Consider the following 70,037-nt stretch of genomic DNA (forward strand, 5'->3'; position numbering starts at 1 on the left):
GCAGAGGGAGATGGCACTGAGAAGGTTTGTCAGAATAATTTAATGGAAACATAAATCTCATCAAGACAGGCTAAAAGTAGCAGAATGATGCTTAGAGACATTTTATGAGTTTTATTCATTTTGTGCATTAAAAATGTTAGCAGGAGAAAAGGGCCACTTTCATAATTTTTGTCTCCCATTATTATTTATAGGTAATAAAAATAACCATTGATGTTATTTGGACTCTGCTAGTTTCAAGTTTTCTAGAAATGATTTCTTTCCCCAGAGTAGCTAGGACTTCCTCTCTCACCCTGAATTCTGGGCCTGGAGCCCATTGCCATCTGGACTCTGAAGGTGACCTTATCATGACTTTATTTAGGTAACACTGAGCTCCTGAGGAAATCCTCTCCTTTTTCTGCCCACAGAAGCAGCTGGGGAAGGCCTGGTGCATTGAATTGAGACCACAGGATACATGAGCAGGTATTGTGGAAAGCTATAGGGTGTTGGACTATTAGTTCCTTGGGAAGAAGTGGCCCTATACATCAGTTATTCCCACCACCCACGTAGCAGACGAGGAAGCTCAGCACTGGAAAGGGGGAGTAACTTGCTTAAGTCAAGTGGGTCAAGGGCAGAGTGGGGAGGAGGACCTAGTCTCCTTGGGCTTTTGATGCTGCCAGTGGTGACGGCTGTGGAGCAATGTCTCACCTCTAGAAGGAAAGGACAGGAGAAGAGCAATAGCTCAGAAAATAAAAGCTCCAATTTACTGAGCACTAACTATGCATCAGTGCTCTGCTAGTACTTTACACACACCCACAGTCTAAGAAAGGTTACATTCCCCAAGGTCAAAGAGCAAATGAATGGGGACCCAGGCCAGTGTCCTTTCTCTGGTCTAGATGCTCTGACTTCTCCTTGTTATCCAGGTGCTGGATGATCTGGGCTCTTCTCTAGCCTCAGGATTCTAGGACTCATTGGCAGCCGATCTCATGAGGACCACGTCCCTCTGTCACCATGCCGGAGGCTCAGACTGCCCTGAGATATCACCTCCACCTTCTCTGGCCTCCACTGTGGCTCTGGGAAGGGGGTGCTGCACACGAAGCACTCTCGTCCCCGGGGTGGCAGCATTTGATCATACCCAGAGACTATCAGCAGCTTCCTCTGGCCTCACCTGTAGCTCTATTTTCTGTGGTAAAGAAGCAGGTGATGTGTTTCATCATACATTCCATGGAAGAAAGAGATTCCTCTGTGCTGCACTTGGACCCGGGAAATGCAGTCACCCCAGACACAGAGCAGTCCTTGGACCCAGCCAGCTGCTTCCGAAGAGAAAACCCCTGGCCCCTCATCCAGACCTTGCAGCTGTCTCAAGTCCCTTTTGGCTCCCAGCCACGGGGAACAAATAAAAACCAACTCGAACCAGACTCTTCCTCAACTTGGATTAAGGCCTGAACTTCTGGAGATAAAAATGTGGGTTGACAAGGACTCAGAAGCTGGAGCAAGGATCCAGTGAGGGTTTCACTTTAGGTTGGTAAGAGAAAGAAGCCTTCTGTCCTTGAGATGCAGTGATTCGGCTGCTCACGGTGGGCCAGCACTGGATAGGATGGGGATGGTGCCCCATGCTGAGGACCCTCAGCTTCCTCCTCATTGTCCCTGGAGCCCCTGGGAACCACGCTGGAGTCCACAGACTCAGAGGGTTGCCCTGGAGAGATGAACTCACCTTTCCCACATTATTATTATTTTATCAAACATTCACTGCAGTTGCCAACTGTGTGATGGTGTCTGATCTTTCCCTGTAGAGGCAGGGACCTGAGCCAGAAGGAGGGCACAACTTTCCAGGAAGCTGGGTGAGGAACTTGGGAGGAAGAGTATGAGACAGTGGGCAGTGTCTCTGGGGATAATGTGAAGTCAGAGCTAGGGACACTCTCCCAACAAGCCATCAACTTATAGAGGCAAGGCAGGGGGAGAGGGAGAGAAAGAGAGAGGAAGGGAGGGAGGGAGGGAAGGAAAGAGAGAGGGGAGGAGGAGGATAAGAAGAAGAAGAGGAGGAGGGGAAGGGAGGAGAGAAAGGAAGGAAAAAAGGAAGGAAGGAAAGAGGGAAGAGGAAGGGAGGGAGGGAAGAAAGGAGAGAGGGCTATAAAGAAAGAAAAAAGGAATAAGGGAAGGAAGGAAGGAAGGGAGGGAGGGGGGCAGTAGGGTGGAGCAAAGAGGAGCTTTTAATTACCGGAGAGTGAACTAGAACACAGGGGACCCAGGCAGGCATCAGAAGGTACAAAGCAGAGCGTGGGAGGAGGCTCTGGGGAACCTCCCCATGCTGGAGAGAGCAGCCAGAGTTTTGTTTGGGGCATCTGAGTCCTCAGCTGCGGATACAAAGGGATAATCTCAGAGACCCAACCAGAGTCCCCTGGGAACAAGCGGTCAAAAAGGAGACACAGACCCTGCCCTTATGTGCCAGGTGCCACAGGGTGGCAGGGGTCCTGAGACAGGCTGAGAGCATGAGAACAATGATACACAGGAGTGATGGATGCCCAACAAGCCAACCCTTGTTGAGAGCTAGTGGTTCCAGGTCCCTCGCCAGGCAGATGTCACAGACTTAGAGAAGTTAGATGGCTTCACCAACACCAGGAAATGGCAAAGTTGGCGTGACTGGAATGCAGGGCTGTTTCTCCGCACCACACGCCCAAGCATAGCTGGGAGTTCAGAGAGGCCAGGGTGGGCTGGGGGAGGCCGAGTGCAATCCCAGCTGCGGACCTCATGGGCAAAGGGGCACTTGAGCTGGGCAGAGGTGTCAGCTGCGTCAAGGTGAGGTTCCCCACTCTGCACAGGTGAGCCCTGGCTCATGGACCTCTTGTCCCTCAGCTGGGTGGGCAGCCCTGCAGGCCCTTCCTCTCCCTCCCCCCAGGCTGGCCCTTCCTTGTCCCTGGGCCGGACCCCGCCCTCCCCCACCCCAGGTTCCCAGCACGTGCCCAGCAGCTGACTGCTCCATGCCCGCAGGAACAGAGCTGGATCCCATGACTTTGTTTTCTCAACTCAGCCCAGTCACAAGGGTTGTCGTGTTTTCTGACACTGCTGTTAACTCAGACCTGACCACGGCACCTCTAATTTTGGCCTCATGCACTATCGCTTATTCCGTTTCCAGGCCTGCTTCCACTTGTCACACCTTCTGATATCCCATCTGGAGACCCTATAACCACTCTGCAAGAGGAGACCCGGCTGAGGAACCTACTGCCTGAAATTCTCCACTCATCTTCTAGTTATGAGGAAACATTTTAGTGGGTGGCATAGAAAGCTGTCATTCGGTCAGCTGAAAATGCCAAATGTGGATGAATCTGAGTCCCCCATTAGTTATTTCCTTGATCTTGGGTCAGCCCCACAAATAATTAAACTTTGGAAAGTCATCCAGGCACTTTGTTTGACATGGGCAGATAGAATAATTTGGTCTCTCAGTGAATGGTCATTTAGCCGCCCAGGAGAGTTTTGCCAAGTGCTGTGATTTGACTGCCTCTGCGAATCTGATGAATGAGAGAATTGTTTCCTTTCCCTTCCTTCTGGGTTGGATGGACCAGTTTGAGGGTCCACCTAACATCAAGGAGCCTGGGGAACGCAATCTTCTGTGCACCCTTGAGTATAAGAATGGACGCATCTGGAGTTGATGATGCAGAGCATTGCCATGGCCACAGTTGGTGAGGCCATTTCTCCCATGGTCCCCCTACTCCAGGCAGGTGCACCCTAGCTCTCAGGACTAGACTGGGGAGCAGTAACAGAGGGTCAGGTGGCTGCTGACGGGTGGTGTGCCAGTTTGAATGTATTATGTCCTCCAAAAACGCCATTATCTTTGATGCAATCTTGTGTGGGCAGATGTATTAGTGTTGATTAGACTGTAATTCTTTGAGTGTTTCCATGGAGCTGTAACCCACCCAATTGTAGGTGGTGACTCTGATTGGATAATTTCCATGGAGGTGTGGCCCTGCCCATTCAGCTTGGGCCTTGATTAGTTTACTAGAGCACTACATAAGCTCAGACAGAAGGAGCGAGCTTGCTACAGCCATGAGGGACACTTTGAAGAGCACACAGAAGATAAGAGAGGAACTGCAACCTACAGAGACATTTTGAAGACAGCCTTTGAAAGCAGACTTTTGTTCTGGAGAAGCTAAGAGAGGACAAACACCTCAAGAGCAACATTTTGAAGAATGCACAGGAGCTGAGGAAAGAGCTGGAACGCAACCTGGGAGCAAGCAGATGACAGCTATGTGCCTTCCCAGCTAACAGGTTTTCCGGACACCATTGGCTATCCTCCAGTGAAGGTACCCGATTGTTGATGACTACCCTTGGACATTTTATGGCCTTAAGACTGTAACTGTGACCAAATAAACCCCCTCTGTAAAAGCCAATCCATTTCTAGTATTTTGTATAATGGCGGCATTAGTAAACCAAAACAGGTGGCCACTTGGAGCAGAAGACTTTGTACTTGAAACATGACTTTGGAGCTGTTGTGGGTGGGAGATCTGGGCACACTGACCAGATGACCTCACCTGATGGGGGTGAAGCCACAGATGTGAATGGAAGCAAAAAGCATCCTCAGTGGTGGGGAGTGGGGCTGGGGGGTCTCCCCTGACCCAGGAGGATGGCCACCTGGTGGTGACATCTGCATAGACTTGGGAGACTGTGGCTTGCATTTCTGCCCACCTACATTTTGCTCTGGGTTCCCCATGTATGGAGCTCACTTTGCCCAGGTGATCCTTTTGTTCTTGCTTCACAATTTCCCTTTACAGGGAACATCAAGAAGTGGCCTTGAGCAGCGGATATTTTTCAGACAATATCCTGATCTGGTGGACAAGCTACGTAGGCATCACTCAGGCATGCATGTATGTCCCATTTCCAGGGCAGGGCTTTCATCTCCTCCTTCCTGGCCCACCCACCGGGATGTGACATCCCTCCATGTTCTAAGGGCCCTTGCCAGGCCTCACATGCCCTTCATGTCCAACCCCTCCCACCCTTAACCTCTGTCAGGGCACCCAGTTCTGCCCTCTCTCCCCATATTGGAGCCACATCACCCTGACCAACCCCACCCTCTGCTGTCGTGTTCTCCAAGGCACTTCAGAAACAGAAGGGTTAGCAGGAGACTGACCCAGGGCTGAGAGGCAGCCTAGCAGGGCCTGGCCCACACATGTGTGTGGGGGGAGGGGGCTGTGCCTTTAGGTAATGGGAGGAGCCTTGTTCCCTGGACAGGTGGGAAGGACATGCTGCAAGGACCCAGCTCAGAACCAGGGGCAGGATGGAGTCTTGTCATTAAAGCATGAGAGAGCTCTGGTTATCTGCCAAGCTAGTTACGCTCACCCACTGAGGAGGAGGCAGCTTGTCTGGGTTTGTTTCCATCTAAACATCCAGGAACATAGATGAGGGCCACCATTCTTCTCCTAACCTTCTCTTCATTATTCAGCTTTTAAAAGAGTATTCCTGTGCCCTGTGTCCTGGCTGAGCACAGCAGATGCAAGGGCAAAGCTACTCTCTGCTAATGAGATGGTCTGTGTTTAGTTAACTGAAATATATGTATACACATGTGTGATGGTTAGGTTCATGTGTCAACTTGGCCAGGTGATGGTGCCCAGGTGTCTGGTCAAGCAAGCACTGGCCTAACTTTACTGGAAGGACATTTGTGGCTGGTTAATAAACCAGAAGTCTGGTTTATTAAATATCCATCAATTGACTGCAGCTGTGACTGATCACATCAATGAAGGGCATGTCTTCTGGAATGAGAGAATTCATTGAGCTTGATTTAATCCAATTAGCTGAAGACTTTTAAGGAAGAGAGAGAGAACCTTCACTTCTTCCGCTAGCCCGTGAAGCATTTCCTGAGGAGTTCATTGAACATCTTCATTGGAGTTGCCAGTTTGCTGCCTGCCCTATGGAATTTGGACTTGTGCATCCCCACAGCTGCGTGAGACACTTTTATAAAATGTTATATTTACAGATATCTCTTATTGAATCTGCTTCCCTAGAGAACCCTAACTAATACTACATGCATGCATAATGTAAGTACATGTTTACATCTATCTGGAACTGTGTCTCTGCAAAGCCGTAACCACAGAGAGCTCTGAAGACAGTGTTTATCTTCCTCTAACAGAGGCAGAGGCATCCAGCATTTTTTCATTAATAAAACAACTCACCGCCTTGTTTATTCTGCTTTAATTGGGCATGGGATCCTTATAATTACTATCCTTTGGCAAAATGACCTCTGCATTCAGGATCCAGCTCTGTGGTTGGAGCAAAAATCTGCTTTGCTTAACACAGCACAGAACTATATTCAACATATGAAAATGTTTCCCACCCAATGGACTATACAGAAATGTAAAGAGTTGTTTCTGTTACTAATTTGTGCTCACCTATGGAAGCCCTAGTCTGCACCCTAAGATGCACTGACTCTTAATTTAAATACATACAAGCAAAAATATCTGGGGTCACTTATCTTGACCTTCAGGTCCAGATTTGGCAATGACAGACAACCATAAACATATAATTTCAATTCTAAAAATCTTTCAGAGTAACATAAGACTTAAGTCTTCTGAAACACAAGCATGTGGGGGACACAACACACAGCAAACATTCTCCCTCACCCCTGTTCCCAGGCCACAGTCCCTCTTCTGGCCTCTTCCCCAAAGATCTAGCCAGCCACCCTTTGACCTCTTCCCATCTCTTGGAGGAATCCTCTGATGGCCTAACAGGAACCTCTTGGCCTCCTTTCCACAGTCCTCTGAGTGAACCAAATCACAAAAAATTCACGATCACACTTCTACTGAAGGTGAGCTAGGGGGCAGGTTACACATACTTTACTACCCGATTCTGGTCTCTGCAACACAGGATATAAAATTCATTCAAGTTGGGTCTGGAAGGTATGGAGCAGTGTGAGAATTCATGCCTCAATAGCCTCTCCAGGGTGCCCTGTGGGGACAAAGTAGTCAGGGACTTCAGCTTCACTGAGGAAACAGATGTTCAGAGGTGCTGTTTGGCTTGCTCAGATCACAGAGCACCAGGGGCAGAGCCTTGCTCTAAACCAGATCTTTCGGCCCAAGTTAAAGGTTGAGTCCAGGCACTCACAGAAAGCAAGAACTGGGACTGAGTGTTGGGTGGTTCACGCAGAGCAAATCACAGCATCACCCTGAACAAATGTAGTTTTGTTTCACTGCATAAGCCACAGGTGTGTCTAGCAGTGAACACTGGCTGCAGGACGAGTGGGTTCAGGTTGAGAGTAGGGAGGGGGAGCCGCTTTGGGGACTTCAGATGGAGGGATTCTCATTTCATTGTGCTACAGGAGCCCACCCTGGGGAATGCCACCATCCAGCCACCCTGGTGGTGGAGGCAAGGATCCTGCCGGTTCCTCTAGCAACAAAAGCTGCTTTTCTTGTTGGAATGCTGCCATTTCCTGCCTGGGAGCCCGCCAGGGCTTGACAGGATTAACTGTGACATTCAGTTCCAGATTAATCCAAGTCGAAGCAATTTTGCTGAAGGTGTACAGACCTTTGAGTTTTTTTTTTTCTGAGACTGTGAACAGCTATAAGGACATGGCTTTGGGTTTCTGTATATAAGACACATGAGCACGATTAGTATTTTTACAATTGATATCCATAATAATAATAATAACAATGGTGTCTTCTTGTATTTCTTGAATGTTCGTTTCATCCTTTTAAACTTGGCCCCAGGAATTTGGGCTGGAATTCAGGGACTCATAGAATTTCATAGTATAACAGGGATTTATGTGTTATCTGGGTCACTGTATTAGTTTGCCAGGGCTGCTCTGACAAACACCACACAATGGGGTGGCTTAAACCATTGGGGGTTTATTGTCTCATGGTTTGGGAGGGTGGAAGGCTGGCTTCCTCCTGGGTCACTTCTGGTGCTGTTTGCTGCAATCCATGGGGTTTCTTGGCTTGACTTTGTCCCCTGTGTCATGTGGTGATGTCCTCTCCTTTCTCACTTCTATGACTTCTAGATTCTCTAGTAATCTGTAATAAGACCCATCCTCATTCAGTTGGGCCACACCTTAACAAAAAATAATATCTTCAAGAGGCTCTACTTACAAATGGGTTGGCACCCACAGGAATGCCGATTAACATTAAGAACATGCTTTTTGGGGGTGCATAACTCAGTCCCGCACAGTACCCTTCCCATACACTTCAGTGGATCCAAGCAGATCACTAGTGCTGTGTCTCTATTAATTAAAGGTTTGTGATCACAGCTTTTAATATAATCTTTTGGGAGGCTCAGGTTCATGGGTCATTTTTCTGAGGGTTAGAAAGAAAATCCTTCTTGATGAAAACTTGAGACGTCAGAAAAATTTTCCAATTGTTTTATTAACTGGGGAATCAGATGAGACATGTCCTACTTCTGTGTGATTGTTTCCCTTCTGATGCTTCAGTGTCATCACTCACAACCAAGGAGCGATCGCTCCAGGCAGCAGCAGTTCTCAAAGTGGTCCCTGGACCAGCACCACCAGCAGTGCTGGAATGTGTGCAGGGTGCAGCCCAGCCCCTCCCACCCAGAAGCTCTGGGGTAGGCTCAGGGGTCTGTGGACAAACCCTCCAGGGGCTTCCCATACTTGCTAAAGTTTGAGAGCCATTGCTTTGCACAATGTTTTCTTCCCAGGCTGCAATATGATCAGAAACCAGTCTCTGCCATCTTTCTCACTTTGCCCAAGCTCAGCTCCACAACCCTTCTCAATGCAACACTCCAGGCAGCAGCTAACAATGGGCAAGAGTTAGCACAGGAAAGAAACTTAACAGTTATCCAGGACTTAAGATATTAACCAAGAGCTTAAAATTGTGTAGGGATACTTGATTGGGTAGAAACCATTTGATCTTAGGTCATTTCCTGGAAGATTCCTGATTGAAAAGATTCTGGTTTTAGTGGGCAGTTAAAAACCAGATAAACCCAAATTTGAATCCTCATTCTGCTACTTATTCTCTGAGTGATGCTGGCAAGCCACTTAACCAGGTGAGCCACATTTTCCTCTCCAGTAAATGAGGTTAATAAGATTTTTTCCTTTTATGGATTTAATACTCCATCTAGGTAGTCTATCCTAAGTGGCAGTTTATGTCAGGTTTATAGCAGGTCTGGAATGATGGTGGCTGTATTATTTCACCTTGTTTCTTCCAAAACTGGAGGTAATACCAGAGAGATATGATTGTTAACTGGGAGTTCTAGGTTACACTTCTCTGGTTAATGCTGGATTTACTGGAATACAGTAGACATAAAGCTTTCAATTTTAATCAATACATCAACATGATTATTTTGGCCATGTGCTAGGCACTGCCTCAGAAGGGATGGATATGAGGAAATAGAATATGGCAGTTTTTGCCCTTGGTGAAGTAAAATACCAAGACAAATGTCCTCAGTTACCAGGGCTCTGATGACAAATGCCACACACTGGGTTGGCCTGAAGATTGGGGATTCACTGTCTCGTGGGTTCAGTGGCTGGAAGGCTGGCTTCTTCTGGGGTCTGCAGTGTTCTGGTGCTGGCTCGTTGCAATCCCTGGGGTTCCTTGGTTTGCATCTCTGCCTCTGTCCCACCGCGACATCCTCTCCTTTGTGACTTCTGTGACCTCTGGGTTCCCTTTATAAGGCCTCCAGTGATGCAGATCAGGACCCACCCTCATTCAGTGGGGCCACACCTTCACTGAAAATAACATCTGCAAGAGATCCTATTTTCACTGGGTTCACAGCCTCAGGGATGCGGATTCAGTCCAAGAACACGAATAGCCGTGTGTGCGTGTGTGTGTGTATGTGTGTTTGTGGTTTGTACTTCAAGTGCAGAGGATTGCATTGATAATGTACCTCAGTTCATTACACTCAGTTGCCTTTGGTCTGTGCGAGCCCACTCCGTTGTTTCATTCATTCATTCATTCTTTCCCCCCATTCCCCATACCCCTTTCCCTCCATGAACAGGTAACTATCACAGTGGTTCCACATGCAGTGCTTTCCTTTTTTGTATTCTCATAGAGCATGCATTTCTGTTTTGTGTGCATCACCTTAATATAACGTTCTATGGACCTTCTTTCCTCAAATTCTTACTGTGGCTTCTCCCTCAGTGTTGTGTTCATGAGATGCATCCAGGTTTCCAAGCACACAACTGAACCTCACTTCTGGCTCTCGTGTGGTATTCCTATGTGTATGTATCTGCAACATTGCACGTATCACCTCCTCTGCTGATCGACATTACTACTGGACACCAACTTTTCCCAACACAAACTGCCTTAAGATATGGGTTTATTTCTCTCATGGGACATGTGAGAGTTTCTCTCGGTTAGAAAGAAAAATGTGAGTTTGCTAGTCTGTGACAACTTTGACGAATTAGTTCCATGTCACTCTCCAGAATGACCTCGTCAGTTTGTACACCCTCACTCCCACCCGAAACAGCAGTGAGGGTCTCCAACACTTGGCATTGTCCTCACTTGAGGGAGTAAAGTAATTTCTCATTGTTTTATGTTGCATTTGTCTAATAAGAAAACATTTTGAGTATCTCTTCAAAGACTTGTTCCCCATTTTGAGGTCCACTTCTGTGACATCCTTGATCATAAGTTTTACCCACTTTTCTTTAGGAGTTCTGGACATTTTCTTCTTGATTTGAAAGTATTCCTTAAATATTCTTGGTACTATTTCCATGTTATATTTAGACTTTGAAATATCTTTTGCCTTTATCAATCCACCAAGTCTATTGTCAAGGTCACTGATGACCTACCTTATAAAATTCATAATTTGCAAATAATTTCTCCCATTCTATGGCTGGTATTTTAAATCTCTTCACAGAATGGTTTAAAGAGAGAAAAATTTTAATTTTGATGATGTTCAATTTATCAGCTTGCTTTTCTGTGGATTGCGCTTTTTGCTGTCATATCTAAGAGATTTTGGTCTCTCTGTACAGTGCTCTCCTTTTAGGTGCTCCACCACATGGGCTCTACCTGCCCAGGTTTCTTTGGACTGTCAGCTTTTGGTCTGCAACTCTGGGAGTTCTGTCCATGTCCCCCCAACTCCGTGATGTGCCCTGGAAAAACTCTCCAGGCAGTGAGATGGGCCACAGAGGTGTCTCTCATTTGTTTCCCACCTCGCAGCCATCACCATCCTCTGTACTTCTTGTCTGAGGTATTGTGTATTGAAAACGCTATTGCAGATACTTAGTTTTGTGTTTTGTTTTTTTCCCATTCTTTCAGGTGGGAGGATAGATCTCTCCCTGATGACCTATCTTGGCCACTTACACTTTATAACAACCTTAGAGGTAGGAACTGTTGTTATCCCCTGTGCCAGTTTCAATGTATTGTGTCCCCCAAAATGACATTATATTTCATGCAATCTTGTGTGGGCAGATGTATTGGTGTTCATTAGACTGTAATTCTTCGAGTGTTTCCATGGAGATGTGCCCCACCCAACTGTGGGTGATGACTCTACAGTTTCCGTGGAGGTGGGACCCTGGGTTGAATTAGTTCACTGGAGCACTATATATGCTCAGACAGAAGGAGCAAGCTTGCCACAGCCAAGAGGGATACTTTGAAGAAACCGAAGGAGATGAAGATGAGAGACAGTCTGAAGATGCCCTTTGAAAGCAGACTCTTGCTCTGGAGAAGATAAGAGAGGACAAACGCCCCAATAGCAACTAAGAGTGACATTCTCAAGAGGAGCTGCGGCCTACCGAGGAACGTCCTGGAGAAAGCCATTTTGAAACCAGAACTTGGAGCAGATGCAAGCCACATGACTTCCAAGCTAACAGATGTTTTCCAGACACCATTGGCCATCCTACAGTGAAAGTACCCGATTGCTGCTGTGTTACCTTGCACACTTTACAGCCTTAAGACTGTAACTGTGTAACCAAATAAACCCCCTTTTATAAAAGCCAATCCATCTCTGGTGTTTTGCATTCCGGCAGCATTAGTAAACCAGAACACTCCCACTTGTTAAATGACAAAGCTTTCCCACGGCTGGATTGAATAAATTCTCAAGGCCACACATTGGTAGGCGGCAGAGCCTGAAGAGGACCTGCTTCGTGGGGACCCCACTTGGTGGCTCCTGCAGCAGGGGTTGCAGTGTGGCCACTGTCCGCGAGGGGGCAGCAGAGGCCCGGGACTGCCTGGACAAAGCGGGCAGCTTCCTCTAAATTCTCTTTAATTGGTCCTGGTCCTTGGCTCTCTCTGCAGGCCTTGCTTTGTCTCTGCTCCTGGAGATGTCTTGGCTCTAAGCTTGGTGCTTTTTGGATCGCAGGTTGAGACCCTTGTTAATGCTTTCTGTTGTAAATAAACCAGAAATCATAATGGCTCCTATAATCAAGGAAATGCACACACTCACCTAACTGAAAATTGCCCTGGAAAGTGAGGCTCCTTCCTTGCTTACCTCAGGATTCCATCTCTTTTGGTCTTGGCTCTGTCCTTCTCCTGGATTTGGCTTTCTTCCCAAGCTGGCTTCCTTCATCGCTGCTCAAGTCACTGCTGCACTTCCAGGCTCACACATCACATCCTCCAGGAAGGCAGAGTCTTTCCCGAACCATTAGGGAGAAAGACTGGGCTTCGTTTCATTGGACTATCTATGGGTCGTGTGCTGCAGCCTCTCCCTTTCCCCATCAACAACCAGTAAGGCAAATGCCTTACACCCACTGGCTGGTCCCAGCTTATCTCCGAGGTTGGGGTAGGAGGTCAAACCCACCCCACTCAACCCAGATTTGGGGAGGAAGCAGCTGGATGCTAGCGAGGCTTCCCATAGGGCTCAAGAGGTTGCCAAAGAAGAGTTTCAACGCACAGGTCAGGGACCGCAGAGGGTCAGGGAAGAGGCCTGTGTTGCAGAACCTAGCCAGATGAGCAGGCTATGAGTGAGACACCAAGCATTCACTGCACAGACCCTGCCCCTTCAAAGCAGAGGTGGCTCATGGGCAGAAAGGCAGGGTGGGCTCTGTGCTACAAAGCAAGGAGGGCTGGAGTGTGGTCTGGCTCATCTGGGGACCTGGGGTAGAGGTTTATCTGGTCTCTCAAATTCATCCAACTGGCACTGGACTAGGTTTGAGTAAGAGCAGAAAGGACTTCATAGAATTTACTAGGGAGAGAAACAAGAAACCCGATAAATAAGATACAGTGTCAGAAATTCTAAAAGAGAGAAATATGTATGGCACAAAGGGAGCATAGAGTAGGGACATCTTCCTTAGCATAGAAGATAACAAAATGCTTTTCAGGGGAGGAAATTCTTCACATTTGGGGTTCAAGTAGGAGAATGAGGTGGAGGCATGGAAAAGGACAATCTAGTTTGTTGGAAAAATACATACAAAGATGCAGATAGACAAGAAGGCCTGTCATTTGGAGGCAACACTTTTTTTTATTTTTTAATTTATAGCAATTCAGGATTTTTATATTAGTTGAAGCTGTTACTTAATTTTAAATTGTGCAATGCTGACATTAAAAGAAAAATTAAGTTAGGCTATCTTTAATCATTTTCTATAGCAAAGGACTTCTTTGTCCCATCCATAAACATCACAAGCCCCACAAACACTTCCCTGTGAGCCTCGGGATCCAGAGCTCCTGGGCAGGGGGAGGCGACATAGCAGCTTTGTTAGTCTCACTACATCTAACATTTGGTGTGGAAAAGCTTCATTCCCCTTTGCTCTCCAGTGTAAACTTATACAAAATACAAAAGGTTTTGAAAAATACATTTACAGACTTTTCCCAGTTAAAAAGTGGTTGTGGTTTCACTCAGGCTTAGCAGTCTGAGGGTTCTCTCTGCCTACTTCCTTTGCTTGCATCCCACAGACTATTTTCCTTCACCCTATTTACTGCAGCAAATCTCTCCTTAGTTGATGAGATTGTGTTTATCTCCCTCTAGGCCCTACCTATCTTGAATGGTCTTTCATTGTCTACCTTTAAATCCTTCTTCTTCCTCTATTCTCTAAATAATTAAGAGGCTAAGTTTTATCCAAAGATCACCCAACAGACTGTTTCCTCAGTACCTTGCAGAAAACACCAAAAAAACCCACAAATATATCACTTTAAAAGAGGTGTATTTTTTTCTTTTAGAATTTAAGCGCCTCAACAGAAGGGACAATGTTTCCTGTGTGTTCCATTGTGCCTAGTACACTGTAAATCTTAAATAAATATTGACAACAGTAGGCAGTGAGTCTTAATGATAAGGGTGAGAAAATGAAATCCCAAATACTGTTTTGTTGATGTTGTATTATGACTTAAGAATAAATTGGGAAATACTGTCCCTTTTGGAAAACTGTCCCAAATATTACATTCAAATACAAGGGTAAGGGACAGAAAAAAATTTACTTGGAGGATAAACAACTCAGAATAGCGAAAAATATCTTGAAAAATGAAAAAAAGGTGGAGGATGCATACTTCCTTAATTTTAAGCATATTACAAAGCTACACTGGTCAAACCAGCATGGATCTTGCAAAATGATACATATATCAACCAATGGAATTAAAATGAAACTTCAGAAATACACCCTCACACCAAGGGAGAATTGATTTTTGACAAGGTTGCCAAGTCACAAAATGGAGAAAAGAATAAAATCTTCAAAAATTAGGGCCAGAAGAGCTAGATACCCATATCCGTAGAATCAAACGGTTCCCCTGTATCACATCACAAACCAAAATTATCTCACAATGGGTCAGATATTAATAAAAGAGCCAAAAACATAAATGCCCCAGATGAAAATGTGGGGAATCATCTCAAGGATCTTGTATTTCACAATGTTTTCTTGGACCTTACACCCTAAGTTCAAGCAATGAAAGAAAAATACAGAAATGACATCTCCTCAAAATTAAGAAATCTGTGCATCAAAGGATTTTCTAAAAAAAAGGGAAAAGACAACCTGCTCCATAGAAGAAAATATTAGTAAACCACAATGTGATAAGGGTTTACTGTGCAGAATTTATATGGAAATCCTACAAATGTACAACAGGAAGACCAACAACCCAATTTAAAAATGGTCAAAAACTAGAATAGATATTTTTTAAAAGAGCACATACAAATGGCTATAAAGCAAATGAAAAGACGCTAAATCTTATAGCAATTATGTAAATGTAAATGACAACCAAAATGAGCTGTCAGTTCACATATACCTGAAAGGATAGTATTTCTAAAAACTGTACATAAGAAGTGTTGGAAAGGATCTGGAGAAATATACAGCACCTATTATTTCCTCGTGGGAACAGAAACTACTGCAGCTGTGGAAAATAGTGTGGGAGCTCTTTGGAGAGCTAAACACCGAAGTGACATATGACCGAACAATCCCACTAATACGTATATACTCAAAAAAACTGAAAGCAGAGACAAAAACAAATATATGCACAGTGATGTCCAAAGTGGCATTATACACAATTGCCAAAAGATGGAAGCAACCCTAGTATTCAAAAACTGATGAATGGACAAACAGAATGTGGTATAAACACAGGACAGAATATTATTCAGTAAAAATGAATGAAGCCCAGATGCATGTGATAACATGGATGAAGCTGAGGACATTGTTCTGAGAGAAATGAGAGAGGCACAAAGGCAAATATTATAGGATCGTACTGCTATGACCTAAATGTAACAAGCAAATTCACATAGTTGCAATCTGGAATATAATTTATCAGGAGGTAGTTTTCTGTAGAGAATGGGGATCTGATGTTTAATTTGTACAGAATTTATATTTAGGTTGATTGTAAAGATTTCAATATGGATAGTGGCTATGGTCAAATATTATTGTGAGTGTAATTAAAGGCACTGGATTAAGTATAGGAATGTGGTTGAAAGGGGATATTTTGGATCACACATGTTAAAAGAATGAAAGTCCAAAGATAAAAATGGGACAGCATACCAAATTGAATCCTTTTTTGGACAATGGGCTGGGGTTAACATTACAAATATAAAAATATTCTTCCCTGAATTATAACAAATGTACAACACTAACACAAAGTATTTAAAATAGAAATGAGAGTCATCCAAAAAGAATATTACAAAGGAAAATTTCACTTTTGGCAGATGACATGATACCAGGGATAGGTAGTCCCAAAATCTGTGCAACAAATTTCTTAGGGCTCATAAAGAAATTCAGCAGTGTTGCAGGGCATATTGAAGCCAAAAAATCAGTACTGTTTTAATAAACTAGCAAAGTGCACAAGGAAAAGAACATCAAGAAAGAAAGTTTCATTTGAAATGACAAAAGAATCAAACACCAGGGAATGAATTTAAACAATGAGGTAAGAAACCCTAGTGTCACATATTTACCTCTTCCAATTGCAACAGGCAGAAAACCCCTGCATTGATAGGTATAACAATGACGGAAAAAAAATTCCATACATACAGTAACCCAAAAAACAGCCAGGGTACCTACACTAATATAGGATAACATAGACTTTATCTCCAAGGCTGTTGTAAGAAATTAAGAAGGACACTACATATTAAAAAGCAGATAGGTCAACAACAAAGAGCAACAATTCCATAAACATTATGCACTGGAACACAATAATCCAAAATACATAAGATAAACATTGGCAAAACAAAGTGTAAGTAAACATCCATAAAATAATCATTGGAGACTTTAAAACACAACTCTCAATAGAATATCTAGATGGAAGGTCAATTATGATATAGGGAAGCTGGACAGAATAATGAATTAGATAGACTTCACAAATTTTTACAGAATACTGCACACAAAACCAGCAGAACATATTGTTCTCAAGGGCACATGTATCATTTTCCAGGATAGATCACATTGTAGATCACAGAGAGTCTTGATAAATTTTAAAAGACTGAGAATGAAATATTACAAAGCTGTCTCATACCACAAAAGAATATTTCTGGAAATCAGTAACAGGCACTGAAAAAGAAAATGCACAAACACGGAGGTTAAAAACCACACACTTAAACAACCCATGGGTCAAAAAGAAATTGCAAGAGAAATCACTACATAAACCAAGACAAATGAAAACAAGGACACAACACATCAAAACTTATGGAATACAACGAAGATAATGTGGAGAGGGAAACTTGTAGACCTAAATACCAACATTACAAAATTAGAAAAAGTGAGTATCTAAAACCTACCTGCACATATTCAGGAAATACAAAAAAAAAAAAAAAAAAAAAAAAAAAATTAATCCCATAGCAAGCAGAACAAAAGAAATAATAAACATTAGAGCAGCCATAAAGCAGATATTTAGGAATAAATTTAACGAAGGCCACAAAATAGCTATACAAAGAAAACTCCAAGAAACTGCTAAAAGAAAGGGAACAGGACCTACAAAAATTAAAGAACATACTGTGTTCACGGAATGGAAGACTAAATATAATCAAGATGTCAATTCTACCTAAACTGATTCACAGATTCAATACATTAGTAATTAGAATCCCCAAAACTTACTTTGCAGAAATAGAAAAACCAATAACCAAATTTATTGGAAGGGAAGGTGCCCTGAATAGTCAAAAATATCTTCAGAGGAATGCAATGGGAGGTCTCACACTACCTGACTTTGAAGCATATTACAAAGTTACAGTGCCCAAAACAGCATGCACGGGCTAAGGATGGATATACCGATCAATGGAATAGAATTGAGTGTTCAGAAATAGACTCTCACATCTATGGACAATTAATCTTTGATAAGGCAGTCAAGTCAAAGCAACTGGGACAGCGCAGCCTCTTCAATAAATTGTGTTTGAAGAACCGGATGACAACTACCAGAAGAATGAAAGAGGACTCCGATCTCACACATTATATGAAAATTAACTTGAAATGGGCCAAAGACGAAAACATTAGCGCTAAACCATAAGACTCTTCGAAGAAAATGTTGGGCAATTTATTAAAGATCTTGTGATAGGAAGAGGATTCCTAAACCTTACACCCAAAGCGCAAGCAACCAAAGAACAAATAGACAAATGGGATATCTGCAAAATTAAACACTTCTGTACATTAAAGGACTTTGTCAGAAAGGTAAAAAGGCAGCATACACAATGGGAGACAGTAGTTGGAAACCACATATCAGTTAAGGGTTAATCTCACAAATATATAAAGTGATGCCGCAACTCAACATCATAAAGACAATCAACCCAATTTAAAAAATGGGCAAAAGGCACAGACAGACACTTTTCTGGAAGAAGAAATACAAATGGCTCAAAAACATTATCAAAAAATGTTCAATTTCACTGACTATTAGGAAAACGCAAATTGAAACCACAATGAGATATCATCTCACATCTACCAGAATGGCCATTATCCCAAAAAAACAGAAAATTACAAGTGATGGAGAGGATGTGGAGAAAGAGACACATTTATTCACTGCTGGAGGGAATGTAGAATGGTGCAACGACTCTGGAATATAGTATGGCAGTTCCTCTGGAAGCTCCATATAGATCTGCCATATGACCCACCTATTCCTTTACTAGGTATATACCCAGAGGAACTGAAAGTTAAGACATGAATGGACATTTGTAAACCGATGTTTATTGCAGCATTATTCACAATAGCCAAGAGATGGGAACAGCCCACATATCCATCAATGGACAAGTGGACAAACAAACTTTGGTACACAGCCACGATGGAATATTATGCAGCTCTAAGACAGAATGAAGATAAGAAACAGATATTAATGTGGATGAACCTTGAAAACATAATGTTGCGTGAAGTTAGCCAGAAACAAAAAGGAAAATAGTGTATGGTCTCAGTAATATGAACATTAGTGAGAAAACTTTGAGAGTTAAAAGCTGATAACACAGGCTACCAGGACATAACAAGAGGGAAGAAGAGACTGGGCATTTGAGGATGAAGGACTACAGAAAGTTCAGAACGACTCACTGTATAGATCCAGAAATAGATAACAATACTGTGATGGTAGCACAATATTGTAACTTCACTGAAGAAAGTGTTTGTGAGTAAAGTTGAAAGAGGTGGTCCACAGGCAAGAATGACCCCTGAGTTAAAGACAGAAGATAAAGGCTTGGACTATTTAACTTAGCAAAAACAGGAGTGGTCAACAATTGTGACTAAATGTACAAATATAAAACTGTTCTTGCATGTGGGAAAACAAAGGTCAAGCATGCAGTGCGGGAAAGGGGAAGATATTGGGATAAAAATATAATGAAAGCAAACTGGAGTCTATGGTCAACAGTAACATTGTGATATGCTTCAATTACATGTAACAAAGGTAACATACCAAAGCTAAATGTCTATGACAGGGGGATAGAGGAGAGGGATATGGGACTCTTGGTAGTAGTGCTGTTTTCTGAGCCTACTAGTATATTATATTGTATGATTTTTTTATTACTTTCTTTATTCGATAAAAACTTTTTTTTTGTAGTAATCAATACATTCAAGGGCTGACTGCAGTGATAAATACACAACTTTATGATGATACTGTGAACAACTGATTCTACACTGTGGATACCTATATGGTATATGAATATAGTCCTATAAAATTGTATGCCGATTGGCAGGAAGATGGCAGCATAGAGAGGAGTGGAAGCTAGTTAGTCCCCCTGGAACAACTAATAAACAACCAGGAACAACTAGTAAATAATCTGGAATGACTGCAAGCGTCAAACACGCCCATCCACTCATCGTACACCAAACTGAATTGGGAGGATGCCCGAGATTGCAGAATAAAATCTGTAAGTAAAAACTGTGAACCTGAGGCGGGAGACCCTCCTCCACACCCGAACTGCAAAGCCTTGTTGTGATACAGAGCAGAACTCACTGAACAAGAGAATATAGCGCAGCTGAGCTCCAACTAGGGTTTTAATTAACAAACATGGACTGCTCAATATAGGCTACAAATCCACAACAAGCAGGCTTTGGTGAAGACGGACCCTGGAGAGCGGAGGACCTCTCTGCGATGGAGGGGGGAGAGCACAGGACCGGGTGCTATTTCTGGCCAATGGATGAAACTGAGGGTGGTTGCAGACTGGCCTTAAAAGGGGACTTTCTGCCCCTTTTACAGTTCAGTGGAGAAAGACTCAGACATCTTCAATACCCAGCACTCATACCCAGACAAGACTACAGATAGCAGAGTCCGAGACTATTCAAATGTAAAGGAACTCTCCCTAGGGGGCATATCTTCCCTAAGAGGAAAAGGTGGTGTCAAGCTCTACTACCCACCTTCCATTGAGATCCAGATCCCAGAGCCTAGGGGAAAAGAGCCACAGGCCACACTTCGTTACACCAGTCGCAATTGACAAGCTGACAGGCGCCATCTGCTGGGCAGAAAAGCACAGTGACTTGAGGCCTATCTTCTAAGACACATGGTCAGGGAGACCTGATACTATTGCCTCTTTTCAGGACCTGAGCCTGATCTGGTCTGGGAAAACCTCACTGGGTAATAAAGGAAACCAAATGCCTAGACAGCATAATTACAACCTACACTAAGAAAAATTTAGTTATGGCCAAGTCAAAGGAGAAACTTACACTCCAACTGAGATACAGGAATTTAAACAAATAATGCTAAATCAATTCAAAAAATAAATTCACACTTTGGAAGTCTATATATCATTAACATGTCAATTTTACTCAAAATAATTTACAGATTCAACACATCACATGCAAACACAAACAGGTGACTTTGCAGTAATGTAAAATAAAATTATCAAATTCATTTGGAAGCAAATGGGCCCGGAATAGCCAAAAACATCTTGAAAACAAGGACAAAGTAGGAGGACACCACTTCCTTATCTTAAAGCATATCAGAAATCTGCACTGGACAAAACATCGTCATATGTGGAGAAGTATGCACATGGAACCAATGCAATTGAATGGAATGTTCAAAATACACTATCAGATCGAGGAGGAACTGATTTTTGAAAGGTTGCAAAATCACCAAGTGAAAAAGAATAGTCCTCACAAAAATGGTTCTAGGAGAACTGGATATCCATAACCAAAGTATGAAACAGGGCCTTACATAACACAATACAGAGAGAATCATCTCAAAATGTATTAAAAATATAAATAGAAGACTGGGAAAATAAAAATCCCAAAAGAAAATGTTGGGAATCATGTCAAGGATCTTGTGCTTGTGTTTAAAATGTATTCTGGGACCTTACACCCAAAGCACAAGCAATGAAAGAATACAGAAATAAAATCTCCTCAAAGTTAAAACTTCTGTGCATGAAAGGACTTTGTGAAATAGTGGAAAGACAATCTACCACTTTGAAGAAATACATGTAAATCACATAAACAAAATAGGTATAATACAAAAAATATATAAAGAATTCCTACAACTGAAAAATCAAAAGACAAATAACCTAGTTAAAAATGGCATGAGACTTCAATAGACATTTTTCCATAGATGATAGACAAATGGAAAATAAAGCACATGAAAAGTTGCTCAAATATCACACACAATTAGGGAAATGCAAATCAAAACCAAAATGATAAATCACTTCGCACACAGAAGAAAGACACTATTTTTTCATAAAAAAAAAAAAGTATATTGCAAGTGTTGGAGTCAATGTGCATGAATGTTCCCAGCAGCAAACCTCACAACTGACAAAAGATGGAACCAACCCAAGAGGCCAATTGATGAATGGAAAAACAGAATGTGGTATATACATAAGATGAAATAATATTCATCCGTAAAAGAATGAAGTCCAGATGCATGTGTCCACATGGATAAAGTGAGGATATTATCATGAGTGAAATATGCCAGGACCAAAAGGACAAGCATTGAATGATCTCAATGATATGAATCTATTATCATAAGCAAAACTAGGACCTAGCTTACAGGTTACCAGAGCATAGTTAGGCACAGAGAATGGGGAACTGCTGCTTCTTATGTACATAACTTCTATTACACTGACTGTATAAGTTTAGAAATGGCTGCTAATGATGGTAGTATATTTATGTGAGTTGAATTGACACCAATCAATGATGTATGTGAAGGTGATGGAAATGGGAAATTTCTGGTTGTGTACATTGCTAGAATGAGAGAACATAAAACATGGGACAGTATAAAAGATTGAATGCTGTCATGGAAAATGGACTGGGGTTAATAGTATAAGTACCAGAATGCACTTTCAGGAATTGTAAACAAGGTACAACACAAATACAAGTTGCTAATAACAGTATGGTAAACGGGAAAAATTCACATAATGTAAACTATGACTATATTAGATAGTGCTATTTTAATATTCTTTCTTCAACTGTAATAATGGTACAAAACTAAGGCAGAATGTCAACAGTACTTGGTTATAAGAGCATTGTATATTTTACATGACATCTCTGTAAACATACAAATTCTCTATTTCAAAAATATAATTTACAATCATGGTACCTGAAAGAAATGAGAAGCAAGTAACAAATATTCAATGATTCTATTTCTGCAAAATATAAAGAGAAAAAGATATATACAGACAAAAAATGGATTAATACTTAGATATGGATATGGAAATAGAGAGGGACTGAGATATGATGTCAAAGGGGAATGGATTTTTTTTGGAATAATGTAATATTCTAAAATTGGTGCTGAAAAATGCACATATCTCTGGATATATTCAAAAACAATCATTTCAGACATCGGATTGATAGGATGGGATGGAAATATATCTAAATAAAATTGGTAAAAAATAAACAAAGGTGGTGTCCTAGTTTGCTAATGCTGCAGAATGCAAAACACCAGAGATGGATAGGCTTTTATAAAACGGGGGTTTATTTCGCTACACAGTTACAGTCTTAAGGCCACAAAGCATCCAAGGTAACACCTCAGCAATTGGGTACCTTAACCGGAGGATGGCCAATGGCGTCTGGAAAACCTCTGCTAGCTAAGAAGGCAGCTGGAGTCTGCTCCAAAGCTCTGGCCTCAAAACGGCTTTCTCCCCGGACGTTCCTCTCTAGCAAGCTTGCTCCTCTTCAAAACATCACTCCCAGCTGCACTCCCTTCCCTCTCTCTGAGTCAGCTCATTTATATAGCTCCACTGATCAAGGCCCACCCTGAATGGGCGGGGCCATGCCTCCATGAGAACATCTCATCAGAATTATCACCCACAGCTGGGTGGGGCACATTCCAACCAAATCTAACCAAAACCGAAACTTCTGCCCCACACAAGACTACAAAGATAATGGCATCTGGGGGACACAATATATTCAAACTGGCACAGGTGGTATGAAAAGTCTTGTACCAAATAAATGAATAAATAATGAGTCCCATAGAAGGCATCCTGCAGACAAAAAAATACAGAACTGAAACTAGAACACAAACAGAAAGTACATGGAAAAAGGCAGATAAAAATCAATGTTTCACAGTAAATATATTAAATATAAATATTCTACTTAATCATAATTGTCAAATGGAATTTAAGAAATATATATGGTTTGTTGCAAATTCATCTAAGACGTACAGCAAGGTTGGCAGTAAAAGGTTCAAGCCAAGATGACATTTGATCCTAAAATCAACAAAGCTTGTGACCCTAGGTTGATTTAAAGGAAACCAATATTAATGACAGAGTATGAGAAATCGAGCGACCTTTTTTGATGATAAAATTTTTAAATTTCCAGAAAAACAGAGAAATTAACTTTCATATGCAACAAAGTTCATGACTTTTGAAAAATGATAGAATTAATAAATATGTAAGAGAAACCTCAAATCTCAATAGATATTGGTACAACTCTCTCAGCATCTAATAGGGTAAGAAGTTTATCAACAAGGATAGACACTGATTAACATAAATACAAAAGCTTATTTAATGTATGTATAATGCATATTACTTAAGGCATATACATATAAAACTGCAAGCATCAAAAACATGTATTTTTCATACTCAAAAGAAACTGTAGGGGTAGGGAAGAAGGAGGGGGATGTTCAGGAGGCAAACGTAGTCATCGTGAAAGGCAAACATAAAGGAAAGTAGTCAGATGAGGAGGGTTTTTTAACGATGTATGTGAGATGCAAAGAGAGAAGTACAGGAAGACCACAAAGATTTAGCGTAAAAACCTGTCATGATGGAATCGATCTACAGGGAACAGGGCAGAGAACAAGGAGGAGCAGATTTGAGGAGGAGTCTGGAACGTGGATTTGGCATATCAGACACAGAAATATACATCCTGGAGGCCACTGTGTTGAATGTGGACCATGTGGAAAGGTTTGGTTTGCTTAAATACAGTTAGTAATCAAGAAAGAATACATGGCATTTAAAACCTAGACATTTGACATATTCAGTATTTCTAATTCAGTATTTCTAATTTCTAACAGAGTGTGTATTTCTAATCTTATGTGTAAGAGGCTTATGAAATCTGTAATTTCCATTGTGGAGAAAGGGACTGGAAAGATGACTATGGAGAACTCAAGCTTTAACATGTAGAAACAGTCTTGGGAAGTTCACTGTCATGGCTCTTTATGACATTGTTAATGACTGGAAAACCCAAAGAGGGATCTGGCCACAAGGAGATTCTCCAGTTTACCCACTGAGTTTCACCCAGTCCTGAGAAGTCTTCTCTGTTACACTCATCTCACTCACTCATGACCCATCACATTCTTAATGTCCCTCATGATCACCCAGGGCTCAAGTTGCTGGTAACAACCAGAAAACTTGGTACTCCTAACCTGATTTCTAAGGGGCTTCTGAAACCTCACTCCTTCCACAAAGCTCATTCCTCTGCCAGTTGTCACTGTTTCATAGAATGCTGCCCTCATGCACATGCCTGTTGGAAAACTTTCTCAACCCTGATGTAACTACTTCTATTGCACCCATAGTCATCAGCAAGTCTCAGAGGGTCAGGTACTGAATCTAAACCTATCTCTGCAACTCCATCTCTACTCTTCCGGCCCTTGTCCAACCATCACCAACCTCAGCCTCAATTGTCTGTCATAGTCTTCACCTCATCTCTCTGCTTTACCTATTTTGCCAAGTCACAGTCACTGACATTGTAAATTAAAATAAATCTCTGATTTCTTGATTGTTCCTTACTGGCCCTAATCTGCTTGTCTCTTAGCATTTCAATAGCCCAATAGATCTGCAAGGAGAACCCTTTGTTTTTTTGTTTTTTTTTTTATCTTTTTCTCTTTTTCTGAAACAGTTACTCTAAGAACCCCATTACAGAAAGCCTGAAAGACTAGCAATTTGGGCACAGATAAGAGCAGAGCTAAGAGAGCTCTGAGACACAAAGCAATACATCCAGTGGCTGAGAAAATTCGCTGAACACCACAACTTCCCAAGAAAAGGGGCGTGTCCCCTTACAGCCATCTTCCTAGTGGGCTGGGAACACATCAGGGTGGCAGGGCATGGCCTGTATCAACCAGTTGCCAAACCCCTGAGCCCGTCCATACTGGCCAACCCCATCTTGACTCAGGAGGTGCCACTGGTGATCAAGACAGAGCTGCCCTTGGGGCTCCTTGCACAGGCACAAGCAGTTCAACAGATTCTCCTCATTCAACCCTCACCAGTTAAGAAAGCGGATGACCCAGGCTCTGGTCCTCCACACTGCCCTCCCATCAAAAGTCACAAGTTATGAAGGAGTCCAAGGATGGAATTCCTCAGAAAAGGCCACCCTGCTGCTCCTCCTTCTTTGGTGGTCTGTTAATCCAGAGGGTTCCTGGACGTGCTTTCAGGATTATGGCAACTCCTACCTTTGGAAGATCAGGGATGGAATGATAATTTTCAGTAACTTTATATTCTTCCTCAAGTAACTTTTGTTTCTTGTATGCATTTTCTTTTCCCAACTGATAAGAGATTTCTCTTACCTATCATAGCTCTTACCCCCAAGTCATGAGTTCTCCTCTCCTGGGATAAGAAGGCCTAAGTAATACCTGGTGATTCTACTGAACTTTTCTGAAACAATTTCTGCATGAATTTTATAAGTTCCCATTTTGGAAAGTGAAGAGGAAGCTCCCCAAGATTCCATTGGCTAAGGGAATTCCCTGGTACAACACTGATCTCCACTGGTAATAAGAATGCTTCACCACCAAGGGACAGACTCCCAGTTCGGTTTAGATAACCTGGAAACAAATGCTTCACCTGCAGTGTTGATCCACCTTCCACTGAGTCTACTTTGAAAATCGTAACAATAACAAGATCTTTTTGTCTGACTTGGTTTCTTTTAGTATTCCATTAACTTATATCTTATTTTCTTTCTTTTCTTTTCTTTTTTTACAGTACCATGTGACTTCACTTAACAGCACTGCTTGAGAAAGGGCCGACATTTTGGACATAACAGACATCAAACAGACATTTTAAATTTGCTTAAAGACTTGAAGGACAGAATAATTAAAGAAGTAAAGGAAGGTGTTATGACAAGGTCTTGTTAAGAAGAGATACCAATAAGATTAAAATTATACAACAGAACCAAATGGAAATTCAGAAGTTGAGAAGTACAATAACCAAAAAAAAATTACAAGCCTCAATAGATTTTCACTGCAAGAAGAATGAAACAGTGAATTTTAAGATGTAGTATGCAATCTAAATAACAGAGAAAAAAGAATAAAACATCCACACAGCCTCAGAGAAATGTGAAACAACATTAATCTTGCCAATCTGCATGTAATGGAAGTACTATTAGGACACAAGGAGGAGTAAGGAATGGAAAAGTACTTGAAGAAATAATCAACAAAAATATTCCAAGTGCATTGAAAAACAAATAATCTGCACATCCAAAACGCTCAATGAATTTCAAACAGGACAAATTCAAAGAGATCCACACTCAATTAGCATAAAAATGATGAAATAAAACTACAGTGAGAAAATCTTTAGAGCAGCAAAATAAAATTGACTCTTCAAGTACAATGGAACCTCAATAAGATTAAGAGCTGACTACACATCACAAAAAAAACAGAAATCACAAACAGTGGGTTTACATATTCAAAGTCATGAAAAAAAAATCGGTCCTATAAGAATCTTCTATCCAAACTCTTTCAAAAGTGAAAGCAAAATAAAAACATTCACAAATAAACAAAATCCGAGCATCTTTATCTAGCAGACTCAACTTAGAAGAGCTACTAAAGGAAATTCTTCAGGCCGAAAGCAAAAGACTCAGATGGTAATTCAAATACACACTCACACATAAATACACAGAGAGCACAAGTAAAAATAATCACGTAATTATAAAAGACAGTGTAAATGCATATTTTCCTTTCTTCTCAAGTTCTTTGAAAGCAACCATATAAAACAACATTTATATTCTTTCTTTGTAGGGCCTATAACATACAAAAATGTAATATATTTCACAATAAAAGCACAAACAAAGGGAGAGGAACCAAAGCTATATTAGATTAAGAAAATGATACCAGATGATAGCTAGAATTCACAGAAAGAAATTAAGAGAACCAAAACCGGTAATTAATAACAAACCATATAAAACACGTATTTCTCTCCTTCCTACAAGCAGCTTCTTTAAAAGAATACATAATGCAATATTCTTAAATTATAATTAACTAAAATAAATTAATAAAAATTGAAATTGATGGAAAGTATTAATTGTAAATACAAACAACAATGAATGGGAGTGTAACATATATAACTGTAATATGAAAAAGGATAATAGCACAAAGGGAAGGACCAAATAGAGGTATTCAGGACTAACATTTCTATATCTCACTGATATTAACTCACTAATAAATCTAAAGTAAATTCAGCTAAGTTAACGTATATATGGTAAACCCTAGATCACCTACTAAAAAAATAGCTCAAAACCATATAATGAAAAATTATTAAAACAATTAAAATGTTACACTATTAAGTGAAATATACTATTTATCTATTATACTATTAAGTTCACTATACAGTTAATACAAAAGAAAGCACTACAGAAGGAAGACAGTAACCAAAAACACATAATATAAAATAAAGATAATGAAAGCAAAATGACATATATAATTCCTACCATATAAATAATTGCATTAAATAAAATGGATTCATTACTGTCATCAAAAGGCAATGACTGTTAAGATTAAAGAAAATACAAGAGTCACCTAAACACTGTTTATAAAAGATACACTTTAGATTCAAAGATATCCATGGGTTGAAAGTAAAGGAATGGAGAAATATATACCATGCAAATGGTTACCAAATATAGTAGTTTAAATAGCCTTTTGTAGTATCAGAAAAAATAAATTTTAAGACATAAATTGTTATAGATAGTAAGAGGTAAATTTTGTAATGATGAAAGTGTCAAATTGGCAGGATGATATTGTACTTATAAACATCTATTCACCCAATAAACAGAGAAGCAAAATAGATGAATAAGAAACTGACAGTAATTGCTGTCGACATCAATACACCACTCTCAATAACTGATAGTATCACTAGACAAGAAATCAGAAAGGACAAAAGATTTGAACAACACTAACAACCAACTTTACCTAATACAACTCTCCACACAAAAACTGCAGATTATGCATTATTTTCAAACACATACAAAAAAACCTCCAAGAAAGACGACATGCTAGGCATAAAACAAATCTTAACAATGTGAAAAGATTTAAATTATTCTCCAACCGCAATTAATCAAATTACAAATTAACAACAGACAGAAATGTGGGAACTATACAAACATCTGTAAATTAAACTATACATTTCTGAATAATCCATGGGTCAAAAAATATTTCAAGGGGAATCAGATGCTATTTTGAAAGAATGAAAATGTAACAGATTATTCAATTGAAGGGATGCAGCTAAATATGTGCTTAAAAGAAAATTTATAGATTTAATCCATACTTAAGAACAGAAAACTATCAATCTAACAATCTGAGCTTTCTACAGATAATGAACAATGCAAATAAATTAAGGATTACACTTACTTATTTACACACTGAAAATTATGAAAAACTATGAAAATATGGAACATTGAAAATATGAAATTGTTGAGTTAAATTAAAGATCTTAATAAATGGAGATCTTTAAAGATCTAAATAAATATCTGAATAAATTAAAGATCTAAATAAATGGAGAGCTATCTCCATTTATTTACGTAAATAAATGGAGAGATAGTCCACAGTTGTGTACAGGAAAGCTCAATTTTGCTAAGATGTCATTTCTACGCAAACTGAACTAACCATAGGTAATTCTTATCAAATTTCCATCAGGCACCTGCTGATGGACAGGTAGACTGCGAAATGTATATGTTGATGTAAAATACCTACAATATCCAAAACAATTTTGAAAGACAAGAACAAACTAGTGGAACTTTCATTTTCTGATTTAAAACATGACTATAAAGCTACATGTTACCTATTCAGTATGGTACAGGAAGAAAATGATAGAAATATACACCAGGAGAATAAAATTGAAGGTCCAGAAGCAAATCTTTATATTCATCATTAAATGGGACAGTTGAAATGAATGAATTTTATCATATATAAATATGCCTCAGTAAGGTTGAAAAACAGAAAATGAAGACTGATACTAATTAAACTGTAGTCTCACCCCAGCAGAACTCAATTGATGACTACACTGATGTGATCATCCTCTCACCCTATCTCCCTGACAGCTTCTGAGAGAAAATACCAACTTCATTCTCTAAAACTCTTTTATACACAATATTGCGGGATACTGATTACGTGCTTCAACTTGGCAGGCCTGGGCCAGGGGACCGGATCCGCCCCTGGGGAGGGTGGTGGGCACGGGCGACAGCGCCCTCCACAGCCCCCCAGGCCTGGGAAAGTGAGGCCGGAGGAAGGCCCCATTTCCTCACCCAAAATACCACCGTTAGGGGAGGCTTGCCGGAGGGAACCGCCTTTTCCCCACCCCCTTATCTTGCCCGCACACCCCCCGTTGCCAGAGCAACTCCCGCCCCTTTTCAAACAACCTCCGCACCCTCTCAGAACCAATCCTAGCCTTTATCCCCTCAGCATTGGCTTGTAACAACCCCCGCCCTCTATGCCAGCCTATATAACCTGTGCTCACCCCTAATAAACGCTCTTGGTTTTACCCCCCTGACATGCTCTACCCCTACTGGAGGAAGAGTGTCTTGTCTTTCCCTTCTCGCCGCCCTCCACACCTTGCACGCCACCGCCGGGGACCTGGCCAAGTCCCCCGCCTCGCCTTCGCCTCCGGGGAAGAGCCCCCGCCGCCGGTACCCTCCGAGCAACGCCGAGAGCCGAGGGTTCAGCAACCGGCCGCCCCCCCCCCCCGAAGCAGTAGACACGACCGCAACTGGTGCCCCGTGTGAGGCTGGTCCTCTCCACACAGCGGTCCAGTAAACCACCCGCTCGCCCGGACGCCTCTCCAACTCCCCTTCTCCTCGCCTGCAAGGTAAGGGCCGCCTCTCCCTCGCCACCCCGCGGCTCCGCGCCCGTGCCGCTCCTCCTTTCCCGTACTAACCCGGCTTTTCCCCCAACTACCTTTCGTCTTCTCTTCCTATGTCCCCCATTCCTCCTGACACACTTCCTCCAGTCACTCTCCCTCTTCCCCTCCATTACTTTGCTGTAGTCCTTTGTGTCTTTGTTTGTTTGGCGCCGTGTGCCTCTTTGCAACCGCCCCCCCAGCTGCTCCAAAATGGCGAACTTCCTCCTTCTTCTACTGAGGGGAGGAAGTGCTCTAGTGATGACGTCAACCCTAAGCCGGGCTGGAAACCGCATGCGCTTTACCCCGCCCTTTCACAGGGCGGAGCTAGTCCGCCATCTTATGCCTTAGGCCCCGCCCTTTCACAGGGCGGAGCTAGTCCGCCATCTTATGCCTTAGGCCCTGCCCTTTCACAGGGCGGAGTTAGTCCGCCATCTTGTGTCTTAGCCACGCCTACCGCGCCGCCATCTTGCGACGCTTGGGGCCTCCCACTTCCGCCTCCCCCTTCGACAAGCTCCCCCTCGGAGCCGCTACCGGCAGCTGCTGCCGCCTCTGGGGCAGTGCTTACCACGCAGCCCCCCCAATAATGTGCGCCACTGCTCGTTTCACCCTGCTATGGGTGGAGCAGTGGCCCCTTCCCACGCACAAATTAGTTGCACTCCAAGCCCTTGTCCAAAAACAATTGGACGCAAGCCACATAGAACCTTCTACTAGTCCCTATAATTCGCCAGTGTTTGTTATTCATAAAAAAGCCACAGAGAGATTTAGACTCCTTCATAATCTGCGGGAGATCAATAAGCATATTCTTCCCATGGGTTCCCCGCAGCCTGGTCTCCCCCATCCGGTGGCCATCCCAGCCCACTATCATGTAGCCACCATTGACATCAAAGACTGTTTCTTTTCCATCCCACTACATAAGCGAGACCGCCCGCGCTTTGCCTTTACAGTTCCCGTCCCCAATCACGCGGGCGCGGCTAGCAGGTACCAATGGAAAGTCCTCCCTCAAGGGATGCGTAACAGTCCGGCCATCTGCCAAATGTATGTTAATCACGCAGTGGCCCCCCTGCGAAAGCGGGCCATGCTCATCCATTACATGGATGACATCTTGGTGGCCTCTGAGGACGCCGAGGCGCTTCCTCTAATCCTTAAAGACGTCACCACTAATTTAGCTGACCTCGGCCTTAAGGTTCAGCCCGAAAAAGTTCAAATTGTGCCTCCATTAGCCTTCTTAGGGTTTAGTATTGATAAAACCATTGCCCCGTCCACTCCCCAGCTGGACATACCGGATCGGGTCACTATCACTGAGCTCCAACAGCTCTGTGGCCAGATCAATTGGCTCCGCTCTGCGTTGCCAATCACCACCGCGCAGCTCCAACCACTCTTTATGCTGCTGAGTGTCCCTGAAGCCCCGCCGCTAGCAATCTCCCGGCGCATTAAGCTCACCCAGGAAGCAAAGGAAGCCATTGCCGCCATTAACAAGGCACTCGCCGCCTGCTGTCTCAACAGGTTCAGCACTAGAGAGGGCAATCTTATAGCACTCATCCTTCCTACGCCCGGCACACCCATGGGCTGCCTGTGGCAGGAAGGCCCTCTACTTTGGGTGCACCCTGCTAAAAGCCGGCTTAGGAAAATTTGCCCCGCAGTGCGGCTCTGGATCAGCCTAGCTTCAGATCTAGTCACCCTGGCTGTTCATGTATTTGGAGAGCCGCTGGAAAAAATTGTTTGGCCCCTGGACGCAGGCCAAACCCGCCTGCTTATACGTGATAACCCGGACATGCAAATCCTCTTAGAAGGATTTCAGGGGGAATTCAGCTGCCACTATCCTAGCCATCAACTGTTACAGGGGCTCGCCAAGCTTCCCTTCCGCAGCCCCTTCCATCCTTTCCCCTCCTCTGCACCCATCCCGGGTGCCACTACCGTCTTCACTGACGCCTCCAAAACCCGTTTCGCCTTCCTCTCTTATTCCCAGGACCACCCGGAACCCCGCCTATTCAGTTATGTCAACCTTCATTCAGTCCAAGTGGGGGAAATTCTGGCAGTGTCATACGCACTGAACGCCCACTGCAACCACCCAGTAAACATTTTCACTGACAGCCTCTACACTTATCAGGTCTGCCGAGTCCTCGCATTTTCCACCTTTTTCCCCGGGAACTCAGCCATTGATAAAGCACTTTCTGACCTCAGGAGCATCCTGGAGCATCAACAGGATCCTTGGTTCATTAGCCATATTCGTAGTCACTCAGGCCTTCCGGGGCCCTTGGCTAATGGCAATAGTATAGTAGACCAAGCGGTCTCAGCTCAGAATACCCAAGCTATGCTAACTCACACGGCAGCCCCTCCGGGGGATGCTGTTAACCAGGCCAAGTTATTGCATTCCAGGTTTCACTTTTCGGCTACGTCGTTGCATCATCTATGTGGCCTCCCCCTAGATACCTGCAAACATCTTGTCTGCAATTGTGCAACTTGTGCGCCCTTTGCGCCGCTTGGCCCCCTGCAACCTCAGGGAGTCAACCCACGAGGCCTAAAACCCAATTCTAGATGGCAAATGGACGTAACTCACGTTCCGTCCTTTGGGCGCCTCAAATATGTGCATGTAATAATTGACATGTGTTATGCAGTCCCCCTTGCCGGGGAAACGGCCAAACACTGTATCAAGGCCCTAAGACAAGCAATTCTCTTCATGGGAGTCCCCTGGGACCTAAAAACAGACAATGGGCCTGCCTATCGCAGTGCCTCCTTTGCAGCCTTTCTTCAGTTATATAACATTACCCATCATTTCGGCATCCCCTATAATCCTCAGGGGCAAGCCATTGTGGAAGCAGTCCATCGCCGCTTAAAAACACAAATTGAAAAAGAAAGGGCAATGCTCCCCCAGGCAACTCCAGGGGACCTTATCATAGCAGCCCTTATTCACCTTAATCTACTCACATTCAATAAAGATGGGCTTTCGCCCCTACATAAACATTGGGGGCCCTCGTATAGGCCCACCCAGGCCCCGATGGTTTACTGGAAGGACCCAGAGAATAATGCCTGGAAGGGTCCCTCCCCACTCCTCGCCCAGGGGCGCGGGTTTGCTTGTGTTTTCCCAGATGATGCAGCACAACCAATCTGGATCCCAGGAAGGGCAATCCGGCCCGCCACCAGCAACCACGCGTCTAACGAGACGAGAACGCCGTCGTCTCCGCAACCTGGTGCACCAGATGACAACAGTACATCTGGGCCTGGACCCCAGTCTGAGTGAACCCCCTTTTTCCACAGCCCTCCAGCCGCACCTCAGCTCCAACCAGCCGCACCTCAGCTGCAAACAACGCATCGCCAACCCCACCACCCCAACCTTTCCTACCCCTCTCTCGTTACTCCTCTCCCCTCCTCGGCCTTATCCAAGCGGCCTTCGCCTCAGTGAATTCCTCCAACCCCAATCTTACCTCCTCTTGTTGGCTTTGCCTCTCCACTTCCTCCCCCCTGTATGAGCCAATTGCCTCCAACCTCTCCTTTTCAGAAAACACACAGGACAGCCCCTCGGAATGCAATTGGAATACCTCTGCCGTCCCCCTAACCTTTCATTCAGTCTCCTTTACAGGAAAGTGCATCCGCCCTCGCTCAAGTAACTCTCCCAACCTCACAGCTTGTGCCAACTACTCATCTCCCAGCAGCTCTGCCAAATTTCTTATTCCTCACAACTCCTCCCAATGGCTCTGCTCCTCTACAGGACTTACCCCCTGCCTTAACGTGCAAACCATCAATATAACTAAAGAAACTTGCCTCCTAATTGTCCTTATCCCTAGGGTCCTGTACCACAGCGAGGAAGACTTCTTCCTCCGCCTGAAAAAAACTGCAGCTCCTGCCCCTCTGCAAAAGCGAGAGCCCATCACCGTCCTCACGATCGCCACCCTCCTAGGTCTTGTAGGCACTGGCACTGGAATTGCCGCGCTAGCCCGACAAAACTCTGCCCTAACTCACCTCAGGGCAGCCGTGGACGAAGATATTAGTCACCTACAAAACGCTATTTCCCATCTTAAAAATTCTGTTAACTCCCTCTCTGAGGTCGTGCTCCAAAACCACCGAGGTCTCGATCTTCTTCTCCTCAAAGAAGGAGGCCTTTGCGCCGCCCTAGGAGAAGAATGCTGTGTTTATGCCAATTCCACAGGTCTCGCCGAAGACAGCCTAAAAGTCCGAGAGGGACTAGAACAGCGCAAAAGGGACCGTGAAGCTGCCAACTATTGGTCCCACATCTTTACCTCCCTCCTCCCTTACCTCCTCCCCCTCATAGGCCCCCTACTAATAATTATTCTAGCTCTCACCCTAGGACCCTGGGTTATCCGCAGACTTCGCCAACTTGCTAAAAGCCAGGCCAATACCAATGCTGTCCTCTCATCATTTGTGCAAGTCCAGTATCAACAACTTGCCTCCACTGAAGAAGCTAACCCTCTGCAGCATCGCCACCCTCGTCCATCCCGCAAGCAGCGAGGCCCCTGTCGAGCGCCCGGGCACTACACCAACGTCAAGCTCCAACCTCGCTGAGCCACCGTTTACCCCTTTTCCCCTCCCCGGCCTCCCCCTTCCCTCATCCCTTAGCGGACCTCTCCGGTAAGCTTCTTCCTTTAATTAGAAAAGAAGGGGGAAATGCGGGATACTGATTACGTGCTTCAACTTGGCGGGCCTGGGCCAGGGGACCGGATCCGCCCCTGGGGAGGGTGGTGGGCACGGGCGACAGCGCCCTCCACAGCCCCCCAGGCCTGGGAAAGTGAGGCCGGAGGCAGGCCCCATTTCCTCACCCAAAATACCACCGTTAGGGGAGGCTTGCCGGAGGGAACCGCCTTTTCCCCACCCCCCTTATCTTGCCCGCACACCCCCCGTTGCCAGAGCAACTCCCGCCACCACCAGTGCGCATACACTGTTGCGAGACACCGTTGCCAGAGCAACTCCCGCCCCTTTTCAAACAACCTCCGCGCCCTCTTAGAACCAATCCTAACCTCCGCACCCTCTCAGAACCAATCCTAGCCTTTATCCCCTCAGCATTGGCTTGTAAACCCCCGCCCTCTATGCCAGCCTATATAACCTGTGCTCACGGGACCTGGCCAAGTCCCCCGCCTCGCCTTCGCCTCCGGGAAAGAGCCCCCGCCGCCGGTACCCTCCGAGCAACGCCGAGAGCCGAGGGTTCAGCAACCGGCCGCACCCCCCCCCCCCGAAGCAGTAGACGCGACCGCACAGTATCAGGAATACAATTTGAAAAAATTGAGACAGGTGACTTGGAGGGAAAATAGGACTGATAATCATAGCAAAAATCAGATAAAAGAATAGCCACTGATGATTCAGATGCTGAAATTAGCAGACAAGGACTACAAAGTAGCTATTATATAAATTTAAAGAAAAAATGAACAAAATGGGTGAAAAGATTTTAAAAGGACATTGAAATATATAAAAGAACCAAATCTTATTTATAAAAATGCACAATATAATATCTAAACTCATGACACAGCAGAGACAGGGATAATGAACTCAATAGCAGGTAAATATAAAACATCCAATCTGGAGCACAGGGAGTAGACAAAAAAAACTGAAAATACAGAACAGAGTATAAGAAGCATCAGAGAAACATTCAAACGATCTAATATGTGCTTACTTAGAGACCAAAAGACTACAAGAGAAAAAGAGTGAGGCAGAAAAAAATAGATGATGGCACTGAATTTTCAAAAAATAAGAAAGATATCACCCCTCAGATTCAAGACCTTCAGAACAGCTTAAGCAGATAAAAATTAGAAAAAAAAAAAAAAACCACTTATGCAAATCACAAACTTCTGATAAACAGAAACAGAGGAAAATCTTAAGGAGAGCTGGGGACAAAAGATACATTCATTATCTGTTGAGGGGCAATCTTAAGATTTTCAAATGACTTTTCCAGAGAAAATATGATCATCAGAAAATGTGGAACGGCATTTTTAAAAGACTAACTAAAAAAAAGCTACATAAGGAAATCAATCAAGAATTTTATACCTCATGCATTTCTGAATAATATTTTTAGTTACAGAATCTTGCCCCAAAACATCTTCTAAATATCTCACGGATCAAAGATGACATGGTAATTTAAAGAATAATTAAAATTTCTTAAAAATGAAAACTAAGCATATCTAAACTTGCAGTATTCAACTAAAATAACAGAAGAATAAAATCTTCAAAAAACTTACTATGGAAGAGGGAAAAACATGACGGAGGTGATGGCTCCTGCTGCAGCGCCGCCATCTTGCTGCCCGTGGTACCCGGAGGTGGAGCGTGCAGAGGGCGAAGAGCCCAAGGGGGCGGGGCTCAGGCAGCAATGGAGCATGCGCACTTGCCCAGTAGTTTTTAATGTAATAGAAAATTTTATTTGTACTATTGCATAATATATTTACCATCATATACAATACAGTTACGTTTTAATAGCAATTGTACATATTTAACAAAACCATTTCCCTTTTCAAAGATATACTTTGAAAGCGCAAGTAATTGTGAATGTATCCTGTAACAAGAAGATGACTTTAATTAAACCAACTTATGAAGGATATTATTCTGCTTCATTAAAATTATAAAATATCAGGTTAATACAGAGGAAACAGTAAGCCTCTGAAGCAGTCTGCTTCTGAAATAGTCAGTATTCTTCCCATCCAAAATAGGAAAATGTGAATTTCTTCGGCATCATGATTAAACATATCAGAAATAGAAACATGGTTGGTACATTAAAGAAAATGGCAATCTTCTGCTGATTTTACAGAAGCAAAATAATAACATGGGTTAAGAATCCACACAAGGTTGATAAGCAAATCAAATATTGTGGCTTCTTTTCCATGGTGTCAATACAAATAATATACTTTCCAAATCGTTCATTTTCAACAGAAGTAAGAGTAACTAGAGTTTATCAGAAAGTTTTTAACTTCACAAAGTATAGGCCTTGGAATATTAAGAAAAATGCATGTTCCCAATTTAAAAGTTGCATAATCTGAAAGTAAACAAGAAGACTGATCATAACTATAGTCACATTAGATTATATACTGCAGACACATATCTATCCAAAATACCTATTTTCAAATTTTAATGCAATATTTAGTATAAACATCTGTGAATTATACACAAACATATTTCACAAAGTACCTGGTATCAGAATGAACTTCGGTAATCAGAAATGTAAAATTTCACATATGTAAAATAATGTGCTATTTTCATATAAAATACAAATTATCAAGGAGAATCTAGTATGATTTATGGTGCTGAAAGTCTAAGACTAAAGAGACAATGTACATTTCTTATTTTTACTGTGATTGTTCACATACCATACAATTATCCAAAGATCCAAAGCATACAATCAATTGCCCCCAGTACTAACAAACAGCTGTACATCCATCACAATTTCCGTTCTATTTTTAGAACATTTTCATTACTCCAGAAAAATAAAAGCAAAGACAAAAAAAAAGGAAGACAAGGAAACTCACAATATCCCATATCCCTAACCAACCCCCTTACATTGCTTACTCATAGTATTAGTGTACTAGATTTGTTACTGTTTATGAAAGAACATTGAAATACTACCAACTGTAGTATATAGTTTGCAATAAGTATACATTTTCTCCTATATACCTCTCTATTAATAACTTCTAGTTCCAGTGTCATAGATTTGTTCTGGTTCATGAAAGAGATTTCTAATATTTCTACAGTTAATTTCAGACATTGCATAACACCACTTTATACATTCCCACCTTTCAAGCTCCAACTTTCTGGTAAAAAAAATGACTCTGGGCTTCCCCTTTTCACCATTCAGCACTGTTAGCTATTCTCACAATGTGCTACCTTCACATCTGTACATTTCCAAATATTTAAGTTCATCCTAGTTGAAGGTTCTGCTCATACTAAGCAACTGCTCCCCATTCTTTAGCCTTGTTCTATAACCTGGTAACTTATATTTCATGTCTCTGAGTTTACATATTATAATTAGTTCCTATCAGTGAGACCCTGCAATATTTGTCCTTATGTGTCTCGCTTATTTCACTCAGTATATTGCACTTAAGTTTTCATCATCAACCCATTTTTTTAAAGATGATTTTGTTCACATGCCACACATTCCACCCTAAGGAAACAATCAATGGTTGCCTGTACAGTCACATATTTATGTGTACACTAGGCTCACCACTGTCTATATAAAGACATCTACATTTCTTCCAGAAAGCAGGAGGAAGAGTCAAAAGAAGGTAGAGAGGCAAAAGAAAAAGAAAAAGAAATAGAAAAAAAAAAAAAAACAATGACATCTAGGAAGCAGCAAAAGAAAAATAACCTTAGATCAAAGTAGAAGAGTCAGACACCACCACCAATTGCAAGAGTCTCATACCCATCCACTATGCCCCCTTCTTATCTGCATTTACCTTAGTATATTGCCTTTGTTACATTAAAGGAAGCATAATACAATGATTCTGTTAACTATACCCTTTAGTATACATTGATTGTATTTTCCCCCAATACCTCCCTACTTTTAACACCTTGCAAGGTTGACATTCATTTGTTCTCCCTTGTGAAAAGACATTTGTACATTTTATCACAATCGTTGAGCACTCTAGGTTTCACTGAGTTATACAGTCCCAGTCTTTATCTTTCCTCTTTTCTTCTGGTGTCCCACATGCTCTTCCCCTTCCTCTTTCAACCACATTCACAGTTATCTTTGTTCAGTGTGCTTACATTGCTGTGTCACTGTGCCAGTCTGAATGTATTGTGTCCCCCAAACGCCATTATCTTTGATGTAGTCTTGTGGGGCAGATGTTTTGGTGCTGGTTAGATTTGCTTGGAATGTGCCCCACCCAGCTGTGGGTGATGACTCTGATGAGATACTCCCATGGAGGCATGGCCCCACCCATTCAGGGTGGGCCTTGATCACTGGAGCCATATAAATGAGCTGACTCAAAGAGAAGAAACTAAGTGCAGCTGTGAGTGATGTTTTGAAGAGGAGCAAGCTTGCTAGAGAGGAACGTACTGGGAGAAAGCCATTTTGAAACCAGAACTTTGGAGCAGATGCCAGACACGTGCCTTTCCAGCTAACAGAAGTTTTCCGGATGCCATTGGCCATCCTCCAGTGAAGGTACCCGATTACTGATGTGTTACCTTGGACACTTTACGGCCTTAAGACTGTAACTGTGTACCCAAATAAACCCCCTTTTATGAAAGCCAATCCATCTCTGGTTTTTTGCATCCCAGTAGCATCAGCAAACTAGAACAGTCACCATCACCCAAAATTATGTTCCAAACTTCTCACTTTTTTCTATGAGTCTGTATTGCTCCCTTTGGTATTTGCCTCCATGGTTTCTGTTGAGAAATCCGCAGTCTTATTCAGCTTCCTTTGTATGTGATGGATCACTTTTCTCTTGCTGCTTTCAGGATTCCCTCTTTGTCTTTGGTATTTGATAATCTGATTATTAAGTGTCTTCACGTAGGCCTGTTCAGACCTATTCTGTTCGGAGTAGGCTGCGCTTCTTGGATCTGTAATTTTATGTCTTTCGTAAGAGATGGGAAATTTTTATTGATTATTTCCTCTATTATTGCTTCTGCCCCTTTTCCTTTTCCTTCTCCTTCTGGGACACCAATGATAAGTACATTCCTGTATTTTGTTTTGCCCTTAAGTTCCCGGAGACGTTGCGCATATTTTTCCATTTTTTTCTCCATCTGTTCTTTTGCGTGTATGCTTTCAGGTGCCTTCTTCTCCAGTTCCTGAGTGTTTTCTTCCACCTCTTAAGATCTGCTGTTGTATATTTCCATTGTGTCTTTCATCTCTTGTGTTGTGCCTTTCATTTCCATAGATTCTGCCAGTTTTTTTTTTCAAACTTTCGACTTCTGCTTTACGTACACCCAGAGTTTTCTTTATAGCCTTTATCTCTTTTGCCATATCTTCTCTAACTTTTTTCAACTGGTTTAGCATTAGTTGTTTAAATTCCTGCATCTCAGCTGAAGTGTAAGTCTGTTCCTATGACTGGGCAATAACTTCGTTTTTCTTAGCATAGGTTGTAGTTTTCTGTTGTTTAGGCATCTGGCCTCCTTGGTCACCCCAGTAAGATTTTCCCTGACAAGAGTAGGCTCAGGTCCCAGAATGAGGAAATATTCACTATCCGGTTTCCCTGATGGTGTGTCTTACAGCACTAACACACCCTGTGCTTTTCTGCCCAGCAGGTGGTGCCTGTCAGCCTGTCACTCCAGACTGGTGTAAGGGGGTGTGGCCCACAGCTCTCCTTCCCCAGGCTCTGGGGTCTGGCCCTGCATGGAAGGCGGGTGGTAGAGCTGGGCCTCACCTCTTTTCTCTTGGGAAGCTATGCCTCCTAAAGAGAGGTCATTTGCATATAGATTCTTTGTTTCTCTGACTCTGCTATCTCCACCCTTCTGTGGGTCAGAGTGCTGCGAGTTTAAAATGGCTGAGGCTTTCTCTACTGCAGAGTAATGCAAGCTGAAAATGGTTGAGGCTTTTTCCAATGAGCTGCCCAGGTTGACAGAGAAAGAGATAGAAAGCCCGTTTTCAGGGTCAATCTTTGGTCTCTAGATTCACCCGTCAGCCAGAGATAGCACCCGATCCCTTGGGCTCCCCATCCCATGACAGATAAGTCCCCTGAATCTCCAAGGTCAGCTGTCTCCGAAAGCCTCCATCTGCTTGTTGGGGATTCTCAGTCTATATTGAGGGGTTAACATTAAAACCCCAGTTGGAGCTGGGCTGAGGTATACTCGCTTGTTTAGAGAGTGCTGCTCTCTAGCACCGCCAGGCTTCCAGGAGAGACGGGCTCTCGGCTCTCGGCTCGGGTCTTCAGTTTTTACTTACAGATTTTATGCTGTGATCTCGGGCATTACTCCCAAATTAGGTTGGTGTATAATGAGTGGACAGTTACATTTGTCTCCCCACAGCTATTTCAGATTATTTACTTGTTGCTCCTGGGTTTTTTTAATTGTTCCAGGGGGACTAACTAGCTTCCACTCCTCTCTATACAGCCATCTTAGCTCCTCCTACATTTCTTTTTAAAGCACATAAAAATCTATTACAATCTCCAAATAAATTACTTTCCCATCAGCTGTGTTTCTTTCTATACAAAAAGCAAAATTTATTTTCAACTTTTCATTCAGTTTTCAAAATCATCCTGTTTTCCATATCCATACAATCAATCTTTGAATACTACATGGACTTTCCCTAATGAGTGGCCCATTGAACACAGGGATTGTCTGTCTTATTAAGGCTTGATAATATAATTTTTGCAAACATAGTATTTACTGAGTTCCCCTTATCATGGATGGGGCTGAATTTTTTTTTTTCCGAATATATTGTCACAGACATTCTTCCCCCATCGGAATCCCTCCTTTCCACATATAATTATATTTGCCATCTCTTCTTAAAAATAGAGAATATTACTACAGAAATGTTCAATTTTCAGTGTATCAAAACTACTTACAGAAATGGCAGGGCAAAATAAACTTGACTTTTTCTTGAGTGAAAGTAAGCACAAAATACCTCAAACTGGTTTTCTCCACATGTTGCTTGCTGATGAGGACTTCTAATAACCTCAGTATGGCTTTTATGTGCTTATACTCATGGCATTCATCCTCAGTTGGGATCCTGTCTTCCTTTTGTGGTCTTCTACCTGTTTGTTTAAAATAACATACTTCAAAATCTCTTAAGGCTTTCAGGTGTCTCCTCCTGTCAGCTCTAGTTTCTCGGAGATGTTCAAGAAGTACAGGCAAGGTGACCTTGTGTAAATTGGACATGGAGAGCGGGGGCTGATTGACTTTTTCATCTGGCAGCAGGGCCCTTACAGGATCAGTCTCATGGGAGTAGGTAAGGTGGTCTCCAACAAGAAGGTAAGATGCTGGATTAGACAAAGAGGACTGTTGGCTTCCCCGGGGACAGTCTTCATCAGAGTCCTCTTCTTCAATTGTTGGGAAAAGGAAAGTAGTCGACAAGATTTGCTTGATAATTCTGTATCGGTTGTGAAGAGGCTTCAGGAGGCACTTGTCTTGCTTAGTTACCCTAGCATCCTCCTGGAGAGGGGACTGCTTTCTCTTCCCCTACAGGTGTGTCAATGTGTCATGGATGGTTTCCTCTCCAGAGGAGCCTGGTTCAGGGCCTGCAGCTTCTGACTTCCCGTTCACTTTGGGGACTCTGGGTTGCTCACAGTGCAGGTATCTAGATGGACATTTGGGAGCACTCCCTTGTTCTTATGACAGCTTCAGCTTTAGTTCATTGAGCTGTTTATAATCTTTAGCCAAATCATTCATCAGGACTAGAAATCCTGTCACCGTAAGAAGGCTGGTACTTCTTTTCTTGTTCAAGTTTTTCTTCCAATTTCCAAATGTTCCTCTTGAGGCTCTGGAGGTGCTTGGTAAGTTGGGTAGTGGACTGTGGCTCCCTGGATTTCTGCAGCTGCACCGTGAAGTTTGGGCATCATAAGCTGCTGAGTGCCGGGTTAACTGGCTGAGTCAGGGTCTAAGCTGAACCTCTGGCTTTGGCTGAAGATGGAACATCATGTCAACAGTAGTGGATTGTGGCCAACAGTGAAGTGATAAAGCAGCCTGCTGGTCTGCACAGTCTGGAGGTCTTCTGGTCCCTTGTAGACTTCATTCTACCAGTCTTTGGTCCAGTGAAGTAAAATAAGAACACAACTCCCTTGACACCAGCTTTGTAGTAAAAGGAAGACTCAAAGTTGAGATGCCTCCCTTAGATTTTGAAGGTGAAATTAGTGAAGTGAGTGGAAACCCTATGTGTGCCCATCATAACCCCTCTTACACTCATCATGCTAAGAAATGAGTTGCCCTATGATCTAACATCCCACTACTCAGTGTATAAATGAAGGCAGGGACTCAAACAGACATATCCACACTGATGTTCATAGCGGCATTATTCACAATTGCCAAAAGATGGAAACAACCCAAGTGTCCATCAAGTGATAAATATTTAAATAAAATGTGGTATATACATATGATGGAATATTATTCAGCACTGAGAAGGGACAAAATCCTGAAGCACACGGCAATATGGAAGTAACATTAGGGCATTATGTTCAGTAAAAAAAAGTCAGACACAAAAGGACAAATATTGCATGATCTCACTAAAATGTACTAACTATACTACATAAACTCATGGACATAAAATCTAGAAAACAGGTTAACAACAGATACAATGAGATTAGAGACAAGGTGTGGTTGCTCATGATATGCGAATTTTTTAACAAGGTTCAATTTAAATGAGCGGAAATGAACATATGCAATTGTAGCACATCTAGTGAGTATAATCAACAGTGCTGAACTGTGTGTGAGTGTGACTGACGGGAAGTATAGGGTCATATTTGACAACAGAAGGAAAGACAGAGGTTATTCATGGGAGTGTATAACTCAGTAAATCTTGTGGATGATTGTGCTGGTTTGGATGTATTATGGCCCCCAAAACACCATTATTTTTGAGGCAATCTTGTGGAGGCAGACTTATTAGTGTTGATTGGATTGGAATTCTTTGAGTGTTTCTATGGAGATGTGACTCAATCAACTGTGAGTGAAAACAGTGATTGGAAAATGTCCATGGAGGTGTTACCCCGCCCATTCAGGGTGGGTGTTACTTGGATCCCTGGAGTACCATAAAGGAGTTCACAGACAGAAGGATCTGAGAGCAACTGAGAGTGACAGTTTGAAGAGGATCTGCAGCCAAGAGAGGAAAAAATACCCCAAAAGCAAAATTTTGGAGAACATCATTTTGAAATGCAACCTAGAAGCAAGCAGAGACCAGACACATGCCTTTTGATCTAACAGATGTTTTCCTGATGCCAATGGCTATCCTTGTCTGAAACTACCCTGTTGCAGTTGTCTTACTGTGGACACTTTATGGACTTAAGATCATAACTGTGTAAACAAATAAACCCCTTTACAAAAGCCAATCCAGTTCTGGTATTTTGCATTCTGGCAGCATTAGCAAACCAGAACAGACTTTGGTACCAGACAAGCGGGTTGCTGCTGAGCTTGCAAATACCAAACATGCTGGAAAGGCTTTTTAAATGGATAAGGGGAAGGTTCTGGAAGAATTGTGAGGAGTTAGATAGAGAATGCATAGACTGCTTTGAAGAGACTGTTGGTAGAAATACGAACTCTAAAGATACTTCTGATGAGACCCTGAACAGAAATGATGAATGTGTCATTGCAAACTGCAATGAAGGTGATCCTCATTTCAAAACGGCAGAGAATTTGGCAAAATTGAGTCCTGGTGTCAGATGGAAGGCAGAATTTGAAAATGACTAGCTAGGATACTTTGCTGAAGCTGAAGAAATTTCAACACTAAATAGTGAAAGTGTGGCCTGGCTTCTCCTTGCAGCTTATAGCAAAATGCGAGAGGAGAGAGATGAACTTAGACCTGAACTCTTGGATTCAAAGAAACCAGAAACTGATGGTTTGGAAAATTCCAGGCTTCCACAAAGTGAGACCTAGAGACTACAGCCCCACATGAAGATCTACCAAAAAATGGAACCTGTCATTTCAGTACAAACCAGGATTGGAGATGGAGTTACCCAGGAAGGATCTGTGGAAACTCCAATTATCTGATGGTTTTGACCCCTATGTGTTTCATGCCGAGGCAACAAGATTTTGAGAGAACTGTACAGCTAGAGCCATGGCTGGTCTGTACTGGAGGGGACAGAGGAGGATATTGATGGAAAAATGTCTTCGAAGACAGAACACTGGAAATTGATATCTGGAGTAAAGAAATCTCGGGCAAGGAGAGAACAACCCACGCACGTTGAAAAGGTGAGTCTGCCCAAGGCAGAGCCCAGGCCTTCTGCCTGGATGCTCAGGAAGAGTGCTGCCACCCCAGGTGTCAGAGATGGTGGAGCACATTCCCCGGGAATTGGGGAGAGCCTGGCCAACACCCCACTGTTTGGAGAGGGTGAGAGCCTTTGCCCCAGAGAGGCAGAGTCCAGGTGGCAGCCCAATGTTTGAGGAGGGTGGGGCCTGGAAGAAGGTGATCACCCCAATGTGTGGATATGTTGGAGCACCCAGACCAGCATTTGGAGAGAAAAGGGCAGCCGTGAAGGGCCTTGGAAAGTGTGGTACTGCCATTCTCTCAAGCCCCGAGGATACAACATCCTTCTGTAAATGACACTCAGACTTTGAAATCTAATGGAGTTTGCCCTGGGGGTTTTAGGAAATGTTTTCGTCCCCTAAAGCCTGTTCTCCTTACTGTTTCTCCTTTTGGCAATGGGAATGTTTATCCTATGAATGTCCCTCCTTTGTATGTTGGAAGCAGATAACTTGTTCTAAGTTTCACAGGTCCACAGCAGAGGGGAATTTTGCTTTAAGGACAGACAACGACTGTAACTCATTTTCATGGGATCTTGTACTTACCTATTGCTACTGAAATGAGTTAAGTTTTTGTAATATTGTGATGGGCTGTAAATATTTTGTATATGGAAAGATCATGTCATTTTGGGGTCCAGAGGGTGGAATGTGCTGGTTTAGATGTATTATGGCCCCCAAAACACCATTATCTCTGTCACAATCTTGTGGAGGCAGACGTATTAGTTTTGATTATACTGAATTCTTTGATTGTTTCCATGCAGATGAGACTCAATCATCTGTGAGTGAAAAGATCGAGTGGATAATTTTCAAGGAGGTGTTACCCTGCCCATTCATGGTGGGTGTTAATTGGACCCCTGGAGACCTATAAAGGAGTTCACTGAGAGTGACATTCTGAAGAGGAGCTACAGCTAAGACAGGACAAAACACCCCAAGAGTATCATTTTGGAGAATGCCATTTTGAAACCCAACCTAGGAGCAAGTGCATGCCAGCCACGTGCCTTCCAAGGTAACAGAGGTTTTCCAGACATCAACAGCCATCACTGTCTGAAAGTATACTATTGTAGACGTATTACCTTGGACACCTTATGGCCTGAAGACCATAACTGCGCAAACAAATAAACCCCCTTTATAAAAGAATCCATTTCTGGTATTTTGCATTCTGGCAACATTAGCAAACTGGAAAAATGATGGATGATTAACAGTAGAAATACAAAATATTTCTTCCATGAGTACTACTAACATAAGGAACCCTTACAAGAAGTTAATAATAGAGCAGTATATGGGAAAAAGAACATGAACTATAATTAATAGTAATATCTTAATGTTCTTTCATCGACATTAAAAAAAGTCCTGCACCAATGCTAAGGATCAATGATAGGGGAGTATAAGGGATAGAGGATGTTTTCATCATTTTCTTTTCTTTTCTTTTGATTCTTGGACTAACGAAAATCTTCCAAAATCAATTGTGGTGATAAATGCACCATTATATGATTATACTATCAGCCACTAATTATATAGTTTGGGTGGACTGTATGGTGTGTGAATAGCTCACTAAAATTGCATGGAAATTAAAAAAAAAATCCCTGGAGGTACTCAACAGAAGATTGGAACTGGCAGGAGAAGAAATCAGCGAACTTTAAAATGAGATAATTGAAATCAACCAATCTGTGCAGTAGAAAGACAAAGGAAAGAAAAAAAACAAGTTTAAAGAGCCCAAGGACCCTACAGAACACTATCAACTGTACCAGTGACACAATGTGGGAGTCCCAGAAGGAGAAGAAAGTGAGAAAGGGGCAGAGAGAATATTCAGCCAAATAATGGCTGAAAACTTACCAAACTTAAGGAAAGACATGAATATACATATCTAAGATGCTCAACAAATTCCAAACAGGATAAACCCAAAAATGTTCATACTGTGCCATGTTAATACTCAGACGATCACAGGCCTAAGAGAGAATTCTGAAAGCCACAAGACACGTGACATGCCGCACCCAAAGCTTTTATTTAGTTAATAAGACTAAATGAAAATTTCTCATTGCAAAGCATGGACAGAAGAAGGCAGTGGGATGACATATTTAAATTGCTAAATGCAAAACACTGCCTAACAAGAATTTTGCATCTGGCAAAACTGTCTTTCAAAAATGAGGGAAGAATTAAGATACTCACAAATAAACAAAGGCTGAGGGACTCCATTCACCTCTAGACTGTCCCATAAGAAACGCTAATGGGAGTTCTGCAGGTTGAAAAGAAAAGACACTAGACAACTGACTGAAACAATGTGAAGAAATAAAATTTTCATTTAAAAATATAATAAAGTTCTACTTAATGCACGGTGGCAAGGATATTACAACATACTGAATGTGTTTAATCCCAATGAATATTGTGCTTTGGAAGGTATGGTATGTGAAGATTTATGTCAAATATATGTTTCCATATTAAAAAAGAAAATTGAAATAATGACAATTAAATACAATACTAAGAATGGAGGAGACAAGGCTCAAAGGAACATTATTGGGACATAAGAAAAATTACAATTAGAGTGTGTGGTTTTTTATCAATGTTAAATCCTCTGAATGTGTTAAGTACACTCAAAGTGTAGGAATGTACATAGAAATATTTTATTCAAAGATTATGTATACAACCAGCTCTCTCAAGGATTCAGAAGACAGACAGCTAGACAATACATGGATAGATAGATAGATAGACAGGCACATAAATGATATAATGATATGGCCAAAATAGCAAAATACTAAAATTGGTAGATCTCTGTATCTGTGTATCTGGGGTGTGGGAGTATGTTGGAGTTCACACTACAGGGTTTGTATTATTTTTGCAACTGTCTTGTGGGTTTGAAATCATTTCAAAATAAAAGTTAAAAAATTAAAACAGGAGAACCTAAGATGGCAGCTAGGTGAGACAGAGCCAAAAAAACCCTTCCGTGAAAAATACTAGATAAAAACCAGAAAGTGACCCAGAACACCAGTTCCAGTGATGCACCAGCTGGACAAGGTCTGCTAAAACCACAGGAACCGTGTACTTGATGAAACCGGGAGTCTGCATTCTGAAATGAGTGAGTAAGCTGGGAGAAAATCCCGTGGCAGGGCTGCAGTGTGGGGAACCTGGGGGTTGGCATCTGGAGACAGACTAGTTCTTTAAAAGAAAAAAAAAAACCCAGGAGTGGCTGCAGTTACGACGGTGAGAACCACGCAGTGAAGCGCAGCAGGAGTGGGCTGTGCCAACCTCTCAGTGCTGGCGTGGAGGATAGTCTACTGCTGACTGTCTCAGTGCCGGGGGGGCAGAGTGGAGAGCCAAAAGGAAAAAGAAACCACGCTGCTTGCAGCCAGCTCCCCAGTGGGCTTGGAACACGATATGGCAAACCCGATCCCAAACACCCAAATCAAACCACTCCTCCCTGGGGCCGGACCCATAGCCCAGAGCTGTGCCAGGAAACCCAGTTGTGACGGGGAATGTATCCCACGACACCATGCACATGCCACAATATCAGCCATGGACGGCAACCTTGGGTGCACACACAGCTAGCTGACCCAGAGCTGGGAAGGCGGAGGCGTGTGAAAAGGCGGGGGGGGGAGGTTTGAGATGCCCCATTCAGCCATCTTTGCATCAGGCTGGGAGAGCCCCTGTGAGGCCAGGCGGCCCAGGGCTTCCCTTTAGGGACACTGTGCACTTATGACGTAGCACAGCCTTCCCTCAGCAGAGGTCCTGGAAGATCACAGCTGAGAAGGGGAACCCACTCAGAAATCCCAGTTACCCTACATCAATGCCGGGGACTTGTGGATCAATGGTAGAGACAATCTGTTGCAAAACTGAAATGAAGGCTTAGACTCTTGCAACAGCCTTCAATCTCCAGGAACACCTGGGAGGTTTGATTATTAAAGCTGCCCTGCCTCCCTAACCACCCAGACACATGCCCCATGCTCAGGGCAGACAGCACCAACATCACACCCAAACTGAGTGTACCAATTGAACCTCACAAGAATCATTTCCCCATATACCACAAAGACAAAGTTGGGGAGAAGTGACTTGAGGGGAATAGGTGACTCGCAGATGCCATCTGTTGGTTAGTTAGAGAAAGTGTACACCACCAAGTTGCAGATCTGAAAAATTAGACTGGTATTTTTTATAACTTGAAAGAACCCTATCAAGCAAAGCAAAAGACAAGAGGCCAAAAACAACAGAAAATTGTAAAGCATATGATAAAACCAGATGATATGGAGAACCCAATCCCAAACACCCAAATCAAAAGATCAGAAGAGACACAGTACTTGGCGCAATTACTCAAAGGACTACAATCAAAAAACAAGAGACTGGCACAGGATATAAAGCACATGAAGAACATGGCATAGGATATAAAGTATATAAAGAAGACCCCAGAAGAGTATAGAGAAGAAGTTGCAACAGTAAATAAAAAAATAGAAGATCTTATGGAAATAAAAGAAACTGCTGGCCAAATTAAAAAGACTCTGGATACTCATCATACAAGATTAGAGGAATCTGAACAACGACTCAGTGTCCTAGAGGACCACAGAACAGAAAATGAAAAAACAAAAGAAAGAATGGAGAAAAAAATCGAAGAAATCGAAATGGATCTCAGGGATACGATAGATAAAATAAAACGTCAAAATTTAAGACTCATTGGTGTCCCAGAAGGGGAAGAGAATGGTAAAGGTCTAGAAAGAGTATTCAAAGAAATTGTTGGGGAAAACTTCCCAAACCTTATACACAATATAAATACACAAAACATAAATGCCCAGCAAACTCCAAATAGAATGAATCCAATAAACCCACTCCAAGACATAGTCTGATCACACTGTCAAATACCGAAGAGAAGGAGCAAGTTCTGAAAGCAGCCAAGAGAAAAGCAATTCACAACATACAAAGGAAACAACATAAGACTAAGTAGTGACTACTCAGTGGCCACCATGGAAGTGAGAAGGCAGTGTCATGACTTATTTAAAATTCTGAGAGAGAAAAATTTCCAACCAAGAATACTTTATCCAGCAAAACTCTCCTTCAAATTTGGAGAGCTTAAATTTTTCACAGACAAACAAATGTTGAGAGATTTTACCAATAAAAGAAAGAAAGGAGGGAGAGATATAGAGAATTTTAATAGACATATATAGAACCTTACATCCCAAATCACCAGGACACACATTTTTCTCTAGTGATCACGGATCTTTCTCCAGAACAGACCATATGCTGGGACATACAACAAGCCTCAATAAAATAAAATAAAAAAAATTGAATATATTCAAAGCAGATTCTCTGACCACAATGTAATACAAATGGAAGTCAATAATTTTTGATTTGTCACTCCACTATCTACTTCCTACAGGATATAAAATATATAAACTCTAATGACAAATCAGTGGTTTTGGACTCAATGTAAAATATGTAATTTTTGACAAGAACTCTATAAAGGTGGGGGAATGCAGGAGTATAGGAACATAGTTTACATGTCTTATTGAAGTTAAGTTGGTATCAAAGAAAAACAAGATTGTTATGGATTTAAGAGGTTAAACTTAAGCCCCACAGTAAACACAAAGAAATTATCAGAGAATATGACTATATAGATGAAAAGTCGAGTATGGGTTACAAGAAGTGAGGGAAGGGGCAATGAGGAGTTAAGAAATGAGTGTAGGGTTGCTGCTCTGAGGTGAAGAGAAATTTCTAGTAATGGATGGTGGGAAGGTGATAGCATTACAACATTCTAAATGTGATTAATCCCACTAATTTCGGAAAGCTAGGGAGGGGATGGAATGGGAAGATTAGACTGTATGTATGTTTCCACAATTGAAAAAAAAAAAGTCTAAATACATGACAATTGAATGCCAAGGTCGATCCTGGATGGGATCTGAGGATGGAGTACAGGAGGCTCAAAGAGACACAGTTGGGACATAAGAAGAAAAAAAAAAAAAAGGAAATATAGAATGCAAGCTTGTATCAGTGTTGAATTTCTTGAACTTCTTAGCTGCACTTAATAGGATTACATAAAAGAAGGTTCTTGTTTATGGTAACTGTATATGTGAATTACAGTTTGTTCAAGGATGTGTGCAGCTTGCTCCTATATGTTCAGAAGACAGAGCAATAGATGATGGATGATAGGGAGAGAGGGAGGAAAAGAAAGAAATGGCAGTGAGACAGCATGTTAAAGTTGGTGGATCAGGGTATCAGGGGAGGGGGGTCAGGGTATGCTGGAGTTCTGTGGATGGGGTTTGTATTGTTTTTGCAGCTGTTCCCATAAGTTTGAATTCATTTCGAAATAAAATTAAAAAAAACAAACAAACAAAAAAAAAAAACAGTTGCTGGAGGGAGGGTCAGATCCCAGCCACAAACCCTTCTGGTCCATAAAGCTCTTGTGTGAAGAGAAAAAATACGAGTGAATCCAAAGATCTAAATTTTAGACTGCATGTGCTTGAAATCTGAAGACATGAAAATTCAGATGTTTCTCCCGTAGGTTTTAAAGGCAAAATTAGTAAAGGGAGTTGAAGCCCTATGCAGGGATCATTATAACCCCTCTGACACACATAACACATCCAAGGTCAGGTGAACACAAAGCAAGGAGGGCACTGAGAGGAGCAGTCTGCTCCTGGAGATGTCTTGGCTCTGGGCTTTGTGCTTCTTGGATCGTAGGCTGAGACCCTTGTTAATGCTTTCTGTTGTAAATAAACCAGAAATCATAAAGGCTCTTATAATCAAGGAAATGCACACACTCACCTAACTGAAAATCGCCCTGGAAAGTGAGGCTCCTTCCTTGCTTACCTCAGGATTCCATCTCTTTTGGTCCTGGCTCTGTCCTCCTCCTGGATTTGGCTTTCTTCCCAAGCTGGCTTCCTTCATCGCTGCTCAAGTCACTGCTGCACTTCCAGGCTCTCACATCACATCCGCCCGGAAGGCAGAGTCTTTCCCGAACCATTAGGGAGAAAGCCTGGGCTTCGTTTGATTGGACCAGCTATGGATCATGTGCTGCAGCCTCTCTCTTTCCCCATCAACAACCAGTAAAGGAAATGCCTTACACCCATTGGCTGGTCCCAGCTTATCCCCGATGTTGGGATAGGGGGCCAACCCCACCCCACTCAACCCAGATTTAGGGAGGAACCAGATGGATGCTAGCAAGGCTTCCCATAGTGCTCAAGAGGTTGCCAAAGACAGAAGAGTTTCAACGCACAGGTCAGGGACCGCAGAGGGTCAGGGAAGAGGCCTGTGTTGCAGGACCTAGCCGGATGAGCACGCTGTGAGTGAGACACCAAGCATTCACTGCACAGACCCTGCCCCTTAGAAGCAGAGGTGGCTGATGGGCAGAAAGGCAGGGTGGGCTCCGTGCTACAAAGCAAAGATGGCTGGAGTGTGGTCTGGCTCATCTGGGGATCTGGGGTAGTAGTTTATCTGGTCTCTCAAATTCGTCCAACAGGCATTGGGCTAGGTTTAAGTAAGAGCAGAAAGGACTTCACAGAATTTACTAGGGAGAGAGACAAGAAACCCGATAAATAAGAATTTCTAAAAGAGAGAAATATGTATGGCACAAAGGGAGCATAGAGTAGGGACATCTTCCTTAGCATAGAAGGTAACAAAATGCTTTTCAGGGGAGGAAATTCTTCAAATTTTGGGGTTCAAGTAGGAGAACAAGGTGGAGGCATGGAAAAGGACAACCTAGTTTGGTGGAAAAATACATACAAAGATGCAGATAGACAAGAAGGCCTGTCATTTGGAGGCAACACTTTTTTTTTTTTAATTTAATAGCAATTCAGGATTTTTATATTAGTTGAAGCTGTTACTTAATTTTAAATTGTGCAATGCTGACATTAAAAGAAAAATTAAGTTACACTATTTTTAATCATTTTCTATAGCAAAGAACTTCTTTGCCCCATCCATAAACATCACAAGCCCCACAAACACTTCCCTGTGAGCCTCGGGATCCAGAGCTCCTGGGCAGGGGGAGGCGACATAGCAGCTTTGTTAGTCTCACTACATCTAACATTTGGTGTGGAAAAGCTTCATTCCCCTTTGCTCTCCAGTGTAAACTTATACAAAATACAAAAGGTTTTGAAAAATACATTTACAGACTTTTCCCAGTTAAAAAGTGGTTGTGGTTTCACTCAGGCTTAGCAGTCTGACGGTTCTCTCTGCCTACTTCCTTTGCTTGCATCCCACAGACTATTTTCCTTCACCCTATTTACTGCAGCAAATCTCTCCTTAGTTGATGAGACTGTGTTTATCTGCCTCTAGGCTCTACCTATCTTGAATGGTTTTTCATTATCTACCTTTAAATCCTTCTTCTTCCTCTATTCTCTAAATAATTATGGGACTAAGTTATACCCAAAGCTCACCCAACAGACTGTTTCCTCAGTACCTTGCAGAAAACATCAAAAAAAAAAAAAAAAAAAAAAAAAAAAAAACATTTTAAAATAGGTGTATTTTTTTCTTTCAGAATTTAAGCTCCACAACAGAAGGGACAATGTTTTCTGTATGTTGCACTGTGCCTAGTGCACTGTAAATGTTCAATAAATATTGATGACGGCAGACAGCGAGTCTTAAATGATAAGGGTGAGAAACTGAAATTCCAAATACTGGTTTGTTGATGTTCTTTCATGACCTCAGATTAAATTGGGAAATACTGGCCCTTTTGGAAAACTGTCCCAAATATTACATTGAAATACAAGTGCAAAGGATAAAAAAACATTTGGAGGATAAACAGCGCAGAATAGCGAAAAATATCTTGAAAAATGAAAAAAAGGTGGAGGATGCATACTTCCTTAATTTTAAGCATATTACAAAGCTACACTGGTCAAACCAACATGGATCTTGCAAAATGACAGATATATCAACCAATGGAATTAAAATGAAACTTCAGAGATACACCCTTACAGCAAGGGAGAACTGATTTTTGACAAGGCTGCCAAGTCACAAAATGGACAAAAGAATATAATCTTCAAAAATTGGGGCTAGAAGAGCTAGATACCCATATATGCAGAATCAAACAGTTCCCCTATATCACATCATAAACCAAAATTAGCATTTCACAACAGATTCAGATGTTAATATAAGAGCCAAGAACATAAAGGCCCTAGAAGAAAATGTTGGGAATCATCTCAAGGATCTTGTATTTCACAATGTTTTTCTTGGTCCGAACACCCAAAGCACAAGAAATTAAAGAAAAATATGTAGATGAGATCTCAAAATTAAGAATTTAGTGCATCAAAGGATTTTCTTGCAAAAGTAAAAAGACAATGTACTCCATAGGAGAAAATATTAGTAAACCAAAATCTGGTAAGGGTTTATTATCTAGACTATATGAGAAAATCCTGCAAATGAACACGAAGACCAACAAACCAATTTAAAAGCACTCAAAAACTAGAATAGATATTTTTAAGAGGATATACAAACGGCTATAAAAGCAAATGAAAAGATGATACAACCACTAGCAACATAGTAAATCTAAATGAAAACCAAAATGAGTTCTCATTTCACATACACCTGAAAGGTTAGTATTTTTAAATCTGTACATAACAAGTGCTGGAAAGGATCTGGAGAAATAGGGCACATATTACTTCTGGTAGGAATATAAACTACTGCAGCCACTGTAGAAAATACTGTGGGAGCTCATCAGAGAGCTAAATACAGAAGTGACATATGACCCAGCAATCCCACTAATAGGTATATACTCAGAAAAATTGAAAGCAGAGGCAACAGACACATGCGGACTGATGTTCATAGTGGCATCATACACAACTGCCAAAAGATGGAAGCAACCCAAGTACCAACAAACTGATGAATGGACAAACAGAATGTGGTATATACATAGGATGGAATATTATTCATTAAAAATGAATGAAGCCCAGATTCATGTGATAATATGGATGACTGAGGACACTGTTCTGAATGAATTAACCTAGGCACAAAGGCAATACTGTATTATCACAATGCTATGAACTAACTGTAACAAGCAAATTCACAGAGTTGGAATCTAGCATATAGTTTTTATCGGGAGGTAGTTTTCTGTAGAGAATGGGAATCTCATGCTTAATTTCTACAGAATTTATATTAGGTTGATTGTAAAGGTTTCAATATGAATAGTGGTTATGATCAAATACTACTGTAAGTGTAATTAACAGCACTGGATTATGTATAGGAATGTGGTTGAAAGGGGATATTTTGGATCATGCATGTTAACAGAATGAAAATCCGAAGATAAAAATGGGACAGTATAACAAATTAAATCCTTTTTGGACAATGGGCTGGGGTTAATATTACAAGTATAAAAATATCCTTCCCTGAATTATAATGAATGTACAACACTAATACAAGGTCTTAAAAATAGAAATGAAAGTCATCCAAAACGAAAATGACAAAGTAAAATTTCACTTTTGGCAGATGACATGATCCTACATATACGATCCCCAAAACTACACAACATATCTCTTAGGGCTAATAAATAAATTCAGCAAAGTGACAGGGCACAAAAAAATGCACCCAAAGAATCAGCACTGTTTTTATACACTAGTAAAGAGCACAAAGAAGAGAATATCAAGGAAAAAACTTACACTTAAAATGGGAAGAAAATCAAACATCAGGGAATAAATTTAAACAATGATGTAAAAGACCTGTACACACAAATCTATGAAAATTGCTATAAGGAATCAAGTAATTAAAATAAATGGAAGGAAACACCGTGTTCATAGTTTGGAAGTCTATATATCATTAAGATGTCAATTTTACTCAAACTGATTTACAGATGCAACACATCACATGCAAACACAAGCAGCTGACTTTTCAGAAATGTAAAATACAACTATCAAATTTATTTGGAAGTGTAGGGGCCAAGAAAGCCACAAACACATTGAACAAGGATGAAGCAAGAGGACTCCACTACCTTATTTTATAGCATATTAGAAATCTACACTGGTCAAAACATCCTGGTACTTGCACAACAATAGCCATAGGAACCCGTGCAGTTGAATGGAGTGTTCAAAATATACCATTAAATTGAGGGAGAATTGATTTCTGACAATGTTGCCAAATCACCCAATGGAAAAGAATAGTCTTCACAAAAATGATCCTAGGAGAACTGTATATCCATATCCAAAGTATGAAAGAGGATCCCTATCTCAGATCACACACAAACACCATCTCAAAATGGATTAAAAATATAAATAAAAGACCAGGAACATAAAAATCCCAGAAGAAAATGTTGAGAATCATCTCAAGGATCTTGTGTTTCAAATATATTCTGGCACCTTACACCCAAAGCACAAGCAATAAAAGACAGAAATGAAATCTTCTCAAAGTTAAAACTTCTGTGCATGAAAGGACATTGTGAAATAGTGGAAAGACAATCTACCACTTGGAAGAAATATGTGTAAATCACACATACAACACAGGTTTAATATCAGAAAATATATAAAGAATTCCTACAACTGAAAAATCTGAAGACAAATAACCTAGTTAAAAATGGCATAAGACTTCAACAGACATTTTTCCAAAGACAATCTACAAATGGAAAACAAAGCACATGAAAAGTTGCTCACACATCACATACAATTAGAGAAATGTGAATCAAAACCGAAACGATAAATCACTTTGCACACAGCAGAAAGATACCGTTGATTTTTATTTTTTTAAGTATATTACAAGTGTTGGAGGCAATGTGAAGAAGAAATAGGGACATTCATTACTTGCTGGTGGGAACATAAACTGGGGCAGTCCCTGTGGAAAACTCTTTAGCACATCCTCAAGAAGCTAACTATAGAAGTACCGTATGAACAGGCAATCTTGCTACTATGTACATACTCATAAAATTTGAAAGCAGAGACATGAACAGATATTTGGGCACCAATGTTCACAGCAGCAACATTCAAATCTGCCAAAAGATGGAACAAACCCAAGAGTCCAAATAATGAATGGAAAAACAGAATGTGGTATATTCATAGGATGAAATATTATTCATCTGTAAAAGAATGAACTCCAGAGGCATGTGTCAAAAGGATAAAAGTCAGGACATTATCATGAGCAAAATATTCCAGGCACAAAAAGACAGGTATTGAATAATCTCACTGATACGAACCTATTATAATGAGCAAAATCACAGAATCAGAAACTAGCATACAGGTACCAGGGGATAGTTTAGCACAGAGAATGGGGAACTACTGCTCCCTATGAACATAATTTCTATTACATTGATTGTATAGGTTTGGAAATGGGTGGTAATGATGGTAGGATATTTATAGGACTGGAATTAACACCATGAAATTAACTATGTGACTGTGATGGAAACGGGAAATTTCAGGTGGTGAACATTACTAGAATGAGAGAACATAAAACATGGGACAGTATAATAGATTGACTGCTGTTGTGGAAAATGGATGAGGATTAAATGTATAAATATGAGAATGCTCTTTCAGGAATTATAAACAAGGTACAAGAAATGAGTGTAGAGTTGCTGTTTGAGGTGAAGGGAAATTCCTAGTAATGGATGATGGGAAGGTGACAGTATTACAACATTCTAAATGTCATTAATCCCACTAATGGAAAGCTAGGCAGGGTGTGGAATGGGAAGATTTAGGCTGTATATATGTTTCTACAATTAAAAAAAAAAAAAACAGTCTACATAGATGACAATTGAATGCCAAGGATGATCCTGGATGGGATCTGAGAATGGAGGACAGGAGGCTCAAAGGGACACAGTTGGGACATAAGAAAAAAAAAAGGAAATACAGAATGTAAGCTTTGTATCAAGGTTGAATTTCTTGAACTTCTTAGCTGCACTTAACGTAACTGCATAAAAGAATGTTCTTGTTCATGGGAATTGTATATGTCAATTATAGTGTTTGTTTAAGGATGTGTGCAGCTTGCTCTCGTATGTTCAGAAGACAGAGCAATAAATGATGGATGATAGATAGGCAGGGAGGGAGGGAGGGAGGGAGGGAAAGAAAGAAATGGTGATGTGACAGCATGTTAAAGCTGATGGATCAGGGTATCGGGGGAGGGGGATCAGGGTAGGCTGTGTATGGGGTTTTCTATTGTTTTTGCAACTGTTCCTTTAACTTTGAATTTATTTCAAAATAAAATTTTAAAAAGTTAACATTAAGCACTGTAATCAAAAGGCAAAGATCGTTAGGAGAAAACAAAACACAAGATTCAACTATATGCTGTTTACAAAAGATACCTTTAGATTCAAAGATAAACCTGGGTGGAAACTCAAGGAATGGGGAAATACATACCATGCAAATAGTTACCAAATAGTATAGGTAATACCAGAAAAAAATAGATTTTAAGACAAAAATTGTTTTAGATGGTAAGAGGTAAATTTTGTAATGATAAAAGTGTCAAATTGGCAGGATGGTACCATAATTATAAACCTCCATTCACCCAATAAACACAGTCACAAAATACATGAATAAGAAATGGACAGTAATCGCTGTAGACATCAATACACCACTCTGAATAACTGACAGTACCACTAGACAAGAAATCAGAAAGGACACACAAGATGTGAGCAACACTATCAGCCAGCTTTACCTAACAGCACTCTCCACTCAAAAACAGCAAATTATGCATTATTCTTTAACACACACGGAAAAATCTCCAAGAAAGACTACATGCTATGCCATAAAACAAACCTTAACAATGTGAAAAGATTTAAATTATATAATGCATGTTCCCTAGCCACAATTAATCAAACTACAAATGAACAACAGACAGAATATTTGGGAACTATGCAAACATCTGTATATGAAACTACAGATTTCTAAACAATCCACGGGTCAAAGAAGACATTTCAAAGGGAATTAGTATTTTGAAGTGAATGAAAATGAAAACACAGCTTATTAAATTGATAGGAGGCAGCCAAATCAGTGCTTCAAGGAAAATTTATAAATTTGATCCATAAATAATAGAAAAATAGATATCAAACTAATAATCTGAGCTTTTTACAGATAAATAATGAACAATTCAAATAAGAAATTAAGGATTCAATTCCCTTAAGAATGGCATCAAAAGAATTCAATAAAAGAAGTGCCATACTTAGAAACTGAAAATTACAAAACATTGTTGATTGAAATTAAAGATCTAAATAAATGGAGAAACATTACATAGCTGTATACAGGAAAGCTCAATATGGCAATTCGTATAAAGTTTCCAGCAGGCACGTCCTGACTGACAGGCAGACTGTGAAATGTAGATTAGATGCATAATACCTAGAATATCTGAAACAATTTCAAAAGAGATAAACAAAGTTGGAGAACTTTCATTTTCTGATTTAAAACTTTACTATAAAACTACATTTTACCTATTCACTATGGAACTGACAGAAAATGACAGAAATATAGAGCAGCACAAAAAAAATGAAGGTCCAGAAAATAATCTTTATATTCATCACTGAACGCAACAGTTGAAATGAATGAATTTTATGTATGTAACTATGCCTCAATAAGGTTGAAAAACAAAGGAAAGGAAGATTGATTCTAATTAAACTGTAGTCTCACGCCAGCAGAACTCAACTGATGACTATGTTGATGTGATCATCCTCTCACCCAATCTGCCTAACACAAGAAAGGATGAAAATTCTGGGCAAAAATATCAACTTCAGTCTCTCAAACTCTTTGACACAGTATCTGCAATACAATTTGAAAAAACTGAGACAGGTGACTAGGAGGGAAAACAGGACGGATAATCCTAGCAAAAATCAGATAAAAGAAGATCCAGTAGACCATTCAGATGCTGAAATTAGCAGACTAGGACAACAAAGTAGCTATTACAAATATTTCAAGAAAAGAGGGACAAAATGGGTGAAAATATTTTAAATGGACATTGAAATAAATAAAAGAACCACATTTTAATCATTAAAATGCACAATGTAATATCTAAACTCATGACAAGGCAGAAGACAGGGATAATAAACTCAATAGCAGGTAAAGAGAAAACATGCACTCTGGAGAACAAGGAGTAGAAAAAAAAATGAAAATAGAGAACAGAGTATAAGAGGCATTAGAGAAACATTCAAATTATCTCATGTACACTAACTTAGAGACCAAAAGTCAGTAAGAGAAGAAGAGTGAGGCAGAAATAGATGATGGCAATGAATTTTCAAAAACCTAAGTAAGATATCAACCCACAGACTCAAGCCATTCAGAGAACCTTAACCAAATAAAAATTAGGAAAAAAACAAACCAGGCAAATCGTTGTCAAACTTCTGATAAACAGAAATGGGGGAAAATCTTAAGGAGAGCTGGAGACAAAAGATACATTAATATCTGTCAGGCAATCTTAATATTTTCATATGACTTTTCTGAGAAAATATGGTCGCCAGAAAATTACGGAATGGCATTTTTGAAAGACTAATTAAAAAAAAAAAGAAACATAAGAAAATCAAACAACCAAGAATTTTATATCCCATACATTTCTGAATAATAATTTTTTTTACAAAAAACATTCCCCCAAATATCTTCTAACTGTCTCATGGGTCAAACATGACATGAAAATTTAAATAATACTTAAAATTTCTTAAAAATGAAAATATAACATATCCGAACCTGTAGTAGTCAACCAAAACAATAGAAGAATAATAAAATCTTTAAAAAACTTACTATGGAGGAGGGAAAAACACGACGGACGGGACGGCGAGCGGACGACCCCTGCTGCTGCGCCGCCATCTTGCTTCTGCTGAGGCCCTGCGACGGCGGCCGAGAAGGGAGAGCCCGAGTGGGCGGGACGAGGCAGTGCCCGAGCATGCGCACCTCTCCCCCAGTTTTCTGTTTCATACAAAAATATTTTATTTTTACTATTGTATAATATATTTGCAATCATATAAAATATGGAGCTACATTTTAACAGCAATTAACCCCATCCCATGCCTGCCACCCAGGCTTGCTAGATCTTCCAGAAACGGCACTGCAGGTGCAAACTGGGTGGGAGTACACCCCCAACCCACCAGCCGGTGGTCTCAATTGAGACAATGCAGAGACCTCCATCCTCTTTCCCCTACGCAGTGGGGGCAAGGAGATCTGGTCTACCCATACTAGCTGCACTCAACAACTTGGATGAATCTCCACAGAGTGATGCTTAATTAAAAAAAATAAATATCAAATGGTGACATACGATATTATTTTATTTACATATAAAATCTCTTCAAAAATTCATGGAATTGGAGAAAGACTGTCAGTTGTAAAGGATCAGGTATTGTAGGGGTGAAACGATGAGTGTGGCTTTAAAATGGGTAGCACAATAGAGTCCTATGGTGGTGGAACAATTCTCTATCTTTATTGTGGTGGTGGTTACACGAATTTATAAATGGGGTAAAAATGCTTCAATTACATATGCACACATATGAATACGTGCCCATAAAACATAAGTAAGCTTTGTGGATTGTATCAATGTCAGTTTCCCAGTTGTGACAAGGTACTCAAGTTATGCAAAATGTTACCATTACAGGATGCTTGGTGAAGGGCACGCTTGACCTACCTGTGCATTTTATTGTAACTTCCTGTAAATCTATAATTATTACAAAGTAAGCCACTTTTTTAAAACCTGATAGTTTGATATTTTAAGTACATGTATCAGTGTGAATTTATGACATACCTTACATGCTGAGGCACACCTATACAGATGTGCACTGACAAGTTCTGTTCACTGAAAGGCCTCTTAATAAGGACCAATCCAGGAGCAACGAGCACCCCTACCTGAAGTCTACCTCTTCACACTGAATAGAATTGGACTCTGCTGACAAGCCTATCCCAGCCTGGGGCAAAAAATCAGTGGGATGCGCCCCGAAAGCAAGGGAACTCTCAAAGACACTTTGAGTGGTGTCAGAGGAATTCATAAACTATCAGGAAGATGTTCCAAGTGGTCAAAGGGATAATATAAGATTGAATAAGAACAATAGATGCATTGGATTGAAACATACCTAATAGGTTAAAGATCCATGAGCTCTCCCAGCACCTCTATCTTGGTTTCTAAATACCATTCTCCAAGAAAAGGAATCAAGGCTCCTTTCAAAAACTGGCTGATTCTAGGGCTGGACCAGTTTAAAAGCAAAATGAGGCGGGAGTATTTTGTAGTGGAAAATAGCAAGGAAGTATTCAACAAACAAAAGGGGTATCGCAGGTCTGTAGGGCAGAGGAGCCAATCTCAAAGAGTTTCTAATGGTGAATTTGAGTAACAAAGTAAATAATTTAGTCTTGAAATTTAACCTCAAGTATAAAATGAATGTCCTGAGGACACAGAAATATAAGTAAATATTTTTCTCAATAAATAAACAAGTGGGGAAAAGAGGCAAATGTTCCTTACAGACAAATCATAAGCAATTAATGCAGATAATCCCCTTATAGGATATAGAGCTTAATCCCTCCCCCTCCCCCCCTTTGTGTGGGCTAGTCTTAGTGATTAGATTCCAGTGCATAAAGAACTCAAAGGAGTGAAAGGTAACTTTGCAGTGGACATATCAGGAAAACACTATCTTCTCCAAGTGATCAAAGTTCACATCACTGGTGATGTCATACTGATAGCATGTACCCCTGAGATGATGTGATGAGAACGACACTCCATCTATGTGGTATTTTTCCCACAAACCCATGACCTCCATTTAATCATGAGCAAAAGCATCTAACAGATGAAAACTCAGGGGCATTCTACAAAGTATGCGAACAGTGTTCTTCAAAACTATCAAGGTCATGAAAAACAAGGAAAAACTGGGAACCTTTGCCAGTACAGGGGAAACCAAAGGGACATTATGGGTAAAAGCAAATTGGTACACTGGACTGGATCCTGGAATATAAAAAGTGCTAGACAGAAAACCAATGACATCTGAATAAAGTCTGGAGTTTGGTTCACAGTAATGTATTAATGTTGGGTTTTGACAGATGCACCATGGTTATGGAAGATGTTAACAGGGATGTACCCTATCTGGGGAACAGTGTGGTGGTTCCATGAAAAACTAAGTAGGTGGCTGCCATAAGGTCTTGCAACCCCCCTATGGGGTATACACTTGGAAGATCTGAGAGCAGGGACAAGAATGGACATTTGCACACTGGTGATTATGGTGGCAGTATTCACGATTTGCAATGGACTGAAGAGGCCTAACGGTACATCAACTGACGAGCAGAATGGTGAAGTGTGGTGTACGCACAGAATGGAATACTGAGCAACTGCTAGAGGGAGCAAAGCAGTGAGACATGCAATGAGGTGAATGGATCCCGTAGATAGCATTTTGAATGAAGTATGCCAGAAACCAAACAACAAACATTATAACGCCATACCAGTATGGAATAACTACAATGTGTAAACTCAGAATTGAATCTCACAGCACAGTTTTTCACAGGAATGCTTATTGCAATGGTCCCTACATTGTAAGCTCTTACAGAAGTCACATCTATTCCTAAACTGTACTGGCTATCTCCAAATTCTGAGATGCTCATCCCTTTGTATATCACCTGGCCAGTCTCTGGGACCTTTGGGTATCTGTGTAACACCTGAACCTCAGAGCTGGAGCTCAACAGGTATGAATGTCAGTATTATCACATACAGCAACTCTTCAAAAAGCTGAAACAGAGTCCAGACTTCAATGAGAGATATGAATGACACATACCTGCTTAGGACTAAGGCAAATCAGGCCAAAGGATAAAGGACAATACTGACTGTTTCGTAAACCTTCAACTTCCATGTGAGACCAAAGGAAGAGATGTTTATTTGGTGCAGCATCTATATTTTCTGTAGTATACTAAATAATGTAATTTGTACAGTCAGTTTGTTCAAGCACCATAATTACAAGGAACTTTGAATAGGAAGAGAGATCTGGTAGGTTTGTACAGGTTAGTGTGAAACAGAAATACATCTCAAAGTAATTTTGGCAGAGAATAAAAATATATATGCAGGGACCCCCTGAGGTGCTGCAGAAAAATGCAGAAACGTTGGACTTCCCCAACTGTACTGTAGCTGATGTTCTCACAAACATTGAGTACGGATGATTTCATATGCTGAGCCCTCTATCTTGGGGATTGCCCCTATGAAGCTTGTTAATGCAAAGGAGAGGCTAAGCCTACTTACAAGTGTCCCTAAGAGTCTCCCCCTGAGTACCTCTTTGTTGCTCGGATGTGGCCCTCCCTCTCTAGCTAAGCCAACTGGGCAGGTGAACTCACTGTCCTTCCCCAAACATGGGACATGATCCCCAGGAGTATAAATCTCCCTGGCAACACAGGATATGACTCCTGGGGATGAAACTGAACCCAGCATCGTGGGATTGAGAACATCTTGACCAAAAGGAAAATGAAACAAAATGAAACAAAATGAAACAAAATAAAGTTTCAGTGGCTTAGAGATTTCAAATGCAGATGAGAGGTCACTCTGGTGGGCACTCTAACACGCTATATAGATAACCCATTTTAGGTTTCAGTGTACTGGAACAGCTAGAAGAAAATACCTGAAACTATTAAACTGCAACACAGTAGCCTTGATTCTTCAAGACAATTGTATAACTATGTCACTTTCATGGGGTGACATGAAAAACCCTTGTGGATCACACTCCCTTTATCCAGTGTATGGACAGATGAGTAGAAAAACAGGGATAAGAACTAAATGAAAAATAGGGTGGGTAGGGGGAATGATTTGGGTGTTCTTTTTTACTTTTATCTTTTATTCTTATTTTTATGCTTTCTGGTGTAAGGAAAATGTTCAAAAATAGATTAGGGCTATGAATGCACAACTACATGATGGTACTCTGAACAGCAGATTGTACATCATAGATGACTGCATGGTATGCGAATATACCTCAATAAAACTACTAAATATAAAATGAGTAAAGATGTAGAAGGCTATCACATCAACCTAATTGACCTAATTGATGTTTATAGAACACAGCACCTGACATAAAACAGTTTATGAGTCCTAGTATAAAATCTCAATTTCTTCCTCTGGACCCCAAGCCTTGCCTCTCTCATCAACCGAATTTTATCTCATATTTCCCAGCCCCCTCACCCACTACAGTCCCACCACACTTGGCTTCTTTCAGTTCCTCAAACATGCCATGTTCCTTCTCGCTAAAGTTGTGGGCTCTACCCTACAATCCCCTTTCTCATCGTGATCCCATCTTCAAAAAGTAGCCATTCTGGTGGCAGCTTAAATATCACCTCCTCACTGATACAGTCTCTGACCCATATATCTAAACTGGCCACGAAGTCGCAATATAGCACAACCTCCTGTTTCGAATCAGTGCATACCAGTTACAGCTTCCTGATATATTCCCTGTTTATTTATTACTTGTTTGTTGTCTGTTTCAACCAGAAGATTAGCTCGAAGAGAGCAAGAGCCTTGCCTATCTTGTTGATCTAAACAATGTCTTGCACAATCTTGGCATTTAATAAATATTTGAATGAGTGAAAAAAATTTCATATCTTAACTTTACCTCTGATCTAATATTTATTTTCACTTTTCCATGACTTACTTTTTTTTTAATCATTTTATTGAGATATATTCACATACCACGCAGTCATACAAAACAAATCGTACTTTCGATTGTTTACAGTACCATTACATAGTTGTACATTCATCACCTAAATCAATCCCTGACACCTTCATTAGCACACACACAAAAATAACAAGAATAATAATTAGAGTGAAAAAGAGCAATTGAAGTAAAAAAGAACACTGGGTACCTTTGTCTGTTTGTTTCCTTCTCCTATTTTTCTACTCATCCATCCATAAACTAGATAAAGTGGAGTGTGGTCCTTATGGCTTTCCCAATCCCATTGTCACCCCTCATAAGCTACATTTTTATACAACTGTCTTCGAGATTCATGGGTTCTGGGTTGTAGTTTGTTAGTTTCAGGTATCCACCACCAGCTACCCCAATTCTTTAGAACCTAAAAAGGGTTGTCTAAAGTGTGCGTAAGAGTGCCCACCAGAGTGACCTCTCGGCTCGTTTTGGAATCTCTCTGCCACTGAAGCTTATTTCATTTCCTTTCACATCCCCCTTTTGGTCAAGAAGATGTTCTCCGTCCCACGATGCCGGGTCTACATTCCTCCCCGGGAGTCATCTTCCACGTTGCCAGGGAGATTCACTCCCCTGGGTGTCTGATCCCACGTAGGGGGGAGGGCAGTGATTTCACCTTTCAAGTTGGCTTAGCCAGAGAGAGAGGGCCACATCTGAGCAACAAAGAGGCATTCAGGAGGAGACTCTTAGGCACAAATATAGGGAGGCCTAGCCTCTCCTTTGCAGCAACCGTCTTCCCAAGGGTAAAACTTATGGTAGAGGGCTCAACCCATCAAACCACCAGTCCCCTATGTCTGTGGTCATGTTAGCAACCATGGAGGTGGGGTAGGCAAATACCCCTGCATTCTCCACAGGCTCTTCAAGGGGGCACTACATCTTTTTTTTTTTTCCTTCTTTTTCTTTTCTTTTTTTTTTTTTTTTAACTTTCCCTTCTTTTTTAAATCAACTGTATGAAAAAAAAAGTTAAAAAGAAAACAAACATACAATAAAAGAACATTTCAAAGAGACCATAACAGGGGAGTAAGAAAAAGACAACTAACCTAAGATAACTGCTTAACTTCCAACATGTTCCTACTTTACCCCAAGAAAGTTACATAATATAGCAACATTTCTGTGAACTTGTTCCTACTATATCCATCCATGACTTACTTTTAAATATAGCTATAATATACTCAGTTTTATATGTTTCCTTAAAATTTATTTGGAAAAAAGAAGGGTGTAAATCAACACACTCTTGGGCAGTTACTACACACCAGGTGTGTTCCAAATATGTTGCACATATGCGTGACAACCCTATGAGACAGACTGCCATCATCCCCTCATGCTTAGCTGAGGAAACCCAGACAAAGAGAAGCTAAACTGCTGCCTCAAGTTCACCCAGCAAGCAACTAGCAAGTCCAAATCCAAACCCAGGCAGTCTGAGTCCAGAGATGGAACTCTTAAGCACTACATTACATGACCTCTCATAGACCTGAATACCATACTATAGTTTAGAAAGCAGTTTCTCATCCAGCATCATATTTTAGCCCCACAATTAGCCTCCAAGGTAAGTAGGAGAGGATTATCAATCTCATTTTACAGCTGATATAACTGAAGCTCAGATATCAAGTCCTCATATGTCAGCTCCTCAAGTACAGGGACAATGGCTTTGTTTACATTTGTAAGCTCAGGGACTGACCCACGGAAGATGCTTCAGGGTCTGCTGAATGACTTGCCCCAATCTCACAGCGAGAGGTACAGCTGCACCTAGCTAGGCTTTCCACCTTGAATCAAATAATGGTTTAGATGAAACTATTGATTGTGTCCATATAAGAACCAAGAATGTGCTAAGTGTCACAGGAACATTGCAGACAGCAAGCAATCACAGAAGACTGGGTTAGGTGTATAACAGACTTGTCAGAGAACATAGAAATCCAGTTAGGCCTTAAGAGAAGCTAGGCTTTCAACAAGCTAAGAAGAGAAAGCAGTATTCTAGGCTGGGGAAGGGATATGAGTAAATTAGCATTAAGAGCAAAAGGTTCTGTGGTTTGGGGAATGCTGGATGGCAAGGTTTGGCCAAAGTGGAAATTCTATGCAAGAAATTAGTAAAAGATAAGGAGGAAAAGGTACGTAATAACTAATACAGAGATTTCAATGCCATGATAAGCAACTAGGAATTTAAACCACTGGAAATGGGTAATTGTTAAATGTTTGGGGACACAGGAGATTCTCAATACAACATGCAAAATGTATGTTTCAAGGTATCTGATAACAGAGCTTGATGTGGATTGGACTCATAAAATACCAACCAGAAACTAATGAGTCCATCAAACACATGAAAAAAGAGAGGCCAGAGAATTATTGGTAACTTCAATGTTTAAAGTCTGTACTGACGTAGAGAACTCTGAATCTTAATACAAATCGTAAACTCATTAGGGAGAGCTGGCTGCAGTGGAAAGATGTTGCATTTGGTCTTATATTCCTTCAGTTTGAAGAAAAAGCAGGTGATTCATTAAGAAATATCCAGAAGACAGAATGGGATTTCTGGTGGAAGGTAAGAAGCAACATCAGGGTTGCAGCTGCACCGTTGGAAACCTTCTGCATAGAATAATCATTGAACACCCAAGGGTGGGTGATATCTTTAATAACAGACTATAGTAAAAACGACACGTTGCTGAGGAGCTTTGAAACACGGTCAAGGGATAACCTGATGAGCCATATCCATCTTGTGCCAAGTGGGAAGAGAGATGAGGGGGGCTGGTGAGCAAGCCAACAAAGAGAAACACCAATGGAAATGCACCACCAGGATTCACTAGCATATTTCCAATAAGTGCTTAAGAAGTAACCCCAAGTGACTGTTAATCGTTTGTAGGTTGCCCATCTGTTTCCACCAAGTAAAAGTGTCTTCTCAACGAGATTTCATGACAAAGTAATTTAGTGGAAGTTGAAATGGGAGATCTGAAGCCATGAGGAATACAAGAAAGATTTTTTTTTCACAGACCAAGCTATGACCCTCATCCAGATAAATGTCTAATCATGACTCAGATTGAAATAGTAAGGTTACATCATACTGAGTAAAATCCTTTTGGATTTACATTTTCTAAAAAAAAAAAAAAATGACGTTAAATGTACATATAATTGACTATCCTTCCCAGAAATATGCTAATATAATAAAAATTCTAGAAAAAAGAAACTGACTTTAAAAAGAAAGATCTTGGTCAAAGGAAGGATGATGCTGTTCCTCAACACTGTACTGGGGTTTCTATCCAATGCAATTCAGTAGCAAAAGAAATGAAAGTCATCCAAACTGAAAACAAAGTAAAATTTCACTATTGGCAGAATACATAATCCTATGTATAGGAAGTCCCAAAAAATATACAACAAATTTCCTAGAGCTAATGAATAAATTCAGCAAATTGCCAGGGCACAGAAAAAAACACCTGAAGAATAAGTACTGTTTTCATACACTAGAAAAGAGCACACAGAAGAGAAAATCAAGGAAAAAGTTCCATTTACATTGAAAAATAAAAGAATCAAATATCTGTGAATAAATTAAACCCAGGATATAAAGGACTTGTATGCAGAAATCTATGAAAAGTTGCTATAAGGAATCAAAGAAATTAAATAAATGGAAGGACATTCCATGTTCATGGACTGGAAGCATGTAACAACATGGATGAAACTTGAGCAAAATTAGCCAGAAACAAAACAACAAACACTGTATGGGCTCACTAATATGAACTAACATTAAGGATCAAACTTGGAGGGTTAAAGTTGACAACATAGGATATCAGGAGATAGAAAGAAGGTCGAGATTGGGCATTTGATGCTGCAGGAGAATGGAATGTTAAACAGCATTGATTGCACAGATTCAGAAATAGATAGCACCATACTGTGTTATGCTAGCACAACATCTTAAGTACACTAAACAAAGATGAGTGTGAGCACAGTTGAAAGAGGAAGGTTAGGGGTATGCAGGACACCAGAATGAAAGATAGAAGATAAAGACTGGAACTGTGTAACTTAGTGAAACCTAGAGTGGTCAATGATGGTGATTAAATGTGCAGATATAAGAATGTTTTTACATGAGGGAGAACAAATGAATGTCAACTTTGCAAGGTGTTGAGAAGGAGAAGGTATTAAGCAAAAACACACTCCATGGAAGACTATCAAGATATCATTTCCACCCAGAATGATTTACTGATTCAATGCAATCACAAGCAAATACAAACAGTCAACTCTGCAGAAATGTAAAAGCCAATTATCAAATTTATTTGGAAGGGTAAGGGGCACAGAATAGCCAAAAGCATAGAGAAAAAGAACAAAGTAAGATGACTCCAATTCCTTATTTTAAGAATATTTCACAGCAACACGGGACAAAACAGCATGGTACTTGCACAATCAGAGATATATTGACCAAAGAATTGAATTGAATATTCAGAAATAGACCCTCACTCTTAGGGAGAATTCATTTTTGACAAGGTAGCCAAGTACATTCCATGGGGAAAGATAAGTTTCTTCAAAAAATGTGGCTAGGAGAACTGGATATCCATAGCCAAAGAAAGAAAGAACA

At 41.2% G+C, this 70,037-nt stretch overlaps 1 pseudogene; it reads right to left on the reverse strand.

Moving 5' to 3' along the window:
• Positions 1-40,794: 40,794 nt before the first annotated feature.
• LOC119509974 lies at positions 40,795-60,734 on the reverse strand (annotated as a pseudogene).
• Between the last annotated feature and the right edge of the window lie 9,303 nt (positions 60,735-70,037).

The sequence above is a fragment of the Choloepus didactylus genome, chromosome 15 (genome assembly GCF_015220235.1).
Source record: "Choloepus didactylus isolate mChoDid1 chromosome 15, mChoDid1.pri, whole genome shotgun sequence".
NCBI lineage: Eukaryota > Metazoa > Chordata > Mammalia > Pilosa > Megalonychidae > Choloepus > Choloepus didactylus.